This window comes from Amblyomma mixtum, chromosome 7, assembly GCF_055824585.1.
Source record: "Amblyomma mixtum isolate Tamu chromosome 7, ASM5582458v1, whole genome shotgun sequence".
Lineage (NCBI taxonomy): Eukaryota > Metazoa > Arthropoda > Arachnida > Ixodida > Ixodidae > Amblyomma > Amblyomma mixtum.
Genome location: NC_143018.1, coordinates 110,471,040 through 110,543,128, shown reverse-complemented (window position 1 = coordinate 110,543,128; position 72,089 = coordinate 110,471,040). Strand labels below are relative to the sequence as shown.

General features: G+C 48.4%; 1 protein-coding gene across 1 annotated transcript; it reads right to left on the bottom strand.

Annotated features, from left to right (window-relative positions):
- Positions 1-32,169: 32,169 nt before the first annotated feature.
- LOC149337206 (uncharacterized) lies at positions 32,170-56,680 on the bottom strand. Its single transcript, XM_089553384.1, has 2 exons — positions 56,360-56,680; positions 32,170-34,663 (listed from the first exon to the last, which is right to left on the bottom strand). The coding sequence occupies exons 1-2, from the start codon at positions 56,654-56,656 to the stop codon at positions 33,575-33,577; spliced, it is 1,386 nt and encodes a 461-aa protein (XP_089409510.1). The 5' UTR covers positions 56,657-56,680; the 3' UTR covers positions 32,170-33,574.
- Positions 56,681-72,089: the final 15,409 nt, after the last annotated feature.

The following is a 72,089-nucleotide window of genomic DNA, read 5'->3' as shown; positions in this document are numbered from 1 at the left end:
AACAAGAGACACATGTGGGATACGAGAACTCTTAAAATCAGAACTCGAACAAAGTGTCAAACGCATGCAACACAAGGAATGAAATGAGTGTAAATTGGGTCCCTCGAGATCATCTGGGCAGGAAAACAATCGGCTGAGGCCGCGAATGAGGACATCAATTTTGCTCCGATTTACGAGAGAACTTGACAACCGTTCGCGAAATGACAAAATGTAAATAGCGAGGAGGTCAAAGGTAGCCTTGCTCAGAGCGCACGGCTTAGCGCGTCTGCGTTCGCGTTTGCCTTGCCTTTCTTACAACAAACTACAAGATTGTGCTGCTGGAGTATCATACTCCACTGCAGTAACCGGCCTCTCTTAGACGACATATTATTTAATCAAGTTAGTTGGCAGTGGTCGGTTCCTGCTGCGAACTTGGAACCGGCGACGTAGCAGGCGAGCTTCTGAACGGCCCACAGCAGGCAGGCGCATTCTTTTTCAGAAGTGCTGTACGCCTCTTCACGGCAAGTCAGCTTACGGCTTAGGTACAAGACTGGCCTTTCATTGCCCTCATCATCCTCTTGGCATAGCACAGCTCCCATGCCCCAATCACTGGCATCGCACTGAATTATTAAGCCTTTTGAAAAATCAGGCGCCATTAGAACTGGCTCCACGCTCAAGGCTTGTTTCAGCATTTGAAAGGCATTCTCTTTTTTTTTGGTCCCATATCACCTTCACGGGTTCCCACTTTCGAAGCGCGTCTGTGAGAGGACTGGCAAGCATCGAGTAATCTTTTAGATAATGCTGGTAATATCCAGCTAAGCCTAAAAAGGCCCTTATCTCGGTCTTAGTGGTTGGCCGGGGGTAGTTTACGACAGCGGCTACTTTTATTTCCGATGGTCTACGCCGGACACGCCCCACCACATTCCCTAGGTAAGTCACTTCGGCCGCAACCTAGGTGGCATTTAGCAGGTTTGACTGTGAGGCTGGCATCTTTCAGCCTGCTCAGCACGACTCGTAAGTGATCTACATGTTCTTCCCATGTGTTAGAAAAGATGGCGACATCGTCGAGATACGGGAGCGCGTACTCGGACAGTCCATGGAGCACGTGGTCCATTAGATTGGAGAAGCAATATGGCGCGTTTTTGAGTCCGAAACTCGACATGACTGGGTCCGCCGGAACGTTCCGAATGGGGAAACGAACGCGGTGTAGCGGTTGGCGCGCTCTGTAAGGGGGACTTGCCAATAGCCACGCACGAGGTCTAGTGTGGATATCTAATTCGACTTTGACACTGTCTCCACCCTTTCCTCAAGGTATGGTATTGAACAGGTCTGATCCCGGGTTATCGCGTTTATTCGGCGGTAATCAATGCACGGTCTGGGATCTTTTCCCGGTACTTGCACTAGTATCAAGGGCGATGTGTAATCGCTCTCACCCGGTACAATGACTCCCAGGTCGCACATTCGCTTGATCTCACCTGCCATGATTTCTTTCTCTACGGGAGAACAGCGATACGGCTTACTACCGATCGGTTCTTCACACATTAGCTCGATATCGTGCTCAATTAGCGTCGTCTTTCCGGGACGATCCGAAAACACGTTTTTCGAACTCAGAAACAATCGCTCTCAAGTCTTCCTTCTGGGCTTGTCTTAGACGTGGTTCTAGGTCGACCTGTTCTAAGAGTGCTTCCGAACCGCATTCCTTCATGTCCGCAGAGGTCAGGATTTCTGCACCTTCCTCGTCAGAACCATTCAAAATCACATTCACGACAGCGTGACGCTGAATGTACGGTTTCATCAGGTCACTATGATATGATAGATTTTGTTGGGCTTTCTTCCTAGTTTAGCTTCGTAGTTGGTATCAGAAAGTTTCGATACAACGTTCGCTGGCCCCTCCTACTGGACCTCAAGCTTATTTTTCTTAGACGGTCGCAGTATCATTACTTAGCTGCCCACTTCGATCGTACGCTTCTTTGCTCACTTGTGATAGTACCCTTTTGACAATTCTTGCGCTGCTCTCTACAAGATCTTTCGTTTTTCCTATCCTTTGAAGTAGGTTAAGGACGTACGTGACCACGTTTGGGTCTTCCTCATCGCGTTCCCACGACTCTCGCAGCATGCGCAGCGGTATTATTAAGCTCCGGCCGTACACAAGCTCCGCAGGGCTGAAGCCTGTGCTCTCATGGGGAGCGGATCGTAAAGCGAACATAGCTGCAGGCACGCAGGATTCTCAATCGCGTTCGCGCTCAAAACAAAGAGCTCGCAATATTCTTTTGAGCACCGAGTGCATTCGCTCTACTGGGTTGTAGTGCGGGTGATGGACCGAGCTCCGTACGACCTTGATACCGCACCTTTCGAAAAAAGTAGCGGTTAGGCAGCTGGTAAAGACACTGCCATTGTCACATTGAATTTCCGAAGGAGAATCCGACAAAGGCGAAAACTTAGAGAAGGGCGTCCACGACCTGGGGAGAATTGAGCTCCTTGAGAGGTATCGCTTTAGGAAACTTTGTTGCGACACACGGAGCAGTCAGAATGTACCGACAACCGTTCTTGTACTGGGGCAGTGGCCCTACAATATCAATTACTAACCGGAGGAAGGGTTCAGTTATGACTGGCACCAGTTTCATGGGCGCTTGCCACTTGTCGGTAGACTTGCCTACTCTCTGGCAAGTGTCGGAAGAGCGCACAAAGCCTTCAAACTCCTACCAGCAATGAGGCCAGTAATACTCTGGGGCGAGCCTAGCTTTGGCCTTTTTCAAGCCGAGGTACCCTGCCCACGCGTTTTCATGCGCCATGTTCAATAGCTGACGGCGATACTTTTGTGGGATCAAAAGCTGTTCGTACTTACGACCACGGGGATCAGCGCCATTTCGGTACCACAAGCCGGATTACTGATGAGTAAATTTCAGGTTCTTCTACTCTCCTTGCACCTGGGGTGCCCCGTCGGAGACGGTTGGTTCCAACTGGAAGACTGAAGCTCTTCGTACCAGGGGTGCCCCGTCAGAGACGGTCTTGTGTTCAGTTGAGACGCAGGTTTAAGGCGAGCACTTCAAATTTTATGTACAGTATTGACGATAGATACAAGTTAAGGCACTAGAGACAAATTAAACGGCACAAAGATACAAAACAACAAAAAGGTGGAACTGGCTAACACTAGGGGAGGCCCCTACTCGGCGTTGCCGAAGATGCGTAGTATCTCACCTTAGCGCAGAACCCCGATTCCGGCTCCGGGGCCCAGTTTTAAAGCCCTAAAGGCCCGGCCCACATTCCGTAGCACCCAATCATTCTACATTCTTCATATCATTGGCTAATCGAGAGCATGGTCAGCCCTCCAACTACCGTAGGGTAACACCCTTTCCAGAAAAACAAACGCACGGTCGGGCCAGCATTTCGGAGTAGAACGTTCTCTCCACCACAAAATAAAAATAAAAACACAAATACACATTTGTGCCAGAACGTGCGCGAATCGGTTCCGCGGGGCGGGTGGACACCCGTACTTCCCGGCGCGTTCGCGAGCGGCCGCGTTCCAAGAAAGGAGACGCTCCGTTTTGAGTGCCCCCAGCCGCGTTCCAATGACCCCGCGAACGCTACCGATCCCTTACACGCCCTTCCCAAGATTCTACAAAGGGCTCAAATGCCACTTTTAGAATTATAACAAAAGGGATCGGTACGGGTCACAAAACCACCCTGTGGGTGACATGCCGCAGCTACACCAGCACTGGCACCAACAAAACCAAAAACAAAAAATGCACACGGGCACCAACACAACATAGGCAATTTGCACAAATGCACATGGTGGCATGCTTGCTGTGCGCCGTAAAACGGAGTCCAAGTTTACAGGCTGTACCCAGTTCACCAGCATGCACACCGTGGTCCTGCTCGCGAATGATCACACATACACACAGACACTCGCAACTGGAGCGTTCAGTAGCACTCGCACGACGTCCGTAAGTGGCCATGTGAGCCTCCTTAGTCGCACCGAGCGTCCCTGCGTGCGTTCGAGCTAACAAGTGTCTCAAACGACACGATCAACGCCCAATGGCTACTATGCTCATTAGCCAGGTGCCACAGCGGGGCAAGAATTCAAAAATTGCTGCCCTCCAGTATCGAAAACAACGTCCTGATCCTCGATAAGTCCAAATACTTCAGCATGCGACACACTTGAGGGAAAGCTTTCTCCGGCGCGTCGGTTCGAAACGCGTACCGCGTGAGGAACATAGTCCCTGTCCAGCCTAATCATATCAGTGCGACCACTTTTGCCACACGTGATTTGGCGTTCTGCAGCACGGGACGCACTGTTCCCCGCGCCGACTTCCACCGTGAAAGCCACGCACCTGCCTCCTGTTATTCTACCTCGCTTGGAGCCATTGGCACCCTTCCCGCACGGGCAAACCTTGACGTTGCCGTCCCCTGCTTGATAGGCATTTGCCGGCTTCGTGGCATCGTCTAACTCCGAGGCTCCATGAGCTCCCTCGAAGTCACTTGACCCGAGCTTGCCTTGCGGCAAGTCGCCACTCATTTCTGGGTCCTCAAATGACCTGGCCGGACACACACTGGTTGCGTCCGACAACTGCGCGGCGCTCTGCCCGGTCGGCCCAGCAGGCCCACCTCAGCTCTCTGCCTTGGATGAAAGGCTCTTGCCATCAGCAACGCTACGAGGCCCTTCATGCCCTATGACCGACACAGTGTGCCGTTCCAGCAACGTTAGCCTTTCTCCTGTCACTAGCTCCGTGTCAGAGATCCCAATCTCATTCATAGAGCCTGCAGGAATTAGATAACTCTCCTGCTTGGTTTCGGACAATTTGGTCTCGATTGGCCCTAGACCATCAGAATTGTTCTGCTCTTTTTCTTTGCTAGCCGCCCGCAGTGGCAAAACTGTGATCCCTTCAGAAATCTCGTTTTCGCTCTCTGCGGCATTTCCCAACAAAGAGGCGTCCGCGCATATCGGCTGATTACCTACAGCGACCTCACTGCTCTTTCCTCCACCTGTGCTTGAGCAGCATAAGTCTTTGTCTTCCAGCACAGGCGGCCTCACCTCTCGGGACTCGGAGCAGTTCTCCGTGGCTGGTTCACCGGATCTTCTACTCTCCTTGAGCTTACAGATCTCGAGCTCTACTTGCTGGCGTCTTGCTTCTATAACCTTCAAGACATACTTAACATCCTGAGGTTCTTACTCGCGAAGCAGCGCCTTTCCGCCATTTACTTTCGCAAGTTGAGCCTGAAGGTCCGCTAAGCGCGCCTTCGCTAACTCAACCTGGTACCTCACATCGAGTGAGGGCCGGCATGGATAACCCTCCATACCGCCGTCTGTACCCCTCAACTGTCCTACCGGCTCGAACACATGCACAGAGACGCTAACAATGCGACGAAGGAAACTCACAGTTTCGATGCGTCGATCCGCATTGCCAGCTCCTTGGCGTCACAGTCCACCGCCACTTCCACCGGACGCTGCGATGAGCTGTCGCACGCCGCTGGTCCTGTGCACGTTGTCACTTGCTGCGACCCGCCGGTGACCGTCAAGTTCTCGACGCGCTGCTCTCCTTGACCGGATGCAGCCCCGCGTCGCTGGACTCCTGCCGTGGTCCTTGCGTCCTTGCCGGCGTCTCTCCGCAGGTCCTTTCTCGAACGCTGCTGTTGCCTGATCGTCGCCTTTCTCCCCGCGTTCAATCTTCTTCCTGCACCGTCTTCCGTTGGCCGCAGGATCCTGTCGACTGCGTCAGTAAATTTCAGGTTCTTCTACTCTCCTTGCACCTGGGGTGCCCCGTCGGAGACGGTTGGTTCCAACTGGAAGACTGAAGCTCTTCGTACCAGGGGTGCCCCGTCAGAGACGGTCTTGTGTTCAGTTGAGACGCAGGTTTAAGGCGAACACTTCAAATTTTATGTGCAGTATTTACAATAGATACAAGTTAAGGCACTAGAGACAAATTAAACGGCACAAAGATACAAAACAACAAAAAGGTGGAACTGGCTAACACTAGGGGAGGCCCCTACTCGGCGTTGCCGAAGATGCGTAGCATCTCACCTTAGCGCAGAACCCCGATTCCGGCTCCGGGGCCCAGTTTTAAAGCCCTAAAGGCCCGGCCCACATTCCGTAGCACCCAATCATTCTACATTCTTCATATCATTGGCTAATCGAGAGCATGGTCAGTCCTCCAACTACCGTAGGGTAACACCCTTTCCAGAAAAACAAACGCACGGTCGTGCCAGCATGTGCGGAGTAGAACGTTCTCTCCACCACAAAATAAAAATAAAAACAAACACAAATACACATTCGTGCCAGAACGTGCGCGAATCGGTTCAGCGGGGCGGGTGGACACCCGTACTTCCCGGCGCGTTCGCGAGCGGCCGCGTTCCAAGAAAGGAGACGCTCCGTTTTGAGTGCCCCCAGCCGCGTTCCAATGACCCCCGCGAACGCTACCGATCCCTTACATGAAACATTCTTTTTCTTTGATCCTCCTTTAGCACTCCCCAGTAAAGCTTTTATCGAGCTATATTCCTGCTGTTCCCGCCTGTTCGAAAAGAGGTAAGGAAAATACCCAGGGAGGGCGGCATACACGGCCGCCTCGGTCCCTTAATGATCACTGCAGCGATCGGTAAGCAAGCACATTGCTCCTCGGCAACTAGCCTTATCCACGCGCATTCTCCTGTAGAGTCATTCAGGGAAACTAAAGACGGCTGGACAACGTCCATAGTTGCCACCGAGTCTCGAAGGGCTTTGCACCTCTTACCGTTCACACTAATCTCCTGCATATATGGTTCCAACAACCGCATATTCTTGTCTGTCTCCCGAATCGTTGCAAAAGCAACCTTTTGTGTACAGTTTGCCGCGATACGCCGTTCTTTTTTGCAGTGGTATTATGTCAAAGACCTCCGTGACTCAAACGCACGTGGGGCATCTGCGCGCTGCTTAACACATCGTCAGATTTCCGTAACTCGTTTTGTTCTTCGCCCACAGACTCCTTTAAAGCAGACGCATATTTTCGAGTGAGTGAGTGAGTGAGTGAGTGAAAAACATTTATTGTCCAACAGAATGAGACTACCTCACCCAGACCTCCCCTGTCCCATACCCTCAGTTGAGGGAGGAGGATCAGGAGAGATCCGGCCGCATGGGGTAGTCGCGTAAGATGCTGGCCGCGATCTCTTGTATCCCGGCGGCCTCTTCAGCCAGTCGGACGGCGGTGAACTGGAGCTCAGGGTCCGAGCTCCGGAGCAAGGTCTCCCAGGCGTCTCTACTATTAATGTTCTTCGCCCTGCCAGGGGATTGGCTACACTCCCATATTATGTGGTCGAGGGACCCTCCCGCTCCGCACTTCTTGCACTTATCGTCTTCTATTTCAGGAATTATATGTTTGCATAGAATTGGGTGTGGGTAGACATCTGTTTGTAGACGCCTCCACGCCACCGCCTGTTGATTGTTGAGTGTTATGCTAGGCGGGGGAAAGTACCTGCGATGTTGTCTATAATATTCTGTAACTTCCTGACAGGAAATTAGTCGACCTTCTGTGCCGTGATCTACGAGCGGTGGACCGTCGTGTGCATCGCGAAGCGCGAACGGTTTCCTTCCATCAGGCTACCTTAGAGAAGCATCCTTTGTTTCCGCCTTTTCGATGCGTAATGCCCTGCTGTGCAAGTTTCGGCGAGTGTAGTATTCATCAGCCAGCTCTGCTGCCTTGTTGAGCTTAACCTCAGTAAGCATATCCTGCAGCCAGAGCCTTACATCGTCCTGGATACAGCGGTAAAATTGCTTTAGCGCAATGCACCCTACCACCTTATTACGACCGTCATAAACTTCCTCGCCCTTGAGCCATTCAACTAGGTCGGTTTTCAGCTTAAACGCGAAGTCGACGTGCGACTCACTGCCTTTTTTCGCGTACCGGAACCTTTGCCGGAATGCCTCAGGTGACAGCTTATATTTCCTCAACGGGGTCTCTTTGACCTCTTCGTAGCTCTCGAACGCCTCCTTCGACAAACACGTAATCACGTCAGATGCTTCCCCGGGAAGCAGAGCTTGTCCATAGTTCTCGCTCAATGGCATTGCTCTGGCAGACATGCTCAAATTTTACGAGATACTTTGCCATGTCCACGCCGATTACGAACGGCGGCAGTTGGTCTCGGATTCTTTGGCCGTTAGCCTGCACTGTCATTGAAGCTACGCTAGGCGCCGGCGAGCTTTGCCGCAGCTCCAATTCTTTTAATTTTCTAATCTCTCAGCGTTCTTGTCGCTCTCGCTCTTCCTGCTGAAGGCGTTCTTGTCGCCCTCTCTCTGCGTCTTCGCGCTCACGGCGTTCACTGATCTCAGCCAAGGCCTCATTGGCTTCTTCAGCCGTTACGCCCTCCTTCCACATGATCTCGAGAATCGCGCGCTTTCGTTTCGCACGGCCTACGGTAAGGCCTAGCTCTTCACAAATTTCGACGAGTTCCTTCACTTTAAGGTTCTCCATCGCGCACAGTAGTCTCTTGCAGCTTGCCCTTTTAGAATTCCCTTGCTGTTCACTGCTATAGAGCTACTAGCATGACAAGCGCAAGTAATTCTTTCCGCTTTGTTTACTCCCTCTGCACCAGCTTTCCTTTCAAAGCGCTCCGACTTGGCTCGAAACAGCAAAGCTCTCTCCAGTGAAACACACAGCCCTATTCTAAGCTACAATCACGTGCGCTAGAGCAGTCTGGCGAATTGAGGGAAAAACAACAAGCACTCAACGCGCCGAGGTAGCTGACGCCGGTCGATCCCGCAACTGCCATCCACTCTTAGGACTGCGGCATCCCACCGCTGCCACCCCTGTTGGGACTGGGCCTCCGAGGCAAGAAACGGTCGAGGCGACGGTGAGTCAAAGGACATTTATATACAATATGTACAAGGGCTTTTACATGATAGATACAAGGGCCAAGAGCACCACGGGCTAGCACAAGGAAGAAGGGCGGCGCCCGGCGGCGAGCGTGGCTCCGGCGTGATGGCTCTTCTGCTGCCCGTCTGCTGCTCGGGCTGTTGTGTTGTTGTGACTGAGAGAAGGATGAAAATGAAATTGCACGGGCCTGCCTACTGGCTCGAGCCTAGCCACCACCGCTGCCACGTGCAAATAGAGGAGAGTTAAGAGTTCAGATAAAAGAGAAAAGGGAAAGAAAAGACGCGCGTCGCAGCAACAACTGCGTCCGCCGGAGCGGACGCCGCTGAAAAAACAGATAAGCGGCCGAAGCCATGCTCGCCGAAGCGAGGACAGATTTGCTGCTCGGCCTGTTGTTGTTGTTGTTGTGACTGAGAGAAGGATGAAAAGGAAATTGCACAGGCCTGCCAACTGGCTCTAGCCGAGCCACCACCGCTGCCACGAGCAGATAGAGGAGAGTTGAAAGATCAGAGGAAAGAGAAAAAGGAAAGAAAAGACGCGCATCGCAGCAACAACTGCTTCCGCCGGAGCGGACGCTGTTGAAAAAAACAGGTAAGCGGCCTAAGCCGCGCTCGCCGAAGCGAGAACAGATAAACCTTGCTGCTCGGGCTCAACGGGGTCAACGCGGCTCCGTTTTTATAATCGCCGGTGTCCGTTGCGGCAGCCAGCCGTTCAAATCCTCCAATCAGGTCACGGCACTGGCCACCATTCAAATTAGAGGAATGGTCGGGAGGGCTCGGCTATTGAAGGCTTGCAGACTGGAAAGGGCGGCCGGCGAAGCGTCGTAGGAGTTCGAACCAACGGAGAGGAGGGGGAGGAGGAAGGGTCCGCGCCGGCGAGGCGGGATGATTCCCGCTGCAAGCAGCGACATGTCCGATGAGAGTCTGGGCTTGCTTTGCGCGACGGCGAGCGGGCGGCGCTGGTTTCCAGAGGGGCCAGCGGAATGTGGGCAAAAGCACAAGGCCCAGGCAGAGAGGTTTTAAAGAAGGTTAGAAAAATGCAGGTGCCGCCAGGAACAAAACCTTCTTTTTATTGCGAAAGCAATACTGCGCTAGGTTTTGAGCCTTCAGCGTCGTCCCGGCTTTTGTGACGTCACGCCAGACGGAGAGAAAACTGAGGCCCAACTCAGCTCGTAACTGCTGTCCCAGGGGATCCACGCTGCGCCACGCAGCAGCTGGGCGCCGCTGCCGCGAATAAAAAAAGCAAAACTAAAAATGAAAAAATTAGACAAAAACAAAATATATAAAGAAAGAAAAGCTGAGCACAGTGGCAATTGCCACAACCCCCGTTTCAAAGGGGGCGCTCCTATCCATTCATCCATTCATCCATCCAGCAGTTATCCGCAACCTCGGCTGCCGGCTTTGGCCGCGTAGCTCGGAGCTTCTAGACAATCATCCGTTTGCATCAGCCGCTCGTTTTGGCGGCCGAGGCACGCATAAATCTCCCAGCACGTGGGGAACCTGGTGTGGTGAGTATAATGCCATGTAAAACAGATCACCAGCCAAACCAGGCGCAGCCAGGGCTATTGCTTTTGCAACTTACCGGGCTTAACCAGCTAAGCCTCTGCCAATTTTTTAAGATGCACACTGGCACCTTACTCGTTAAAATATTTTTAGAAGGAAAGCAAATTTTTTTTACCCAGGGGACCTCACTGTTTAATTTGCAGAAAGCTGGAAATAGACCACGTGTTGTCACAGTGTTGGTAAGGGGTTTATTTTTGGAATGCATTGCAGCGAACACTAAAGAAAGAATTACCACTTGACCCGTATGCCATCCGGCACTTATCTGTACAAAGTTCGGATGGGGTACCGTTTGACTTAATAATGCGGATAGGCCTCCACTGTATATGGCGCTCCATAATGGCAGACTACCATTGTGACAAAGACTCAAGACCTGCCTGAACATACTTCCGGGAAAGGACGGACTGGTTTCTGGCCTGTCAGAGAGCCGCTGCGGAGCCTCCGGAGTGGCTGTCGAGACTAGAGCCGCTGTGCAATGTGCGTGAATTTTAATCTGACGAAGCCTGATTCATGCTGCCTAGCTGACCACGACATTGCCGTGTGTATGTAGATAGCGTTTAGTGTGCTTTGTTGATTCTTCTTTTTGTTGAATGGTATGTTGCAAAGGCAGGCAATAAAAAAAAGCTGGCATGGCGGAGTGGTTAGCGTGCTCGTCTCGCACTCCAGAGACCCTGGTTCGATTCCTCAACTGGGCCAATTTCCTACTCCGAGTTATTTATTTATGTGGTGCGACGAAATTAGGCTAATTGCTTAACCGATGTCATTCGAATGCCATCTATGCACTGCGCGCCAATGCTGCTAACGCCGGCTTTGAGGGCCGGAAGCGACGGACCTCCTAGTGGCGCCATCTGTCCTAGACCAAGCAAACTGCTCGGCGCCGCTGCCGCGCGGTGCGCCGACGGAGCTGCCGTCTGGCGGAGCGTGGCTGAAGCAACGCTGTTCAAGGTCATCCGTCCCTACCGACCCGGGCTACGCGACGAGGCGAAACCTAGAGTAGTATTGCTAACGCAATAAAAAGAAAGAATGGGGGCCGTAGAGAAGGATGCCGGAATAAAGCCGGCCACTTGTGCATACTCAACCCGCACTGACATCGCAGAGTACGCGGGCTCCATTTGCGTTTGGACTACCGCGGGAGGGTGGCCTTCATGCACTCTAGGACACGGACCAAGTGCAATTTAGTTCAGAATAACTTCAGTGTTTGAACCGGCCCCCCTGCCTGCACTCTCCGGCACGGCACACAGGCCTTCGGGAGAGACGCAGGGGGTTTATTGCTACTAGACTAACACTGAAATTTAGGTGATGCTGAACTGCCAGTTGGGTCAGTTCATTTTGCACGTTACGTTACAACACCAGACACAAAGTAAGAAGAAATTAGGATGCTAAACAAGCTGGAAGAATACATAGAAGCAACCAAGCAAGTGCAGAAGACAAGACTCGCCAGGACTGCAGGAGGCAGAGGTATACTAAATGGGCAAGAATAAAAGATTTGGTTTTATGGGGTTTTACGTTCCAAAGCGACTCAGGTTATGAGGGGGCCGTAGTGAAGGGCTCCGGAATTTTCGACCGTTTGGGGATCTTTGACGTGCACTTACATCGCAGGGTACACGGGTCTCAAGAATTTCGCCTCCATTGAAATCGGACCGCCGCGGCCGAGATCAAACCCGCGTCTGTCGGGTCAGCAGCCGAGTGCCATAGCCACTGAACCACCGCGGCGGCTCGGAATTGAAGAGAAACGAGCATGAAAAATATTTCTCCAATCCCAATGAAGATAATGAACGATATCACCGTGTCCAATGTTCCGAGAAACTTGCACCCGGAGATGGACCATGATAGAGGAAAACTGAGACCAAGAGCCATAGAAAAAGGAGTTCAGTCTTGACCACGAAACAAGTTTCGAAAAAAGAACGTGTGGGGGCTCTGCGACTCCGACCAAACGGTAAAATGAGGCCCCCAGTCGACTCTACACTTCTGCCTTAACCTTACATATTCTTACGTGACGGCCAGCCGAAGGATGTGACGAGTTGGCTGGTGGCAGTGAGATGCTTTAATGGCCGCTGGCCTAGCGGCAGCGCACCGCCCCGCATCACTGCTAGCCTGCCAGCGTCAGCGAAACTCATCGCTTTGGGTTCCGACCTAGTATTCTGCTGAACTGAGGCCTGCCTGTTCCTGCCGCTGCTCCTGACTTTGAACTTGTTGCCTCTTCTGGTCTCCCTCTTCTCTCTTCTACAGTGAGGTCGTTCCACGTGTTGGGGTTTTGGCCAGGTTTTTTTTTAGTGCTGAACCGATAGTTAGGTTTAATGAACCCTTAGGCCTCGTGCAATGTCTTTAGCTTCATTGGGTGGGAGTCCGGCTCCCTGGTTCGCCAACCTGCCGGCCCAAAGTTTGCCCCTGGATTCTTTCGGACGGAATGGTGTCAGTGACATTCCCGTAGCACTTGTGCCCTTTGAAGATTGGTAAGCAAAATTCAAAAATTCTAAAATTATCCAGGAGCAGATGAAGGCTGTGACCAGCCGCCACTTGGAGATCTCTGAAGTGGGCCCTTTCAGCCGTAGCGGCATTCTGTTTCGATCCTCGGATGTGCGGTGCGCGTCAAAGTTGCTGCACTGTATATCGAGAGAGAGAGATGGCTCTTTAAGGAAAAGCAGAGATTTTAGCAGGCCTGTATATTCGCTGACATACTAATGTGCGTAAAGGAGGGAGTAGGCGAGTAAAGATGGAAGAATTGTGGTAGAAAAGAGCGCGGTCATTAAGAGGGTTGCAACGCAATAGTTCACTGCATGTGGCTTCCTTGGATGAGACCGAAATCAAGTTGTATGCATGGACAGGGGGGTGATCAAGTGTTTGGCAATTTAGAGTGTTTAAAACACCAATAGCCCCTAAATAGACAAACAAGAATAACATTGCACGTTGCTGCTGTCTGCAGCAGCGTAAAGGGCCTAATATGTAGTCCACTGCGAGTGGCACTCGGGTGACGGACTGCATGCATTGTTCATAGTGCCCACGTTCGTTGGCGTACGCTGAACATGCGAAGGGAATATGAAGCACAGTCTCAATTGAGCCTCAGTTGTCTCTGCTTGCTTCAAGCGGTATCGTAAATTTTCCGTCAACACAACATCGCATCATTTCGAGTTAAGCCCTTCATTCCAGAGCAACTCGCTTGTTCAAAAAGTATCCGCGGCGTGAGCCCTCGCCCTCTCCTCAGAAACTACTTGACTTTCAGAATGCCGGTGTTGGCCTGTTATGTATACCGCTGTACCAGACGTGCTAATGGCTCACGTGTGCCGACAGTCTGTGATTGCCACAGCTGCAGAATCTTCGTGCCCGACTGAGCTTGAGGTTCCGCCCATAGTGTACCACGCCAACCCGCTACAACCTGCAATGCAGGAATTCCTGGAGCTTGGGTCATAGCAGCAAAACTTTCAAATCTGCGACGCCGTACCGGCTATGCGGGGAGAACGATTCCGTAGACCTCTGCACATCTGAGGGGCCCACTTGCAGTCTCTGTGGCGGCGTTCATCCAGCTTATGGCGCTGGCTGTCCTAAATGTTCTGATGAGCAAAATGTTCTGAACATCATCCAGCAGAGAAGGTGCTCTAGAGCTGATGCTTATGCACAATTAGGCAGGAAAAGGCACTTTTACGGGGGTCTTGCTAGGTCATCTGGGTCTGAGGTAGAGGTGCTGCTGACAAAATCTGTGATTTCAGCTATCGAGAAGGCGCTTACAGGCGTTGTGGACCGTATGTCGACTACCTTCAGTGAAGCTCTATCCGAGATCATTTATAGTGAGGTTGCTCCTTCAACTGTTGGCCTTCCCGTTTCATCAACTAGTCATTTGCAGATGAATGCGCATTGTATAGGGCAATTCCACAGGGTTTTCCCCTTATCGTTGCTACTGTCCACTTTTCTTGAGGTGTCCCTAGTACAGATCATTAAAATGTTATTTTGCTTTCTAACAAAAGAGCGGTGATTGCTGGTGATTTTAATTCTCATCACGTAACCTGGGGTTTTAGTACAGGTTCATGTGGGCAGCTCCTTGGTCATGGATGTTGGCAAGAACGTGCGTTGCTGCAACAGTTCAGGAGTTACTTAAATGCGTTCCGATTAGCGGTCTGTCATTGACTTAACATTGGCCATGAACAGGCTGCAGGTTTCTTCGTGGTCTACATTGGATTGTGGTACTTCCAGTAAACACTTTTCGATAGCTTTCACCACAGTAGCTTGTCCCCTCAGAGTGACTGCTTCTCCACAAAAATTCGTAAACTCCACACTTTTCAAAGAAACTTGTGTAATCCTCTTTCTCCTTCATTGCATCATCTGTTAACTTGGATCGCGCTCAGCAAGTTCCCGATTTCCTGTTAGGGGCCTCTGAGCGTTCCGTGCTCACGGTGCAATCTACGGTCAAAAACAACCAGCTCTCCCTCTGGTGGAATAATGAGTGTGAGAGAGCTTTTCAACTGAGAAAAGATGCCTGAAAAAGCCTCTCTAATACGCACTTCCCGAGGAATGGGTTAAATTGCAATTTTTACCAGGCTTCATTTAAAAGAACCATTGGTAAGTCGAACGAGGAACACGACGCAAATTTGAACAGTTATCTATCAAGCCCAAACAACTGTAAAGCTTTTGTGCCGATTCATGGAACGCAACCATAATTCGCCGTCTTCTGAATTTACAGAGTCAGTGGTACCAAATACAAAGCCTGGCTCTGCTCTTTCAAGCGCGGCTGGTGGTTCCATTCGTCCTACCCACTCTGCGCGCAGACTTCGTTGCGGTTACACCCTCTGAATTATTTTCCAAAGTTCCTGGCCTCAAACCAGCAGCCTGGATGCGATGGGGTCTTTATCGCTGGGGTGAAGTCTCTTGTGGAAGGCTTTACCTCTGATGTAGTGCATATTGTGAATGTGTCCCTTGAGACAGCTTGGCTACCTGCTGAAAGGAAAATTGCGAAAATAATCTCACTTCTCAGAGATCCTAAGAAGGGTTCTGTAATCGATTACATTCGGCCAATTTCCCTCTAGTCTAATTTAGTAAAACTTATCAAACGTATTGTTTGCATACGACTTACAGGTCACTTTATTCATTACAAGCCTTCACTGCTTTTAAGAAGGAGTTTCGTCGTGGGCGCTCTATCTAGACTGCTCATTTAGATTTGAAAAGCAGAATTAGGGTTGCAGTGGAGAAGAAAGAGGTCGCGGCTTTAGTGACTTTGGATATCGCTAAAGTATATGACAACTTACAGCATTCTATACTATTGAGCAAGCTCAACTAAATTGGCGCCTTTTTACATTCTTGCATGGGTGCAGGAATTCCTAAAAAATATATTCCGAGGGTTCCTTTCCTTCCGAAACCCTACCTCAGACTAGAGTTGTGTCTCAATGATCGGTTCTGTCTCCTTTACTTTTTAACATGCTTATGTGGAACATACCACAGTCAGGGTGATATCAAAGTGTATGTGTATGCGGATAACACAGCCTTTTTTGCTTTTGATAGAAACATTCATTCATTTTACCAGCTATTGCAGGCCTACGTCAATGCCCTTAAATTATGGCTGGGTAAGTTTCTCCATTCTTAACGAGACCAGTTCTTGCGTTCTTGTTTTTCCTCCAGCTTTCCCTCTTTATATGTTTGTAGTGTATCGTAGCTTGTGAATCCCGCAAGTTAAGTCCTTAAAGTACGTAGGCATAATACACGACCCTCACCTAGACTGTTGACCACATATCAAAAGCATAGCCCTCGAAGGTGAGCGAGCTCTCGCTCGCCTAACGCGACCGCATATCCAGAGCACTTATCTGCCAATGTGCTAAACGGCCTCCTGGAGGAATATCTGTTCTAGTATGCGAGCCATAGTGTTATGTTCACAGATGCCTCTCAACAAGGCGAAAAAGCAGCAGTAGGTGTTTATTCCCACACCCTGGATTCGTGCTATTCTATCCGGGTCCCTGATAATACACCAATTTTCTCTCCTGAATTTCTCGCTAATGGTTTGGCCCTTCAAACAGTTCCCCGCAATATTTCTCAAGTAATCATTCTATGGGACTGTTTCTCAGTCCTGGCCGGTCTTGAAAGTTCGCAAACTAGTCTCTTGTACTGATCCCTAATGTACTTTGTGCCACTTGATGTGCAAGAAGCGCGTTTTCAGCGGATCCCAGGGCACTGTGGCATTGCTTCAAATTCGATGGCCGATTTCTTAGTGAAATAAGCCGTCAATGGACCTGTTGCCCATGTCGTTCTGAACCTCACCAGGCTGACCACGACCCGTTATGAACGTTACCTAAGCCATGAGCCCATCCCTGGTACAGCGGAATTCGAACATATAAAATTCCCATGGAACATATGTCCTAGCGCATCAAGGCAGTGTGAGGTTTCCATGACGCTGTTGCGCTACAGGATTCCTCGCCTTAATATATATTTCTGCCTTTCTGGGTTTACGCTGTCGAATCTATGTGCGTCATGCGGGGAGGAGCAAACGCCAAATCATTTTTTCCTCTACTGCCGGCGGTTTTCACGGCAGAGAATTCACTTTTTCAAAATCCCCTCGCTCAATTAAGGCTGCCGTTTACTCTTCCCGCCCTCCTCTCCTTCGCTGCAACAGTCAAAGGGCATTTTTGTGTTTACTTCTCGATGCCTTTACTTTTCTCTCGAAATTACTTCAATTCCGATTATTGCTTTAAAATTTAGTTATTCAACCCACACCGCTTTCTTTCCTCAATGTTCTTTCCGATTTCCTCATAATTTCTCAAAATTCGGGATTTTTTCACAGATTCTTCTATTTAAATTGATGAGCCGCTTGAGATAAAACTGCATGAGTTTCTCCATGTTTGGATGTGCACCAAACCCTGGCCAATACCCCACCGCTGCTATGTGCCATCCTTTTGAGGCCCGGGGCCACTGAGAGATCGTCCCGATCACGAATGAAAGATACCAACGAAGAAGTGCGCGAAATGGTGACAGTTATCAAGGACGGTACTGCAGAAATGGCAGAGAGGTGTAGTGCTGGCAGCCCCGGTGAAATAGATGATCGAAGGAGCCCTGGTCGCCGAAACTTCAGGGCCGCAGGGCGCCTGAAGCCGACGGCCGAGGCCCCAGGACGCGCCGAACGGCAGGGGCAGGCTAACGGTATCTGCACATGTAAGCGGCGTCTCGGTTCGATGGGCTCGGTCTTCGCGTCGGTTCCAGTTCGTCGTGTGTGATGGTAGGGTCGGGGGACAGGGCGGGGGTTACAACGGCGAGGTCGGTTCGGGTCTGAAAGGCTGGAGTACGGCCGGGCGACGCGGGCCAAGGACTAACGGCTGAAAGGACACCGAAGCTCCAGGACCAGGATGCGGATGATTCGTCACCACCTCACACCAAAAGTTACGTGACGGCCAGCCGAAGAATGAGAAGAGTTGACTGATTGCAATTAGATGATTTAATGGCCGCTAGCCTACCGCCAAAGCTCCGTCCCGTGCCATTGCCAGCTTCGTCTTCTTCGTCGCAATAAATACAAAAGATAAAAATTGGTTTTGATCGAAGGAACGACTTACTGATGCCTCATTCTTGGTGTACACGCCGACCGCTTCTGAATGAAGCAGTGAGGGAGGGAATGAAAAACGGGAGAGAAAGTTGCGCCACTTTCATGGAAAAGAAAAAATTTATCGAGCGCTCAAGAGACCGAGTGTTCTTACGTGCACTCACGTCTCTCAATATACGGGCGCTTTACATCGTCAGGATGCGGACGTTGTGGCTGATTGAACACTCACTTGGTCATAATATCTGGAACTAAGCTTTAACGACCAAAGGAGAAAATGACAAAAAGCACTGTTTGGTTTAAAGGGAGTATGCAACGATTTAAAAGTCGCTTGTAAATGTTTGCAGTTCTTAGAAGTGATATAAAGAAGCATTCACACCAAGTATGAGTCTTCGGACCTGAGCCGCCAATTTATTAAAAATTTTTAACAACCGTGTTTTTAAAAATTCGCGTGCCGATTGGTGTCTTCGTAGCGACCGATTTTGAAACTATAATCGGGAAAATAGACGTCACTAGCCTGTTGACGTCGACAGGCCATCACACGCTGTCATTCGCTGGAGCCACGGCAGCCACGACCTCACGTGCACACTTCCGGCAGCCATGAAAATCGGCCTTTTTCATTTTCCTGTGCTGCCACCTCGCGTACAACGCTGGAAGCTCACTGGAAGGGTACTGCGCGCCCAACCCGGCCGGACTGAGTGCCGCTGCGGAGCACGTTTTTTGGAATCTGTCGACGATGGCGTGTCCTGGGCAGCACCTGGTATCTGGAGAATTTCTACGGCTGACTGGTGGCTGGGTGCGAAGTCTGAGGCAAGCTGTTGTGCCCACCGAAGAGCAAATTCTTCAGTATCTCCAATCATCCGGCATGCGATACGATCGCCAGCTATGCAAGGGCCGCCACTTCAAACATGAAGGCAACATTCGGAACGTAATGTTCAATGAAATATCCCCGATCATTTCCCATTTATTGGTGGTGATGCTGTTCAGCTTTATCAAAACGAGCCGCAGCTTAGTTGCATGGAGGCCGATCTGCATACAGTCGCGATATTGAATGTGCAAACTCGTATGTGCTTGCTGGTGTTCGATTCCAGTTCGCAGTGTTTTAATGTAGGAACAGATGAAATGGCCACATTTCTGCCTCGATTGACCTTTATTTTTTCTTCAGTTCCACCATCCGTCCGTCCGTAGGGATCCGTACGGATGTGCGTGCTGCGAAACTTTTGGAGATAACTTAAATATACCCGATTCACTTTTTGCCCTACCGGGTTACAATCCTAAAGCCATTTTTGGTGACGAACAGGAAGCGTGTGAGGCTACCGCTGCAGTGCACCTTTGCTTGTTTCTTGGGCTGTGTGGAACATGGGCTGTGTGGAACGCTTCAGTGGAGGGCTCCGTATTAATATATGCGACTTGGACTTATTTCACGTGCACTGACATGCACAGCACACTAGTGCTTTTGTATTTCGCCTCCACTGAAATGCGGCTGTCGGGGTGTGCATCGAAACCGCGATCTTGAGATCAGTGACCGGAAGTCTGGCCTGGAAGTCTGGAAGTGCCGCGGTGCCGAGGCCTACCTGCACACGAATAAAAGATTTCGTAATAGACTGCACACGCATTTAACCGCGGTAACTTGTCCGTACCTGTCACAGAGTGATTCCCGCTCAGTTTTGACGTGCTTGACGTTGCCCAAGGGCGGCCACGATCTTCGAGCCGGCGAACTGCTTTTATCCACGCTTCGCGTCGAAGGCGGTCCCAGGAAGCGTTCGGAGAGCGAAAAAATCCGACTTTGCTTCCATTTATATATTGGACATTGCAGCCGTATGAAACACATGTCGTAGGCATCGCCAAATGCGTCGTGCTGAGCGCCCGAAGGCTGCAGCAAAGCACCAACCCCGTAGGAAGCCGGTTTGTTTACACAGCGCCTCCTCTATTTTTACAATGCCTGCCGAGTAGGGCCGATCCGACCATCCAAAACCCTCTCCTGTCCTCCTTTCCTACTGTCCGCCGTCGGCTAGCCTTCGCGCCTGCTGTGCGTCTGTGGGGGAGATGACCATCTGGGTGGCGCCAGACAAAAAAAGCGGACGGAGCCACTTTATCATTTCTATCTTTCTTCGTGAGGCAGCGCTCTGCATCCTTCATGACCATCAGGCCGCCTGTCAGGTATGGACGCGTCATTGAGCGCGCTGTTCGTGGCGCTGCTCACCGTGGAGCGCTGGTCATCGCGAAGCCGCTGCAGGCGCTGGTTTTAAAAGGAGTCACAGCGAGTGCGGCGCAGCGGCGTTGGCATTGCAACGAAAGGCTGTGGCAGCTTTGCCTAATCATGTCGGTCTTTTAGCTAAGCTACAACGCTGAAACATTCCGGGAGAGGAACAAACTGCTTGGAGAAAATATGAAATCAGATGGTAAAAGTAGTTATGCTATTTTGGCTTTGAATTCTATCATGTTCAGTAAGGAAAATTGGAGAATGAAATGAAGAAGGCATGGCAAATCTTCACGACAAGGCATTTTTCAAGACTACCAGACAGCAATAGCTTTCAAGTCGTAGCTGTACTTTTGTCAGGATAAGCTGTCATTGTTACGACGACTAGATAGAGATTATTCTCTGTCCTTGGCAGCCTGCTGGTACGATAGTTTTGAGAAGCGAAAAATGAACTTCATTCGCAAATATACGGCGCAGCAGCTGTTGCCAAACCATATCGGAAGTTCTGCCTGGTCCTTACTGCAACCAGGCGCTAATAAAACGATGCAAAACAAAGAAAAGCGCCTGAAGAAAAGGAGGCAGATAAAACGAAAATCAAAAACCTCTTCAGCACGTGTTCAGGGGCAGTCACTGTAAAGGCCGAACCGCAAGGCCGAGTTTCTTCGGCGCCGCGTCAGCGTCTCTTCTACCGGCGTTGTCGTTCGGCGCCGCAAGAGAGGGCGACCAAACCCATGAGGGCGTACGAACTGGCGTCTCCACCCGGGCGTTAGGTGTGTTTTGATTGTTTTTGAGCTCCGCTCGCGCACGAGATGATTTGTCCTCCTCGTGCGTACAAAAGTGGTTGCGCTACAATGCAAACTTCTTAAGCCTGCAAATACCTGCTAATGCAAACAAATAGACACCAATTCTAAAAATGTAAATGGCTGTAAATACAAAGATTTGCATATACTATTACTGTAAATTGTTGTAAATATATGTGAATAAATACGTAAACGTCAACTTCTTTTGTACTGTCTGTGCAGCGAAGTTCCTCAGCTCCACTTAAACGAGCTTAAAATTGCCCACTCTTCACACAAAACTGAAAGCAGCAGCCCTGCTGCAGATAATTATCCGGTTACATTTTACTGCTGCTGCGAGGACACCTCGTCAGCTTCGCGGACCACATCATTTACCAGCGCAAAACAATTTTCGTTAACAATGGTGCCGCGAAACGAACGAGCCTTAAAATTTGTAACACTCTACTCCTCTGGCAAGGAAGAGCAATAAGTAGCGCAAGTACCTCAAACAGCGCATAAAGTATGCCAGCCGCCATCCTCAAGGGATAGGTGGAGTGATCGCCTCAGGCCACCTCTGCAAACGGCGAGCAAAGCTGCCGCTCCAGCCGATTGCCGTTGGAAAAAGCGCCGCGCCACGGATGAAGCGAGAGCTACACAAGAAGGGGTAGACAGCAAGAATCTGACAGACGCCAGGAGTAGGAGTAGGACAGCGCTATCACCACCGCGCGCCCATACGCAAGCATGACGCAAGCAGTGCTACCTAGAGTCACTGGAAAAAATTTCAGAGTACCGCAAAGGTCGGAATTTGACTGGCAACACTGAGCGGCCACTGCCATTTACCTTCCAAGCCGACTGCGTCGCAGGAAGGTAGCCGTGTTGAGAGCTTGATATTCGGTGACATATCGGGTTGAGTGTTCACTGAAGCGCAAATACTTCGTGCTCGGAGACAATGGTTACTCAGAAGAGAAAAAAATATTGTTATTTTGTGCGGAGTAATGCAGCCGGCGGTTGTTTTACTCCGCGGTTGCGTTTACTGCAGAAACTGTGCTATGATTGTGAGCAGCATCTTAGCGCTGCTATCGGGAGCTTGTGCACGCCTTTTTTTTCCCCTTCCGCGGAGCAAGCTACGAAGGAAACATTTCGCCACTCCGAGCAGCAAAGAGACAAGCTCGTGCTTTTGGGCAGTGAGCATCGTGGACCGCCATGGGACCGCCGTCTCATTCAAGCAGGACGAAACTACTTGACATTAGCTTCTTCCCATCCACTCTAGGCTTCTCAAAGTCTTCAGCGCAAAAGTGGTCCTGCAAATGTTTGTTGTACAGTTAGAAGAGTGATGCTGGTCACCCGAATGCTGGGCTGCTCAAGGAGGCTCCCAGGGCTTTTTCGAGTGAAGCCCTGTTTCAAACACGTGGAACAAGAAAAACATGGAAGATAGCTGTAATAATAAGCTGAAATACCCAAATAAAGAGGCGAAGAAAAAGAATATGTTTTAAAGGTTTCTAAGTTTACGCAGTGACACTTAAAATAGCTCATTTGAGATGTAAACACGCATGTCGCCGCAAACACGCAGCTTCAAGGATTGCTAACATTTGACCCATTTATTTCTATTTTTCTACCAGTCCCAACACGACTGAACAGAAAGCGGCCGTTACGTGAACGTAAGACATGCCCAACCATGCTTTTATTGACTGCGATCGTCACGGTCCGCGAAAAACAAGTGCCATGGGTCGAATGGCGCGAGGCGCGGAAAGATCGTGCGAGTGCTTGGTGTACGTTAGGACGCAGAATTCTCGCGCGAAAAATGTGCCTTCGCGTGCCACAAGCACGGAATAGTCGGAAGAGCCGCGTGTGTTGAGTAACAAGCGCGTACACGTGTACCCGCGTCAAGCGGGCAAGCCGCGAACGCTCCCTGCGCGACATGCGCGACGGTCTTGCTGTGAACCTATTTTCTTAGCATCCTATCGCTAACACCGCGTGCACTGCGCTTACATACCTTCTAAAACAGCACCAAAAAGCACAAGCAAGGTGCACTTACCTCGCACAAGCGCGTGTTTTTTGAAAGCTTGAAGTTCTCCCGGCCGATTCTGTACAACTACGCAGAACGACGCTCTCGGTCATTTTTCCCGGTCGGAATCAAGAAAAAAAGTCTTTCCGGACTCGGTTCGGTTGCTGCATCCGAAGGCGCAGCAGCCAGACACGATTTCTTCAGTATCAAACACGAGAGCGACAGTTGCAACACGAGAAACGTCGGGAACCTGCGCTCTTCTCAGCCGGCCCCACCGGCGCTTGGAAGGTATATGGCACCCCAAGGCCACGTGGTACGGTTGGGCCAATGTCCGCGTCGGCGGCGCGGGGAAAAGAAATGCGGTACTCTGAAATGTTTTCCAGTGACTCTAGTGCTACCATCTGGCTAGCGCCGTAGCGCGGCAACTAACTGAAGTGAGGTGCACCGACGGCTCCCATTGCGAAGCGGGCGATGCGGCTGGCATTGTAAAAACAGAGGAAGCGCTGGTTTGCACTTCCAGTATGTTTCGCGACACCACCGCCAGGGGATGGGCGCATGCGCAGTCGCGTCGTGAAAAAGGCGGATTGTCTGCTCGTGCCGCAGCGGGACCTCGGGCAAGCGCGATCTAGGGCATTGTCTTTGCACATATGGATTAAATTTACCACTGCCGCCTCTTTCTGTCGGGAGTTCGGGAGCCACTCGCAGTGCCTTTGTCGCAGTGACAAGTGAAGAAATCCGGCGACCACCGCAATCCTGGCAGGCGAAGAGAGAGCGGAGAGACGCTGCCGACGCTGCTGCTGGGGTGCTGGGTTCGACAACCGGAAGTCGCAAAACCTAACGTCAGCGAATGACGTAATCATCGGCGGGGTCCAGCCACAGAGCTGTTTTCTTTATTATTTAGTAGTGCCCCACGTGTAGGAGTTAAGAGCGGAGAGGAGGCGCATAATTTTTAATCGTCTATAACTTCGTTGTTATTGATGCTAGCTCAAAAATTCTTATGCTGGGGTGCCGGGTCTGCTTTATGGAATCTCAATTAATTTATTGCACTGTCCCTTTAAGGGGTTTACCTTCGCAAAGGTACGGCGCAGTGAAGGGCTTAAGGAATTTCGACCACCTGCGGTTTTTTTTAAATTTCACTGATATCGCACAGTACACAGGCCTCCAAAAGTTCGCCTCCATCAAAATTCAACCGCCGCGGCCGGGATCGAACCCGCCTATTTCGGGTCAGCAGCCGAGCACCATAACCACTGAGCCACCAGGGCGGCTAAAACCAGTCCTCTAGGCCAAATCTTTTAACAGGCGGCGGTTGATGCCCAACACCTGTGGCAGACAGCCATCGCTAAAAATGCGACTGTGCACCCGAAGCACGTTACCTCTTCAAAACTTGCGCAGAGGTTTAAAAAATCCGGCTGGACCAACACGATGCCAAGATCATTTCATCAAAATGGTGTTTTAAAACCCAAACTTACACTGCGGAGCAGGCAATTCTTCATGCGCCTTGTCACCAAGTTGAGGCGGGTTCCTCCTACTGCTACTGACTCAGGGGCGGCCAATTGCGCTCAACCTCCTCCGTCATACGCGAAATGAAAAACTACTGCAGTTTGGAATTCGTAACACCTTAGAGGAAATTACGGAAGCACACCTCACCGTACAACACGTAAGACTCTCAGGAACTGAAACCGGACGGTTCATCTCGAAAAAAGCAGGAATACATAAGAAGGAATCCGTGCACACACCTTGCGAATTACACGACATATGTGATTTTTGTAACAGGTCTCTTACATCACGTCCGCTGGATGCCGACGTGATGAGGGAAGGGCAAAACGCATTTACACCAGGCCGCCCAAATTTTGCTTTGTTAGTCGTAGACGCCGGCAGGCTGGCAGTTTGAACGAAACGTATGTACTGGGTGCGTAAAAATTTCTCACGACACAGGGTCTCGTGATAACGCGTGTAGTAGAGCAATCATAATACCGTGACCTAAAATCTCTCTAGGAGGTGCTGTTCTGGCGCCTCATAACCTTGGCATCTTCTTAGGTGTTACGTAGCGGGATATACTGCTCTTAAGGAGAACCTGTTTTCGTAGGTCTTGTGGTACACCTATTTAAAAACATGTGGTTCTAGCGGGGTGGGGTACAACGCACATGTAAGCTCAGTCCTACCTGTTTCTGTAGGTGCTCATCGTAACCTTCGAACATGGTAACATCTTGGCCGGCGTTACCACGTATACTGTGGGGCTTAACGTCCCGAAGCGACACATGGACTTTCGAAGAAGCAGTGTTGGAAGGCTGTGTAAAAAGTGTGACCACAGGGGGTACAACAATTCGCTCTCATTTTACGCAGCACTACGGCGTTTCTGTGCTTTGCCTGCGTAAAAAAATGCCCGGGGCATCCGGTCCTGAACCCACGCTTTTCGGACAAGCATCCAAACGTGCAAACCATTAAGCCTAGACGGTGGATTAGTATTGACAGGCTATAAATGTATTCCTTGTGTTTTGCTTCTCATCAGAGTATGCTTTTTCTTAATAGCTGGTGTAGATTCGGTAATGCGTTCGACCATACGGATTGTACCACGCGGAGAATAACATTTCCGCACAAGTACGTCCGTAAAGAACTGTTATTCAGCTGTTATAACTAACAAACCTTGATTTATCTGGAAATGCAATAATTTTTTCTAAAACAATTAAAAAAATAACACCTATAATTGTGCCATAAACTGCACTAAATACCATAAACCACTTATTACCAACTGTAAAAGGACAGAAAGCTTGAATGATGTGCATAAAATAGCCAGCGATGAATACGCATCCCCAGATATTTCAGTACATTAGCAGACCATAGGCGCGGACTGGGGCCAATTGTTTAATTTAGCTTTATGAAAAATATAGCGAACGAATCTGAGGCACTTGTAAATTATTACAGAAAGAGTGGAGTTGCGTGGTTATTTTTTTCAAAACAGTATTTTTGTTACGGTGCTATTCTTTACGCACTGACAATCAGTTTAATTAGCCACAACTGGCGCATTTAAAATGATACAAGATTGTAACGGTACTAAGATTGTAATTATACACCGGGCAGGAGGATGAGGATTTACTAATGATTATTCTAAGTAATAAAAAGATAAAGTCCTAAAATGGAATCCATGGACCGCCATGTTTATTTTCATCAAGTGGCTATCAGTATCCCCGAATACACTTTACACAAATTCTTTACGTAATCACTTAGGAGAGGCAAGAAATCTTGCGAAGGATCGAGTAAATGGCGCAAACTGCCCCTGACACAAAGAGTTCTAGTGACCACGCAGCATCTTCAAATTCACTCCAGACCCGGAAGAGCGCATAAATTTCAATTGCCAAGAACAAACAGATTCCTCCGGTAGAAAAAAAACACCACAACGGAATGAAGGTGCTTATCAGGTAATAACGCTGTAGTAAGCACAGCCGTAATGCAGCGATCGTTTCCTGTACGGTTCAGTTTGTCTTTGTCATAGAGGTATCACCTGGTACTTATGCACCAGGTGTCGTTATTAGCGCCGAATTAACCGGACTTACATTTTAAAGAAGAAAGCCTTACTTCACGAGCTCAAATCGGCACACCGAGTTTCTGTGAATCTTGTCGTTGAGGGTCACCACGGCTAAACCGTAAATAAAAAAAAATAAATATTACCGATCTGGGCTTGGAACCCGCGATGAGGCGAACAGATCAGCTTCCTGACCACAGCACGGGAGCACTACGCTATCGCCGCGTATTTTTCTTTATTGCTCGTAAGAAATGCCGTAAAGAAAAATCTGAATGTGCTCACGCCACAAAACACTCTGCTGCGTAATACGACCCCTCCATACCCCCGCACGTGTCCACCTTCCCAAACATCCAAATCTTGGGAAGCACATGCATCTATTTAGATTGGGCAGCCGGCTAGGTGGCTCTTCCACGACTGCATATACTAAAGCGCACTGCTCACGGAACAAATATTTTGACGGCAGCGGTGATTCAGCCTGGCAGTCTATCATACCGCTCTTCCAGCGAATCAACACTCCCATCAGCATCAATAGATCACATTGCAGAGCACAGTCTATCTCAGCAGGCAAACAACGGATACCTTAGGCTGTGATTTCAATGTCCATCTTGAGCGTTCGCTGTATTATGTCCCAGATAAAAATTGCATCACTGCACAAAAAAAAAGCGGTCAGGGGTCACGGGTGTATTGCGCAGGAGGCAATTCACCATTCATGGCACAAACATCTCCTTAACATAAAGTAGTGCTTTGACATGCGGTGTTAATGTGCGCAGTTTAAAGAAGAACGTTTTTCCAGCAAGAGAAATGCATAATCGTTTAACAGGTTTCACAAACAGTGGTGCCACGAAACACCAGGAAAGGTTGCCGATACAACAGTATAGCAAACAAATACTCAGTAAGTACCTGAGTCACCTCCCTTCTCGAGAGGCTATACATATGTTCAAAACAAAACCGCACAATGAGGAAATTGAAGGTGTCAGCAACTTCGTGAAGAAATCCCCGTAAAGGCGCAGTACGAGTCTGCTCAGTGCACGCGAATAAGAGAGGCAAGTGAGCACTAAGATGCCTGCCTAATGAGCACAGCTACTAAAATGGAATGGTTTGCAGATTTGAAAAGAAAAAATAAACTCGAGACAAACTGATGTACGAACAAGTGAACAAAACCAATTCCATCATTTTCTAGAAAGAGAAATAGGTTGTCACGAGGCATGGCTTTGATTGGGAGCGCCATACGAAAGTAGCTAATATTCTGCGCATCACCTACACCTTCTTTCTCGCACAACAGAGAACGTGCAAGATGTAGGCAAGTTTTGCCAATAAAAATAAATATTGCAATGTTGAGCCCGAGCAAAAAACAGAGTTCCTTACCCATAGAAACCTGGGTTTGTGTTCTCATGGACATTATCTGTGAATCCCAGAAGGCTCCACTGTTGCTTATTTTGTAAAGAGCAACCCCTAGGTACAGAAGCGCGCCGCAGTCCCAGCTTATCACATAAAAATGACTTGGCCTCACACCCCAATGTGCCAACCAAATCCAGCCGCCGCGGTGGCTCAGTGGTTACGGAACTGGGTTGCTCAGCCGAAAGACGCGGGTTCGATCCCGGTGGCGGGGGTCGCATTTCGACTCTGTCGAAATGCTAGAAGCCCATGTACTGTGCGATATTAGAGCAGTAAGTGCACGTAAAGAAACAGCAGGTGGTCGAAATGATTCGATCTCCACTACAGGAGGGTAGATGTGTAGGCCAGTTGGTGAGACATGAAGGAGCTAGACACCGCAGCGGACACGGGCAAGTACCGCAAGCAAATACCGCCCTGTGTCGTCTTCTTTCTCTGTCCCGTGTCCGCTGCGGTGTCTAGCTCCTCCACTACAGCGTCCCTCAAAGCCTGAGTCGCTTTGGGGCGTAAAACCCCAATAAACCAAACCACAACAAAACCAACCAAAATCCTTTGGACTTCTCTAACATCAGTGTGGCACGTGATACCTCACAAAATTCTGCAGCCAAACGGCTTCGCCGCAGCCGATCACTACTCGTGTTAAACTGCAGTACACTCTCGCGCTCTGCATTGCATACTGTCGTGTTCAATAATTAATTCTGGTATCAAACCAATATCATCGCCAGATGGCCCGATGACCCAGCACAGCAAAACCTTGAGTCAAACAGGCTTAACCATACTTCCGCACGTCTACTCGGTTTAGCTAAGAGAAAACATGACTTTTTTATAGCAATACGTAGTTTACCTGAAAGTTGCTGCTCAGAGCTTCCATTTATAGATCAGAGAAAACGTGGTTCCTAGGGTGTAAAAAAGCTGTAAAGTAGAAGACGCGTCAACTTTTCTGCACTCACGTGAAACAACCGATTGAGCAAAATATTCACAGCAAGTTAAAGACTATGATCGGTCAAAAAAATTTACGAAATGTGTGTTCTCAAAGAAAAAAATACTGATAAGCCTCGCAATCCGGCTTCCTGTGATAATGATGCCATCTGATGACGCCCACATTCCCACACGACATTATGCATGCATAGTGATTCGCACGCATGACTGTATCGAAAGAAAATGCCCCTCCACGTTTGTGCCTGATTGTGCATCTTGATACACGCAACGAATATACATCATAGGAACATTACGAATCTGCGAGCGAACTGTAGAATGTTCACTGGCATCTGATCGCTAAATAATGAAAATAATGGATAACAAGAAGAGCCTTTACGCCACAGAGGGGTGGAGAAAAGTGGCTACTGCAGTCTGCGGAGTATTCCAGAGGTGCTGAGACGTGCGGGTGATGCCGGGTGGGTGGTGCTAGGATCATAACTGGAAGTTGCATTCTTGCCGCCTTGAGGACGCCGACACCAATGGCATAAAATTGCGATAACAGCTACGACCGAAAAGCTGGAAGATGAAGACCACGTCGGTGCTCTTAAGGTTTAACGTACGCAGCGCTAAGCGGAAGTTGTTCGGCTTGGCCTCCACTGCGGACAGACAGCCACCAATTTTCCAATGGGTACAAACAACTTTTCTCGACCTGCTGCTTGCGTTTTCAGTAGTGAAATTCTTTGGAAAACGGTCGCTGACCTTCCCATTTTCAGCGCATTGGTGACAGCTCCCATCATAGGCCACCACACACGCCATACGTAGGTTGTGGGCAACGATCGCACTGCTTCATTTCATTTCATTTTATTACCTTAAAGACCCACGAGGGGTATTACATAAGGGGTTGGTACATATACTTCGGTGAGCAAGTGTGAACATAACGAAACATGACTGGTAACGTTATTGGCAAAGTTGGATGAGCACATGATGGCTCCGATGTCGTTGGGTAGGTCGTTCCAGTCTGCTGCAGTACGAGAAAAAAATAATGCGGCAAAGGTGGTAGTACGGCCACGAGGTCTGGAAACTTGAAAAGGATGACGAGTGCGGTGAGATATGCGGGCTCGAGGGACGATGTAGGGTGCGCGTCCTAGTGAACTATGGAAACATTTATCGAACAAGCAAAGGCTGGCAATGCGGCGACGAAGTGATAAAGGCAATAAGTAGAATTCAGCTTTCAACGCTGATACACTGATGTCGTAAGAATACGATGAATGGGTGAATCTCGCTGCTCTGTTTTGGACTGATTCGAGTGCATTTATAAGGTAAGCTTGGTGCAGGTCCCAAATGGGTGAGGCATATTCTAATTTTGGTCTCACAAGGGATTTGTATGCTAATAACTTTACATGTTTATGGGCTTGGCGGAGATGACGTCTTAAAAATCCAACTGTTTTATTAGCAGATGAAATTATGCTCGTAACGTGTGTGCTCCAGGACAAGTCGCTACACAGGGTAATGCCTAAATACTTGTATGATAAAACCGGGTGTACAGAGACGTCAGCTATTACGTATGGGAAATGAAGCGGATGGCGGCGACGCGTGTAGGACAAGATTTTACATTTATGAGGGTTAAGTTCAATTGACCAATTGGCACACCATTCCTGAATGCGGTTAAGGTCGTCTTGAAGAGATATTTGGTCAGAGGGGTTACTAACTTGGCGATAAATGACACAATCATCGGCGAACATCCGAATATTCCTACATACATTCGTTGGTAAATCGTTAACATAAATTGAAAAAAAGAAGCGGATGGAGGACAGACCCTTATTGGACACCTGACGTTACTGTAATAGGCTAAGAGTTGTGGCTGTTAACGGTGACGCACTGTGAGCGTTTAGTCAAGAATTCTTCTATCCATTTAAAGATATTACAGGGGAGGTTCAAAAATGAAAGTTTCAGTAGTAAGTGTTTGTGGGGAACCTTATCAAACGCTTTCGCATAGTCTAGAAAAATAGCATCGGTGTGTAGGTTAGAGTCAAGATTAGCATGCAAATCATAGATAAAAATGGCCAGCTGTGTTTCGCATGACAGTCTGTAGGTTAGAGTCAAGATTAGCATGAAAATGATAGGTAAAAATGGCCAGCTGTGTTTCGCATGACAAGCCTTTCCGAAAACCATGTTGTGCAGAATGGAAAAAGTTGTGACAGTCGAGGAAATTCATGACATTGGAATAGATGACATGTTCCATGAGTTTGCTGGGCACTCTAGTTAGGGAAATGGGACGGTAGTTAAGCGGCGAATTTTTTTTACCAGATTTGAAGACTGGAAGAACCTTACCGCTTTTCCAATCGTGTGGTAGTTGACCTGTTAGCAGTGACTGTGAAAAAAGTAAGCATAAAAATTGCGCACAGGTATCCTTGGTATTTTTCAAAAGCTTTGAGTTAATATTGTCAATGCCGGATGAAGATGAAAGTTCAGTTCAGTCTGCTGAACGTCCAGACTGCTCAGTTCCTACTGATAAACACGCCGAATTTGTAAAACCAGGAGCATTCATTTATGCTTTCCCTCGTATCAATGGGGTTTCGCTGTGTGAATACCCTAGCAATGCGTGGCTCCAAATGCGGCAAGATGTTTGCGTATGCACTCAAGAGGTAGGAGAAGACGATGGTACTCAAGGCTGTATCGTCAAGCTAGACAAGCTGTCGATGGTAGTCAGAAATTCAGCGCACCAATCAAAACTGCGATCTTCGAGGAACGGCAAACTAACGAAGAACTTTCGAGGTGGGTGCGAAAGACAACCACAGCAGTACAAAAACACGTGGGAAGAGATTAGCGTGGCTGCGATTATTCGAGATAAATGATGTCTCGTATTACTTCAGAAACAAAATGATCAAGCCGCATACCAGCAGCTTGGCCACGGACAAATAAAACAAACCTTCGCGGCAATCTCGAAACCTTAAAATTTGCTGCGTACTTCTTTCCACCAGCAAAATACCCAACTCCCGTAGCGTAAAGGCTGTCGCGAAAAAAGTCTCTAGGCCCCATGAAATCGACCTAAAGGCAGTATTTGACTTAACGATTTCCTCCACCAGACCATAATTTCAACAGTGAAAGCTGGACGCAATTGTTTTGTCTAGTGGTAGTTATTTGCAAGCGCGAAACCTATGCACCTCGGATGTTTTTTGGGAGGAGATAGGGAGGCGACGCAAAGATTTTCGACCGGGCGAGAAAGGTAGGGGAGATATAGTATACAAAAATATACACGAAGCCACACTGACATGCATCTTAATAGTTACAGCCACCTCTCTACATTTCTCCCACACAAGTTATTTTGAGACCATATCAGAAAAGTGGACGCGCTGATTTTGCTTGTAAAATATAGAACAAGGAACGCAGGACAAGCGCTTTCAAAGCACAAGAATTAATATAGGGAAATACGTTGCAATGCTAACATCAGACGGCCATGCTCACGAAATTCTCTCCAAATGCCCCGCCGCGGTGGCTCAGTGGCTCGAACCCGTAAAACGCGGGTTCGATCCGTGCTGCGGCAGCCGAATTTCGATGAAGGCGAAATTCTAGAGGCGCGTGTGCTGTGCGATGTCAGTGCAGGTTAAAGAACCCCAGGTGGTCGAAATTTCCGGAGCCCTTCACTACGGCGTCCCTCATAGCCTGAGTTGCTTCGGGACGTTAAATTCAATAAACCAATAAACCAAACTAAACCAAATTCTCTCCAAGGGCGCAATCGAGCGCTCTTGCAGTCCAACACAAGACTTGCTAACGCACGCGGCACCAGCCTTAAAGATAAGAAAGGTTTTCGCTGCTCAACGGCATTTGGATTTTGCCAGGCAATCAAACCACTGCTCAAAAAAGTCTTAATGCACAGCCCTTTAAGATCTTAAGTTTGTTATGTTTGGATTTTAATAGCGTTATAGGTTTCAGTGCTTCCTTTCACCTGGCCACAGTATCAAAACCCATTTGCATCATAAAAAAAATTGTTGAGTATGTCAAAAAAAGGCTTAAGCGCTATTTCAAAGCGTGCTTCCGCTGCGGCGATTTCTCAAGTTCTTGCGAAACCTATACATTTCGCGAGTGGAATGCATGACATAGGCAGATAGAATTAGGAATGAATCATTCGAGCCCGTCGTCAGGACCACGAGGGTGTCTACCGGAAGGTTCGATTAGGAAAATTGTATAGGCGGAGCCTTGTATATTAAGCGCATGATCCCCACGCAAAATGTTCTGAAGCTAAGACATGTGTTCTGATGCCTGTGATGAATTTTCAAGCACCATGCAAGGAAAACAAGAAAAAACGAAAAGAAGTAAAATTTATTTATTTCCATCTTCACTTCTCCAGTTAATGGCAGGAAGTGGAGGCTATCTTAAAGCAAAAAAAAACTGTTTCTTATTAGACTTCCTACATTTTTCTACCGCAATAAGGTTATTTCCCGAAACACAATATATTTAGAGTTATACCCACCTTCACCATAGTTTTTTTTCTGCTGTGATAACAATGTAATTCACTCTAGAGGCAACTCCACAAGACAAGGTAACATTAGTCATTCATACAATACAATACAGCAGATACCGCCGTACTTGCAAAAATAATTACTACCTAGAGGATAATAACTAGAGGACGAAAGAGGTCCAGTAATTAAGAATAATGACCCATCACTTCAGGATGCACTTCACAGATTTGTAGTGCAAAGAAGTGCAGCTTATTTATCATAATCACACGAAAAACAGTGGTGTGAAAAACAATGTCCATGGATCAAATGGTGGAAATATACTGATTAATAATAATAATAACAATATCTGAAGGTTAATAAAACGCTACCAGCTTGTAGTGCTCTTCCAAACCTTAAAAAATCACTTCCCGCCTACATGTGCCGCTTAAGGAATTACCTCCCACTTAATCCGAAGCTGATCTTCAAACACGTAGCCATCGAGCAAGATATCACCGAGATCAAGCGAAGAAGTATTAAAATAAATTGGAACATTACTTGATGTCGTAGGCTTTCTGAACTCCTCGTGTGCACGCCATCCCTTAACTTCAATTAGGCGTTCTACCCCTCCTTCCGGATGTATGATGCTCAGCTTTATTTTGTGCTCGAATGGCCAGTCAACAACATCGTCGGTCTCCCCCTTGTGCAGAACGAGCCGCACAGATAGTTTCACAGAGTCGCCGACTTTCTCCAGTACAATTCCCGGTGTCATGCAGTACCCACACAGGTACACCCGCTCGCCTTGGTACGGAGCCACGCCCTCTTTGAAGGCTTTTTCTTGCAGCAACTTTATTCCTTTTACAGAGAAGACCGTGTGTGCTTGTCGCAGTTCATCGCGCTGGTGCATTATGTTAATGCGGTCCATTGTCTTCTGGCTGTTTTCTTCAACTTTTTTGATAGATGCTATAGTCTGTGAAGAACTTTCAGCACTTTGTCTTGTCACGTTCACAAACCCAACTTTGAGTGTGTTTTCCACAGTGCTTAGCCTGGTAGAAAGATTATTCACGGCATCAATACATGTTGTAAAACGCTGTTTCATCTCCTCATTTGCATTCTTCATTTCGCGCGCACCCTCTGCCACACTTTCCTTAATTTGAATTGTTTCTTGTGTCAATTTCTCTCTCATTGCTTCTTTGAAAGTGTTTATCCCGTGAGAGATTTCGTTTAGTCTATCACCATGCGTACCAACATCATTTACCAGCCGCTGCAGATGGGTTTCCATCTCCCTCGCCTGCTTCGCTAAGGCTTGCCCGGAGGAAGCAAATGCGGCGTTCTCCCTGCTGAAGGGGTGACTGTCACATTCACGTGCAAGATGCGTTCCACAGTTCGATCTGAGGTGCGCGCACACGTTGCTGCAAAGAAGCGATGCCGAGCACTTTGGACAGGGAGCAGAGTGGTGTTGGCATTCCCGCTGGAAATGCTTGGAGATCTCCGAGACAGCCATCACAGTCGTACAGCCATGTTCTTCGTTCCAGCACTTAACCTGCAATTAATAAAATATGGACGGGCAAAACTGTGTCACCAGCGCGCTTGTAAAAACTCGCCGGGAACAGTCCGGCGCGCAAGATTTAGGAAGGTTATTCCGAAAGTAAGTAATAGCTTCTATATTTGGTTTTTAATGACAGCACGTAGTTATTGATATTCTAGCAAAGGCTAATCTTCCTACAGTTATCGTGTTACTGTTGTTGATGTCAGACAGGCGTTAGTGGAGAGGCAGTCTGCAAAATTAACTGTCATATTGAGGCGCGTAAGAAACAGTGCAGGAATGTTGAATGCCCCACTGCTGAAGATATTACAGCCATATAGAGCCACGGACACATGCCGAAGGTCTACGGAGCCGATACGGCCGAATGTGAGTACAGTGAAGCAGTGGGTAAAGTATTTCATAACTTCTCTCCCCATAATTAGGCGTGTATCTATATGTGTATGAAAGCAGTTTGTGCCAAAAGCAAAGCTATCGCAATAGTCAATAAGCTCACAAAAACATGTCCTCGACAAGCGAGCTTCCTTACGGTCTCAGGCTCAGTTGCCATTCCCGACTTGAACAATAACGAGATTTAGAATAGGGGCCCCCAAGAAGTGTGGGGCGTCGTAGTGCGCATGCACTCCGTTGTACTTAACGTTGCTTCCGGCTAGTACATATGAGAGCGTGTTGCCCGTATCCCATAGGCACCTCTAAGGCGGTTTCTAACTCCGAGCAACATCGCTTTGGCCTTTCTGGAAAGGAGGATCACGATATTACTTCCAAAGAGTGCGAGTTGAAGCGCCGCGCCATAGATAAACGGCGTAAACGCTCCAAGGGTGCCCACACGAAGCCAAATCAGATGTCAAATGGCGTCTTGCCTTCATCGAACCGCTTTCTACTACTGGACGCTTAGTGAGGATGGCACCACCGCACAACAGGATATTTATGAAGGTCTTACCGCCACCCAAACCAGCAGGCAAGCATTGAAGCGGGGCAAAGCGCGTACTGCTAAACCACCCCAATAATCGGATCTTGAAGACCAACCGTCAGATGACATTGCCGAATTGAATAAACGGCCTGCAGTTTTGCAGAAGGAGGTGCAACGTCTCTCCCGAAAACGGTCTTTACTTGCGCGTTAAGCTCCAAATATACCATGCCTTATTTGCTTCACATATCAACTATTGTAACCTTGTCTGGAGCACCACAACCAATAGAAATAAACAAAAAATCTTTACAATCCAGAAAAGAATTATACGATACATCGGGAATCATGAACACTTAGCACATACTGGCCTCCTTTTCGCAACCTATAAGGTCATTCCTGTCTTTTCATTATACGATTTCCGGATTTCGCGTACATATATTTCATTTCATGACTTTTTAATTGCCGCCGATTGACTACAACGCCACGAACCAGTCGTATCTACACGAAACACAGAAAAACTGGCACGTTCCACGTTTCCGAACAAATTATAAGAAGCAGTCATTGAAACATAACCTCCCCTCACTGCTAATCAAGTATAAATTTGAATCTAGGCCCACAGGAACTCAAAAATTCCTATCACTTCTAACCATCGACGTTCACAATGCGTATGCCAACCTCAGCCACTGATCGTGCTTTGCCGTTCAACGTAGCCTTCGTCTCTCCTCGAGTGCGCAACTTTGTGGCTATCTTCTTGGAAGACCGTTCCATCTCCATACGCATCAGAAAGGAACATGTTGGCCACTTCACGGCAAAGAGGGCTGCCCCTCAAGGATCCGTGCTAGCCCTAACATTATTTAACATCGCCCTGCTTCCTTTGGCATGGCAACTGGCTACTATTCTGGATATCTTTTAGTTGATGTCTGCGGATGATGTAACGGCTTGGTAGGTACACAATGACCTCACCCGTGAAGAAGTAGGCCTTTAGGCCGCCCTCGTTAAGACCTCTCAGTCGTGCACCAAGATTGCCTTGGCGCTGTCGGTTGAAAAGACAAACTTATGACTGTCACAAACCGATGGGGTAGACGCCGCCTTTTGCTCAAACTTATACAGCTGTTTCCAGACAGCCAACTGGACACCTTTCTGCTTAACATCCCTGCCTTTCCCCCTCTGTGTACCTTTCTATACAGCTGTGCTTGAACGGCCAACTGATTACTACAGCCTCGTAGACGCGAGTGCTAGGTGTATACAATTTGACAGCTCTGGCTCTGCAGCGCCCTTGGTACGAAATGACCGAGAGAAGGCCAGTACGCTGCACCTATTTCGTCCAATTGCCCCTAAAACAGGTGGTGCATGGCTCGGTTCCTTAGTCCGCTCTTTGTTCCAGCCTCGGCTCGTTTATCAAGCACAGTTCAACGCCTTACTCTAAGAGACTGGGACCGACTGAAAAAGGTCACGAGAGAGTACATGCGAGTTACCAGTGGTCTTCCTTGCCTGACCCCTATTCACACACTACCAGCAGAAGCTCAGCTGAATACCAATGATGAGCTTGTGGAGCAGCGCCGTAATGCAGGCAGCCTGAAAGTACCGTACTGATCGTACTACGGTGCGTAGCCTGCCCCCTGGGAATTGCTGTCGATGTGTGCATCATCATGAAACTGTACCCATGCCCTCTAAGAGTTGATAGTTAGTTAGTTATATGAGGTTTTATGGCGCATAAGCAACTATGGCTATCATGCGCCAAACACATGGTTCGATGACGTTATGTCAAGTGTACAGAGGTTATATTATAATAGATTTAAAACATTGGCTTTCTTTAGAAACTTACAAACAAGATATTTATTATTGTCTATCATTAACTATTTTCTATTGTGATCATGTTTGCTCATTGTTTTTTTATCTCTTGTCCATTCGGCCCCCGTTTCCATGATGTGTGATCGGGGTGTAGGCCTTGTCAGGAGGCATGCTTGGTCTACCTCCTTTAGCCTCACCTCGAGGGCATATTGTATATAATATGGCCAAATAAACCTACTACCTACTACCTACTAAGTGAAAACTCGACAAGTGTTTGCTCGCCTAAAAGCAATGCGGGATGAAATGGAATGTGTTCATTGTAAAATACCGTAAAAAATTTTTTTCTAAGTTCGAGTTGCGAACAAGAAATTAAAATGTGATTTACCGTGAGCTCCTCACAACACATTTAACAGACAGGCTTGCCTTTTTTTGTTAATAAGAAGTTATGGGTGATGTGTGTGACCTATGCGTAAATGACATAAAATGACTTCGATAAAACGCTCTTTATGGCGGCATGACTTCCATTCTTTTAAAATGGGCTTTATGGTATGCAGCTTGTTGTGTCCTTCATTTTCCCAAGAAGCTTGCCACTTGGCTCTTAGTCTGCTATGCACTAACTTCATGTAATCCCTAGGAGGCAAATTCACATTTTTTATTTCCATTGTTCTGGTTTCTGCAGCACACATGTGGGCTCTCTCATTGTCCCTAATGCCAACGTGACTGGGAACCCAGCAGAATTTTATAACATGTTTTTGTGTTGTGACCTTTACTATATTGTGTATGATGCTTCCAATCAGTGGCTCCGTAGCATTTTTGGAGTTTAATGCTGTAAGGACGCTCAGTGAATCGGTATAAATGATGCTATTTTTGATGTTTTCATTTGTTATTTTCTGTACCGCAACACTAATAGCATAACACTCCGCGGTGAAAACTGTAGCACATGAGGGAAGTCGTACTGCTCTTTCATTTTTTCCTTGTATTACTGCGCTTCCTACATGAGCATGAGTTTTTGACCCGTCAGTATAAAATGCAGTGTAATTTCTGTATTTTTCTTGTAGTGCTAGATATTCTTGTATTATATGGTCATGTGGTGTACAGGTTTTCCTGAGGCGTGTTAGAGTGACGTCACACAGTGTGGGGAGAGCGTACCATGGTGGTAACGCTTCGTGTCTTGGGGCAATATTTTTAATTTCATTTTGTATGTTCAGGGCTTGGCATTTTTCTTCGAAGCGCAAAAGCAACGGCTTGACTGCGTGAGGCTTGCTGTTGAAGAGTATTCGGGATGGGCATTTCGTGACAATTGGATAACAGAGATGTTTGGGCTGAGAAAGGATTTTGAGGATGTATGTACAAGTTGGTGCAGTTCTTCGATCTTCTAAGGAAGGTTCATTCGTTTCCACATACAGACTTGCTATTGGTGAAGTTCTGTAAGCACCGGAAGACAACCTTAAACAAGGATTCTGGATAGCATCCAGTCGTTTTATGTAGGACGGTCTTGCTGAGCCATATACTATGGACCCATAGTCTAACTTAGAGCGAACCAGAGAACGATATATATGTAACAGGCATGCCCTATCAGACCCCCAGCGTTTTCTTGACAGTAGTTTCAGTACATTGAGGGCCTGAGAACCTTTTTTCTTTAAACTGTTTATATGTGGCAAGAATGTGAGCTTTTTATCGAAAGTTATCCCTAGAAATTTATGCTCTTGTTTGACAGGTAAAAGGGTTTGGTTTAGATATAGTGTGGGGTCGGCCTGTAGGCCTCGTCTCAAAGAGAACAGAACCGCTACTGTTTTCTGAGGGGAAAATCTAAATCCGTTTCTATCTGCCCAGGTAGCCAGTTTATTTATTGTTATTTGTATCTGTCGCTCACAGGTAGGTATGCTGGATGACGTGCATGCTATTTGGAGGTCGTCTACGTAAACTATGGAGTTCATTTTGATGATGAATAAGGTTGTGCTGAGGATGCACCCCTGGGGTACGCCAGTTTCTTGAATAAAAGTGTTGGAGAAGGTTGCACCTAGGCGGACTCTGAATGTACGGTTGCTTAGGAAGTCGCTCAAACAGCCCAGCATCCTGCCGTGGATACCTAGGACCGCTAGGTCACGGAGGATACCGAACCTCCACGTGGTATCGTAAGCCTTCTCCATGTCGAAGAAAACCCCGATACAGTGTTGGTTGTGGATGAACGCTTCCCGAACTGTGTTCTCAAAGCGAACGAGGTGATCGGTTGTGGAACATGTCTTTTTAAAACCGCACTGGTGTATATCTAAAAGTTGCTGGGACTGAAGTATTAAGGTTAGTCTGATATTTAGTATGCTTTCGAATGATTTTGCTATACAGCTAGTGAGTGCTATTGGCCTGTAGCTGGTGGGACTAGTTGGTGGTTTGCCAGGTTTTAGGAAGGGTACTATGATTGCTTCTTTCCATACTTGGGGGATTTCTCCACTCATCCATATTTTATTGAAAAATTTTAGGAGAGCCTCTGTGGCAGTCTCAGAAAGGTGAGCAAGCATGGCATAATGTGTACTGTCTGGGCCTGGTGCTGTCATTTTACCGGATGTTAGTACTGTGTTTAGTTCCTGCATGGTAATAAGCTGATTGTAGTCTTCATATATGCATGTTCCAAAGGGCAGGCTTTGTTTTTCTACTATTGTTTTGTGCTTTTGAAATGTGTGTGTGTAGTTGGATGAGCTTGAAACTGTGGAAAAATGCTCACCCAATATGTTGGCCTGCTCTTCTAATGTTGTTTGTGTACCGGGTGTTGTTAGCACTGGAAATGTGAATGGGGTAAAATTTCCAGTGAACTTCCGCACCTGCTCCCACATTTTCCTTGATGATATTGAGGTGTTTATCGAGGATATGTAGTGTTGCCATGATGACCTTTCTGCGTTGCGTCTAATGTATCGTGCTTTGGCTCTAGCCCTTTTGAAGATGAGCAAGTTTCCTGCAGTGGGATATCTGCGAAGGTTGCCCCAAGCCTTGTTTTGCTGCTTTTTAGCCAATGAGCATTCAGTTGACCACCAAACTTTATGTGTTTTTCGTGCAATTTCAGACGTTTGTGGGATGGCTTCTATTGCTGCAGATATTAAGCATGTGACAAATTTTTCATTTATTTCTTCTATAGTAAGGGTTTCGGCATATTCTTTTTCTAGTGTGGCCTTCGTTCTGAAAAGTGCCCAGTCGGCAAGGTGAATTTTCCATCGCCGTGGCTTCGTAGAGAGGATGACTGTAGTTGATGTTAGCTTTAAAACCGTAGGTAAGTGATCACTTCCCCGAGAGTCGTCTAAAACATCCCAAATTAAATCATTAAAAACCGATGTAGATGCAAATGCTAAATCGAGGCAGGTAATTTTTCCAGAGCTGGGGCAACAGTACGTGGCTTTTCCCGTATTCATTAAACATATGTTATTCGAAAGAATAAAATCCTCGATGAGCTGACCCCTGGAATCAGTATGCTCACTTCCCCAGAATGAGGAGTGTGCGTTAAAATCCCCAATTATCACATATGGCTCAGGCAACTGCTCTTGAAGTTCTTCTAGATCACGCATGCCAATTGTGTTGTGTGGTGGTATGTACACAGAGCATATTGTTATCGTTTTATGGCTAATGATGTTTACTGCGACAGCTTCTAAGTTTGTCTTTAATGATATCTCTCTTGCAGGGACATCGCTTTGCGTTATGATAGCGACGCCTCCCGAGAGTCGGCTAGCTTGCACTCGGTCTTTCCGAAAAATATTATATTTTTTTAAGATGTTTGTGTGCTGTGGCCCAAGGTTTGTTTCCTGCAGGCACACAGCTGTAGGTGCCATTGTTTTCAGCATTTCGGTTATGTCTGTGTAGTTTCTGAGTAGACCTCTACAGTTCCATTGTATTATATACGCCATTGTGATAAGCTGGGGATTGGGGAAAGTTATTTATTCTCAGGAGCAGTGATTCGTCGTTTCCCTTTCTTCTCTAGGGAGTCTCGCCGCCGCTGCAGCGGTGGCGAGCCAGGAGTTGGATCCATCGCCAATTTCGTGGCGCTGGATTTCCGCGGAGACGCCGTGGGTGCGTGTGTTTTAGATGTCGGCGGACATTCGCTGACATCCATTTTCTCCACGGTGGACGTGGAGGATGCTTCTTGGTTGCGATGGCCCGTGGCCTTCGCATTCGTCTTTTTTGTTGGCACCGCTGAACCAGTCCCTGCTCCAGCGGCAGAGTCTCTTGGGCCAGAAGTTGCCTTCTTAGAGGGGTAGGGCGACAGGTCCAGTTCAGCAGAGCTGTTCTGGGTGTCTGTCGCCGAGGATGCCGCTGCTGAAAGTGGGGCTTGAGGGCCTCCGGCGAGGATCGCGTGGTCTTCCCGCGAAATTTTCAGCCCTGTGGACTGTGTCACCGACTTCTGTGGTGGGGACTTGGTTGTCGACCCCAGGTCCTTCGGATCGACCTGTGTGCCGACAGAAACTGAAGGCGGCGACGGTCCCCGCGTCACCGCTTCAGAGTATGTCCCTTTCTGTTGGAAAGAGACGCGTTTTTTTGCTTCAAGGTAGGACAGGTTTTCTGTGGTCTTCAAAGTTATGATTTGTTTTTCTGTTTTCCAGACTGGGCACGACCTGGAGTACGCGCCATGTGCGCCATTGCAGTTGATGCATTTTGGTGTTCGTTCGCATCTTTCCTCTGTATGTGCGTCTTCTGCGCATGTGACACAAGTTGGTTTACCGCGACAAGCCAACATGCTGTGTCCAAAGCGCTGGCACTTGAAACATCGTCTCGGGTTGGGTATGTATGGGCGGACTTTACAATGGAGGTATGCGGCGTGGATGGAGTCAGGCAGAGTTGTGGTATTGAAGGTTAAGACAATGTGTTTTCTCTTCATTTCAACATTGTTTCTCCTGATGGTTATTCGTCTGGCTGCTATAACTCCTTGTTCAGATAGTTCTTCCATTTCCGCATCGGTACTCTGTAGGAGTTCATATTCAGATATGACGCTCTTTGAGTGGTTCAGGGTGCGGTGCGGGGTTACCTGTACACTTGTTTCTCCAACATTCTGTAACGACATCAGTTTGGTTCTCTGTTCTTTTGTGTTAATTTCTACAAGGAGATCTCCGGTTCGCTGTTTTTTTGCTTTGTAGTCTTTGCCTACACACCTTTTTAGGGTGTTGGCGATCACAAATGCAGACGAGTTTGCTACAGGTTCATCGGTATTTGAATGAACCATGAAAAACTTTGGAAACGTTTCTGGTTTCTGTGGCATCAATTTTTTCGCATCGGTGCGACCCCTTTTTGGGGGCCGATCAGATTTTTTTGCAAATTTTTCCATACGGCATGTACTGGCTAAGGGTTCCTCATACTTTGACGCCTCTGATTCACCCTTATACACAGAGGAAGGTCCCGGGACTCCCCGCCTGGTAGACAGACGAGGAGCCCATCGGCCGAGGATTGACCACTTCCTCGACCGCCACCGTTCAAGGTTTCTTCCCTCCACCTTTCAACCTATCGCCACGGTACGGATGACAGCTTCGGTATGGGGGCTAAGGGTCCGTGGTGGCGCCAAGCACCAACACCTCGTTACACAAGGTGCCCTTGCGGGCCTCTAAGAGTTGTGTGGTCTCTACACAATATGCAGCATCTTAGGGAAACCAACAGTGCGTGCCATCCACTGCAAGTGCCATACCCGCTTCCTCCGCGGATAATATGCCAAGGAGACGCCGCACTGCCTACAAAAGAATTTCTCCGCCGTTCCACGCATGCTTTAATTCCACCGTGGGGATCCAACTTTCCGGTGATCTAACTCGCCGTGAGGAGGTGGCGTTGAGGAGATTCCGGGTGCTTGCTGCACTGTCGCCTGCGGTCAGGGTCTCATGGACATCACAGGCCCCGCTTCTGACTTTCCCCTTCTGCCCCGCTTCTGCTACAGAGGCGACGTTAGATCACTTTATACTAACTTGTCCCGGACTTCGGGAGGCACGCATGCGACACCTCAGTATTGAGGGTAACCAACCATGCGACCACCAGACATTCGAATCTGGACCCATGGGCCCCAATACTAGGCCTTCTTGCCAATTGTAGCCGACACCGGCTTGCACGTGTACATATAACTCATATGCCGTAGGGCGTATTTTCGGAATAAAACAAAGAAAAAGTGCACATCCGCGGCCCGCCTTCAGTGTTGGGTTAACGTTAGCGGCGAGCGCTATTGCCAAGCGTGCACCCCAGTGCGGCTGTACGTTCAGGCAACATTGCGGCGCCCCTCAAAGCGGGACTCTCGCTTCAGCAACGATTCATCGTTGCCGCTACGCTGTGTCACATGTTCACGGCAAATTAAGACTCACAAATCAATCGCTTTTTCTGAACTTGACTGAACCACAAAATTTTATCGATAAAACACGCCTAATTTTCAGATTCCTTCCTTGTTTGCACAGCTGCTAGGCTTAGCAAGTACTCGCAGTTTGGTCTTCAGAAAGCGCGGGAGGTTTAAAACAGTGACCTTTGCTTAGAGGTATAAAATTTTGCTTTGAAAACGGGTGACAAAGTACTGCCGCTCCGGTGACACACATTTCTTATTTATGCAGTATTTTTCGCACGGGCGTAAACTGAGCGGAAAATGATTGCATTTGCTAGCATTACTATTGCTGGTTGCACCGGATATGGCGCTGCACGTAATGAACAATCGAAAAAATTGTCAAAAATTTTTCTGTTTGTTCGTAGCGTGTTTCAATTATTTTATGCGATTTTAGGTCTGCAGCCAAGTAACCAGATCAATGAAACAAAAACAATTTGATTTGTTCATTTTTTTTAGCATTTCTTTATTTGGCAGCAATGGCGCTGCAGACAATGAACCCATGCCGAACGTCACTGCGTATAGGAAAAGATTCATAGCCTCCAGGGTGCTGTGAATGTTGAGTAGAGAAAGAGCAGTTCTGCATATATAGGTTTTGCCCATTAGCTAGCGCGTCATACCTTAGTAGAAGCGCGGGCTATAATACGGCGGCGAGTGCCTCCACGAAGTTCGCACAGATCAGAAGGGGTGCGGCTGCGTCGGTGGCGAAACACATTTATTAACAATATTATTAATAAACCCTTACGTCACCTCCCTTACATCGATACCCTTACATCACCCCCTGAAGACGCAACAATAGCTATGATGCAGGGTGTTGGCCGCCTACTATTCGCGAATGTGGGCCTGGTTTCCAATCCTACCAAGCCTTCCCCTGCACCACAGCCAATACCAGTGGTTGCTGCTGCTACAACCCCGCCCTACCCACCGCGCTACCCTGCCCGCAATCCTGCTGAGTGGCGTACATCTGACAACAGGCCTATTTGCTCCGTCTGCTGTCGGGCTGGCCATACGTCCCGCTATTGCCGCAGTCGCCCGGCTCCCCCCTCTCATCCATATTACAGCCCCGTCCGCCGCGAACATTATGCACCACGGCGCGTTTCTGTCACCCCAACACAGCCTCGTACCGAGAACATTGATCAAGCCCGTCGTCCTAGCCGTTCGCCATCGCCACAAGCACATCGTTCCCGATCACCTACTCCTCGCTGCAGCCCAACGTACCAAGACCCCTACTCGCGAAACTAGGCAACGTAGCGCCCGGACGTGACACTGCGTTACCGACCCAGACAGCCAACTGTTTCGACCATCGCACCACGCCGCAACCTGATCAATGCCCTCGTAGATAGAGTCCCTGTGCCCGCTCTCATTGACACTGGAGCCCATATTTCAGTCCTTAGTTCGTCATCCCGCCAGCGCCTCAAAAAAGTTCGTACGCCCGCTAACACCTCTACTGTTCGTGTTTCTGATGGAGACACTGCTACCATCATCGGAAAGTGCAGTGCGCGCGTTAGCATCGCCGGCCACCACATCCGTGTGCTCTTCGCCGTCCTTACTGCTTGTCCTCAAGACGCCATTTTAGGCCTAGACTTTTTAACCGCCCATTCCGTTCTCATCGACTGTTCCTCTGGACATCTGCAGCCGATAGAAATCCCCAAAGACCCGCTTCCTTGAGTGAGTCTGGATCTTCTAGGGCCTTTTCCGCTGCCCGTTTCGGGGAACAAATGGATTGCGGTGGCCACTGATTACACCACATGCTACACGGTCACACGAGCAATACCAAAGAGTTGTGCAACTGATATCGCTGCTTTCCTCTTCCACGGCGTTATACTCGTCCATGGAGCTCCCCGCCAACTGCTCACGGACCGTCGCCGTTGCTTTCTTGCGCGTATAGTCGACAAGATCGTACGGTTGTGCAACGTTCGTTATTCTTTCACGACTGCCTACCATCCACAGACAACGGGCTTACCGAACGCCTTAACCGGACACCGACTGGCATGGTGTCTATGTACGTTTCTGATAACCACCGCGACTGGGACATAACGCTGCCATTTGTGACATTTGCATACAATTCATCGCGTTAGAACAGTACCGGCTATTCCCCCTCCTATCTTCTATACGGCCGTGACACTCTGCATCCAGAAGAGGGAAAATACGGGCTGGTTGGTACATGTTTTACGAATTGGAAAAACAGCGCAACAGAAGACGACACAAGAGACGGACAAAATACCAGCGCAAAACACCCTCTGCTTCCTTTCGACAGCCTGCTCCCTTCTGTCGCCACTGCCTACTCATATGCTCGTGACGCCATAGCCCGAGCTGATGCTGCCCGCGTTGTTGCTCGCAACCGACTCACAGCCTCCCAGCACTCCCAGAAACGTCGCTATGATTCCTGTCATCACACCAACCAGTATTCTTGCGGCTCTCTCGTGCCGCTTTGGAAACCAGCTCGCCGCGTTGGCCTCTCGCAAAAACTTTTGCCCCGTTATACAGGACCCTACCGTATTTTACAACAAGCGACTCCAGTGACATACGAAATTGCGCCCTTGCATCCCGCACATCATACCTCTACACCTCGCACCTAGACGGTCCATGTTGCACGCCTCAAGCCGTACTACACGGACCCTGGTTTGGACGCTAGTACGCACCGGGATGGTGCTTTTCAGCCGGTAGGGTAGTGTTACATTAGGCGGTGCATGCACTGATATGCGCATAAGGAAGGAAGAAGAAGAAGCTCGTGAGTTTTTGGAGAAGACGACGAGTGTCGGCTGGTGCCTGCAGAAAACGCCTGTTTGAAAGCCCTGTCTTCCGTGCCCGCTCTCTGCAATCCCAAGCGGAACTACTCCATAACAATATTTATAGAGACCTTGCCAGGGAAGCAGACACTTGTGGGCCACTCCGCTTGCAAAACTAGGTGGAGTCCTTTATTCAGGGACCCCATTGGTGCGGGCTATCACTTGAGCTCAGTGAACCATGCCTGGTGGGTCGGTAGGTGCAGACAGCCGAGAGGGCCGATTCGATTTTTGGAGTTTTGGTATTTTGGAGTTTCGGATTTTTGGAGCTTTCGAGTTTTTTAGTTTTCGATTTATGGAGTTTGGGTGTTTGGAGTTTCGGATTTTTGGAGTTTTGGTGTTTGGAGTTTCGGATTTTTGGAGTTTTGGAGTTTTTTAGTTTTCGATTTTTGGAGTTTTGGTGGTTTGGAGTTTCGGATTTTTGGAGCTTTGGAGCTTCATATTTCGCATTTTTGGAGTTTCGGACCTCCCAGACCTCTCGGTTAAAGGAAGGGGTTAGGGAAGAAAAAAGATATTTTGTCGGCATTGGCATGACCAGTCCATGTGGAAGATGTCAGCCACCTCCCCACAGAAAGAGCAGAGGCCGCAGAATGAAGGATTGAAATGTTTGAGTACTGCCGGGCACAGTAGAGCGTTAGTATAGACTGTAAGCCCGCTTTCCCTGGCCCTTTGATAGGAGCCGGATATTCACGTCGCAGCGGCTACCCAGAGCCATGCAGAGGTAGTATTGACAGCTTCGGGGCGTCGGCTTACATCAATTATGAATGTGTTCTCAGGGTGTGGGGCTTACGTCTTTTCACACTTAAGAAGTCTGAAGTGTCACTGCAGCCTTTTTTTCAGTTCTTAAATTATGTCTTCTGCATTCCTTGCTGATGCTATGAACGTTAAGTGGAGCCGTTATTTTCGGAATGACCTCAAGATATCTCTTTCGTTGAGGATGGCCTGTTGGGTATCCATTCCATGTAATCAGCAACATACTATTTGCATTGAGTTTTAAGCCTATTAATTTCTGCTGCAACGCTGTGACTGAGGGGCCGGGACATTCGGGTGCTGAATCCGAGGACGCGCTTTCGATCACGCCCGCGTTTTCATGGAGGCAACACACAAGTAGCCTATGCGTGCGCGAAATGGGGACTCATGCAAGTTTTGAGTTTTATATGGTACATGGTTGTACATAATACTGCACTGAATTTTTGTGGCTGTAGAGTTATATGTGCAGTTTTCCCCTTGTCGATGGCGTTCTGATAGAGGTAGTGGTGATGATAGAGTGAGACAGTCGAAGAAGACAATGGGCACACGTGTCGTCAAATACGATGCACGTAAGAGACAAGTTAAATCGAAACAAATCTCACTGAACGCACAGCACAAGTCACGGCGCTAGCAGCTTTGTAGAATATAAAGGATACATAGTGAGCAGTCGGCATAATATAGGAAGGAAAAGTGCAGTTAAGAGCAAAGCGAAGGAAGGAAGTTTGGGTTCTTTACAGCGCAAAAGTGAACTAGGAGCGGAAAGAGAGGCTCGGTCTGCTAGAGAACGCTTCCACAAAAGGACTTTGCTTCGACCTGGGTCAGACCACGTATGCTGTCGCAGAAACATCCTCTCGTCCAGTTATAGGGAGGGCTGAAGGAAAAATATAAAAAATGCCTTACTTTGGCATATCTATTTCTCGGCAATCTTTACAGTCCTTATAATAACTTCTTCCAAGACATTTGTGTGGCTATACCTATTTCTTGCATTTCTTTACCCACCGTCCGCATGCTGTGGGCGAACCAAGACACTTCTTCCATGGCACAAAAACCAGCAATAGCCTTCCTCGAAACAGACACCACACCGTGGAAACAAAAGCACAGCCTACATACACGCGCGCGAGGTAATTTAAAACAATTGCTTCCTCCACAATGCTCAAGCAACTCAAATGCACAGTGCGTGAACGAAACAAAGAAAAAATTGCACATCCCAGCATAAAACATCAAAGCATCCGGTCGTATATTCTTCAGTGATAATAACAGCAATGTAGGGTACCACCAGAACACGCGCTATAGTCTGCTTTCCCCATCGTCACCGGACCATCTAGGGCGCCTATGCCCATTCTAGCTCAGCCTCATATCCGATATATCCTGAAGCACGGCCAAATTGCTCCATTTTAACGAACGTTTCACGATTACAGAATGTCACCTACGTTCGACGGGATGACAAGGGTTGTCCGAAATATTCAGATTTCAGGGTTAATAGGGGGGGGGGGGGGGTCGAATTACTCAGATCATAGCGTATACGGATGCGGTATAGAGTAGCGTTGTGCTAAAACGTGTGTGGCTGAGCAGCAGCTCATGTGCTTTTCGTCACCCTAACTTTCCAGAAGAAACACTCATGTTTCAACCTCTTTTTTGTGCATAAGGTACTCATCCGCGGAGTAGCGGATCCGGGACCAGGCTAATTTCGGGGCGAACCTTTCATATCAGATTTTTTGAAACACGCAATCAGTAGCTTAAGATTACTGCAGTATGAACATGCTCGAAATATAAAAACGCACCTTAGCGGGCTGACATACGTTTGCAAAAACAACGAAGGCTTCAAACATATTTGACGATATCACGTTACCTTATCTCCCGTTAAAAGTGACTCTCAGTCAGTGGCATGGATCAATTTCTGCTTAAGGTTTAACTGAATTTTGCATAAATAGGTACTGTGCGGGGGAGGCAAAATCATAAAGTGCATAAGTGGTGTGCACCGGTGCTGATTTTTAAAGCGAGGGCTTTAAGGGCTCCGTTATGCAAAAAGCCTGGCATCGTCGGGGTTGGTCGTGCGTTGGCCGCGAGCGAAAAAGTTATCACTTTAAAATTCCTGATTTTCGTTCAGTGACTGCCCATTGACGTCAACGGGGTGGCGGACGCTGCGCTGAGGCGTTGCCATAATCATCATCATCAGGAGCCTGACTACGCCCACTTCAGGGCACAAACCTGCGTCATATCTCCACAATTATTCCTGTCCTTTGCAACCTGCGGCGAACGTATCCCCGAAAACTTTTTAATCTCATACGCCCAACTTTGTGCTGTCCTCTCCTATGCTGGCCTTCTCTTAGGATAAACTCCGTTACCCTTAAAGACCAGCGGTTGCCTTCCCTTTGCATTACAGGCCCCGCCCAAGCCCATTTCTTCCTCTTCATTTCTACTAGGATGTCATTAACCCGAGTTTGATCCCTCACCCACACCGCCCGCTTCCGATCTCTTAACGTTATATCTGCATTTCTCTTTCCATAGCTCGTTGCGTTGTCCTTAACTTAAGCTGAACTCTTTTCGTTAGCCTCCACGTTTCTGCCCCGTAGGTGAGTACCGGTGAGATACAGCTATTGTATACTTCCCTCTTGAAGAAAATTGGTAACCTGCCACTTATGATCTCAGAGAACCTGCCATATGCGCTCCATCCCTTCTAGTAATTTTCCTCTCATGATCCGGATCAGCGGTCGCTATCGGCCCTAAGTTGACGTATTCTGTTACCGCTTCGTGCAACACGCTGCCAATTGTAAAATGCTGTTCCCTTGCGAGATTGTTGAACAGTACTTTGGTTTCCTGCATGTTAATTTTAACATCTATCGTACTGCTCTGCCTGTCTACCTTATTGATGTGTTTTGCAGCTCATCCCCTGAGTGACTTATCAAGGAAATGTCAACAGAGAATCGCAAATTACTAAGGTATTCTCCATTAACTCCTATCCCCAACTGTTCCCAATCAAGGCTATGAAACATCTCCTGTAAACAGGTGGTGAATAGCATTGGCGCGATCCTGTCGCCTTGCCTGACTCCCTTCCTTTCTGTAATTTTATATCTGGCACATTTATCACAATTCTCACTACACAGTTTCCAAACTGAATGTTTTTCAACTCTTCCCTATTCCACTCTACGCACCTAATGTTACTAAAATTACTATCTCACTACTTAGAGCGTGTCTGGTTCCGTTTACTAATTAGCACATCAATAAGCTCTTTATTGAAGCCAACATCGCACACGCATCACCCTCCCCCTCTTACCTCACCGAAGTCAACGTGCATAAGTGGCCTAGTCAGTATCATGCCTTGCTCGAGAGCCTTAGGTCGTGGATTCAAACCTCGATGAAAGTGTATGGCCATTTTCTCTACGAAACAATTGCTTTATATTTTGAAATCCTTTCCCAAATGCGCCGACTTTTATTTCAGATTACAAGCCCTCTTTCAGCTCTTATCAGTCCCGTATACATGGTTTGCGTCACGCGTGAGTGGGCTTTTCGACACAACGCCTCACTGACGAAGCTGGCTTTTCCGATGAACGGGAGCCTTTACGGTTTCACGTTAAAAATTAATCCTCACAGTATGGACGGCGGATATGCGATGCTATAAGTGAAGGAAGGAATCAGGGGCCTGCGCATAGCTATGGAAACAGCCTAAAAGAATGCTGGCCACCTGACCCGCGCAGTTCGCGCATGCAACAACTTTCGCTGCGTTAGGCGATTCGCTCAGTCATAGTGAGCTGATGAAGCAAACGGCTGTCACTCGCGCTGATTGCTAAAACTTCGGAAGGGTGCCCAGGCGTTAGCAAAAATGGGTAGCACACGAGGATGCTTGTTGTAGACATACGCGCCGTGCGCCCCCTTGGCCGGTCCGCACATTTACGTCGGGCACCTCTTCTACGGCACGGAGGCCGCCAGGAAGCGTTCCTTGTTCTAGGCGTGCTAATCTTCGTGGGCGTGCGAGTCGGAGTGCTGGAGTTTTATTACTAAATCTTCATCGAAAACCGCGGTCGCGGCACAGCGCTGGACGCCGGTTTTTTGTGCTGGTCCGAACAAATCCATTACTGACTGCTCTGGCAATAGCCTACGTATTTGCAGCACCTTGCAAACCAATGTCTGGTTCTTCTCTATTTTCGTGACTGGCACAGGTGGCATATTCACATGAGGCACTGGTTGGGACGAGAAACCCGCTGTATAGCTTTCACTCGGCAGCATTGTCACGCGGGAATAAGCACCGCCGACTTAGAAGCCTTACGTTGCATTTGTCAGCCTTGAGAAGCTATGTGCGAAGTTGTGCTACGATAGAGACCGGCCCACGTTGTCTGACTATACGGCCTGTGGAAAACAACTGTCCGACGTAAATGTGTGTGCGAACTAGCCAGCACCACAAGGAGTGAGCAATGGGCATATCTCAACGACAGGCACGCGATCTCAAATAGCGCTGACAAGCTGTTCTGGCATCGTTTCCGAGGTCTTTCCATTTTAGATTAAGCCAATCCCGAAAGGTCCCGCCCAGCACGAACCCATCCAATTCTAGGAAGAAAATGACGCAGAAAGCGAATAGAACACAGGTTCATTACGACCCCACATACCTCTCTCTTATTATTTATGAATACTGTCAACCCTCATTTGAGGGTCATTACAGGGAGGGAAAATGAAGAGAAAAAAATGCATATATAACCATGAATGAACAAGCTTCTTCGAGCATACAATACAAGAGAGCATAGAAACGCAACACAACTCACATCACTGTAGAGCCACCTGCTATACAAAAAGAAATATTTGACAATCAGTTACGCGCACGTTTGCAGGAATCCCATGCCTAGACGGAATCCCCAAGTGCATTCAAGAATGCCGCTACACCTGTAGACTCAGCAACGTGAGCGGGCAGTTTATTCCAGTGCTCAATAGCATCCGGAAAGAATGAGCAGCGAAAGACGTTAGTTCGTGTCAAGTATGGCCGAATTGCTTTGTGGTGGTTAAGGCGGGAGCTTAGTCTACCTGGAGGCTGCAGATATTTTTCTTTATTGATGTTAATTTCTCCGTAAATGATTTGGTAAAGTATTTTTAATCTCTGCCTTTTACGTCTTTTTTCTAATGTTTCTAGACTACATGAGTTTAACATCTCCGTTACCGAATCTGTTTTCCTGTATTTTGAACAAATAAATCTCGCTGCACGTCTTTGAATCTTTTCTATTTCCGTTGAAAGAATCTTTTGCCGAGGAGACCATACTACAGATGCATATTCTAGGGAAGGCCGGATGAGAGATTTGTATGCTAAAAGTTTGACATCTTTCGTTGCTCTCCCCAACTTTCCTCTTAGAAAACACAGTTTTCTATGTGCCACCGCACAAACATTTTTGACATGATTGTGCCAACTTAGGTTGTGAGAAATTGACACCCCCAGATACTTGAATGTACTAACATTAACCAAATCGTGACCTGCAATACTGTACTGAAAAGAAATTATATTTCGTTTGTTAGTTATATGGGTAAATGTGGTCTTATTGAAGTTGATTTTCATTTCCCATTTCTCACACCAAAGAGCAAAAGCCTGCAGGTTTTGGTTAATGTTAATCTGATCTCCTTCACATGTGACAGGTGCATAAATGAGGCAATCATCCGCAAATAGTTTCAGTTTAACAGAATTTCCAACTGCACATACTACGTCATTGATATAAACTAGAAATAGCAATGGCCCCAGCACAGAACCCTGTGGTACACCAGAATACACATCCAAAAAGCCAGACTCGCAATTGTCAACACGTACCGCCTGTTTGCGTTTCGCCAAGTACGCTTCTATCCATCTAAGGATGTCTCCATTAATGCCAGCCCTTCGCACTTTCAGGAGTAATTTGTCATGAGGAACCTTATCAAAGGCTTTTTCAAAATCTACACAAATAACATCAATCTGTCCCCGGTCATCTATAGCTTTAGAAAGGTCATGTATTGTCTCAATTAACTGTGTCACCGTTGAAAACCCTCGACGGAAGCCATGCTGACATTCAGAAAGTAGTCCATTTGTTTCCAAAAAAATGATAATATGTTTCGCAATAACATGTTCCATTACCTTACAGCAGATTGAAGTAAGTGACACAGGCCGATAGTTGTTCATAAGTGTGCGATTGCCACTTTTAAATACGGGTATAACAATGGCAGTGCGCCAGTCTTGTGGCAGATAATGAGTTACGAGTGATTTTCGGAATATAATTACCAAGTAGAAGGACATCCATTCAGCATACCGTTTCAAGAAGCATGTAGGTATTCCATCCGGGCCGATAGCTTTTTTTTCGTCCAATTCTATCAGCTGCTGAAACACGCCGCTTTGAGTAAAGCTGATAGCATCGATAGACGTTTCACGAGAATGTGCTTCGTCGTGTGCGTCGCTTTGGCTCGTGTTTCTTGCGAATACAGATTGGAAATATTTATTGAAGTGGTCGGCCATATTCGTTTTATCTGCAATAAGTTCGGCTCCCACTGTCACCTGCTTTACTCTTTCCTTTCTTTTATCAAGATAGCGCCAAAATTTCTCTGGAGAATTTCGCAGAAAACCACTAAGAGTGTGATTGAAAAATCTTTCTTTTGCAGCCGATAGCAACATTTTTATTTTTTGACGTAAAACCTGTATGTCGTTGAAGTCGGCTTTCTTTCTACGCAATCTTTTCAACTTCCGTTTCGCGTGAATGATATCCCTGGTGACCCATGGGTTGCGCTGCTTTGTTTTCTTAACTCTAGTTGGAACGTACCGGTCGACACAAGTACTGATGATAACTTTAAGACGCTGCCATAACCATTCAACTGATGCATTTTCAGAGGCACTTTCAAATTCATCAAAACAAGTTTCCAGGTAATCCAGGATGGATGTATCATCGGCCTTCCCGTACTCTTTGATTTCTACTCGAATCATAGGTTCCGCAGGAACGTTTACAGAAGTAAGCACTTTCACGAAAATAATTTTGTGATCAGATATTCCATCGGTGACATTTGTTTCAATATCTCCTACATTATTTGAGAGGAACACCAAGTCTAGTAATGACTGTGAGTGAGGCGATATCCGTGTAGGTTGTCCAACTACTTGTCTCAAATTGTAAAAGAAAGCAATATCCAGCAATTTTTCCGCGCTAGAAATTTCTGTATGCCCAGGCGTAGTCAATCCCCAATCAATATGTGGCAAGTTGAAATCGCCAGTCATTATTAGGCGGGTGCTCCTAGTTACATGACTGAAAAGAAACTCATTTAACTTATCGAGAAAATCGGGTGAAGTATTCGGTGGCCTGTAAATTGCTCCTATGACGTACGCAGCACCAGAAAACATAATTTTACACCACACTGACTCCGGCATTTCGCTCGTAATCGTGGAAACTGAGAGCGATGACTTCACAATAATGGCCACACCACCCCCACGGGAATCTCGATCCCATCTGAGCATTGTGTAGCCAGGAGGAACAATGCAATCAGAAGAAACATCACTGTTGAGCCATGTTTCCGTTATGCAAACGACATGCGGGTTCTCTGAGAGCAATAAAAATTCCAATTCTGTGACCTTGTTAAGAATGCTGCGAGCATTCAACAGAACTATCCTGAGCTATGAATTACTTTCACTTCTGGAAGGTGACCCATTATGGCTGTCATCTGCTGTCTCCGATCCGTTGTGGGTGTTTCGAGCACCCTTACGTTGGGTCCGGCAGAGCAAACGCTCGTTTCGAGTGTCATCCCAAGAGTACAGACGGTCATCTATCTTCAGTTTATCGTGAACCAGCGATACCTTTTGTCCGTTAGATCGTTCGACAGCAGCAGACTGCCACAAATTCCTCCGAACTTGTACAATATCTTTTGCGTAGTCATTGCTGACGCTAACAGACGTGCCTTTAAGTTTGTGGCAGTTTTTAAGAACGCTATCTTTTTCCCTGGAATCATAGAATTTCATAATTACTGGTCTAGTAGCTCCTGTTTTCTTTCTTCCTAGGCGATGAATTCTTTCGACTGAAGTAATCTGAACACCAAGATCCTTGTGGAAAATATTGTCTACAACCGCTTTTCTCAGATCTAACTCTGACTCAGTGGCTTGTTCAGGGAGCCCAAAAACTAAAAGATTGTTACGCCGGCCGCGGCTTTCAAATTCCACTAACTTTTTAGCTTGCTCTTTGATGATAGACTCAAGGTTATCAATTCTTGTGCTCATTTCCTTGAATGCCGCTAGAAAGTCCGATAACCCTTCCGTCCTTGCATTCAGCTCACCGATTTCGTCTTGAATAGCTTTCAATTTGCGATCCGTGTCTGCCTGATTCTTTACAATCATCTGCAAGTATTCCTCTGTTGTAGGCCCCGGATTCTCCTCAATATCACCCGACGTCAACAGCAACAACAACACTGTCCAGCAATCACTCAAAATTGCGCGACACCTGCGAGGGCACGGCAGGACTACTACAAATCTATTGTCATTTCTGTTAGAATGAACATTATGCCAGGAACTAACCTGCAAAACCAGCAGAAGGCGTTTAGCCATGCTGTCCCACAGGCGAGTGCCGTGCCCTCTGAAGAGGCCCGCGCAGGACTGCCGCTTTTGTAGATCCGCTGTAGATGAAGTAATTGTCCGGTGGTGTTTCTTCTCGGCAAAACGTAGTTCCACCGTCACGTTTTCCAGATGAGCAAGCGGGAATGCGTGCACGGGTAGTACGCAGGCAGTTGCATCTTGTGTCACGCTGCTTTCTAGATGATCCGGCAGGTTCAGTGGTAGCCCATGTGAAGTGTTCGTTGTCGCATCCGAAAACCACGACACGACCTGCAAAACCAGCAGAAGGCGTTTAGCCATGCTGTCCCACAGGCGAGTGCCGTGCCCTCTGAAGAGGCCCGCGCAGGACTGCCGCTTTTGTAGATCCGCTGTAGATGAAGTAATTGTCCGGTGGTGTTTCTTCTCGGCAAAACGTAGTTCCACCGTCACGTTTTCCAGATGAGCAAGCGGGAATGCGTGCACGGGTAGTACGCAGGCAGTTGCATCTTGTGTCACGCTGCTTTCTAGATGATCCGGCAGGTTCAGTGGTAGCCCATGTGAAGTGTTCGTTGTCGCATCCGAAAACCACGACACGACCTGCAAAACCAGCAGAAGGCGTTTAGCCATGCTGTCCCACAGGCGAGTGCCGTGCCCTCTTAAGCAGCTGCTCGGTGGGGAATTCTTTCCAGTCGATGTCTTCCTCCAGGTATTTGTTGCCGTCGTGAGGACAGACACGAATGCCTTCCTGTCCGCACTGCTCGTAGCAAGACTGGCACAGGACGTGCATGCATGGCAGCAGCGCGCATAGCCTTCGCACCAGTCCGCAGGCACTGCATATCCTGTTGCTCGGAATCGGTCTTGTGAAGTGCAGGGGCCTCCAGTCCAATTCAGCATCAAAGCCGACCAGCGTGTAGGGTGTACTTGTAGGAGGCATGGTCCCTTGCGTCCGCTTGCTACAGAAAGCTGAATCAACTGCTCGACCGCTTCAGTAAGGCGCGGTCGCTATCTCTTCTGCATCCCGTTATCGCGGCTACAATGGCTTATCTCCTGCACGCCACTGTTTCCTGCCGGGAACCGGCGACTGCGCGGAAAAATATTAACTGTGAAGAGCATGCCTTCGAGAAGCTGGCTTGTAAGCGGGGCTGATATACTACACAGTGTGCTAAGTATACCTATGCTCTTCGTACGTCCCCATTTTCAGCTGCCACTTCCCCTCTACCGCGACACGACGCAAACAGCAACCGATACTGTGAGAGCTACTCTGCCTTCCTTTCGGCCGCTAAGACCCGATCAAGTAGGCTGTACTGGTACTACTGTTTCATTTATTTAACGTACCACCTACAGAGCCAATCATTTTCACAGTTTCACTTCTAAGAAGCTCGACACCCTCTGTAGACTGCCACCGGATGCTGTGGAGTGGAACGAGCGCCATCGGATTGCATTGTACTCCAAGAAACCACTTGTTGTACCGCACAAGAAATTTCACACACTACTTGCAAGCGTGGCTGGTAGGGCTGGACGATAATTTAGGACAGCTCAAAAACACAGCGCAAATTTACGACAGGGACGGTGAAAAGACGGACATAACAGTGCTAACTAAACTATTTTTGTTTTTATTGCAGAAAGAAGTGGCACATATAGAAACAGTGGGCGACTAAGGCTGACAAACTTTTATTGCTCATAAGCGTAGGCGACTAAGCTGCGTTAGCTAGCGTGGCGCAGGCCGTGGAGACCTTTTGCGACACCAGCCCATTCTACGGCATTGGGCTGATTGTCGGGGTCATCCTTGGACCTTAGCTTATCTGAAGCTTCTCTAGAGGAATTAGGCAAGAGGTCCGAGGGAGGCTTACGAACTTTGCACGCCAAGATCATATGGTGGAAATTACGTTTCTCAGCACAGAAGCGGCATAACCAACTATTATCTTTATTCACAAATTACTAAATGTAGTTTAGTTTGGGAAACATGGGAACCAGGTGCACAGTTTGCAATACGCATAAGAAAACAAAGGCGAAAAAAGACACGAATCAACAATGTGCGAGTGAAGTAAAGTGCAAGGAAGGAGCAAACGCTGAAGTCCTTACGGGGCACATAGCAATAAATCAAACATGAAAGTAAACGAGAACATCATAAAAACAAGATGCATTACGCCAGGTACTAATAGCGGGCAAGAATCGTAGACGCACACATTCACTTTAGGCGAAAAACATTTTCATATATATATCTGCATTTTCAATCCAGAGGTAATGACTAGTAGGAGGCTTGTTTATTCTATATTTTCGACACCAGGTAGACAGCTGCCAGTGCAGTGTTCGGGCGCAGCACAGCAACGTCTACAAATTTCTGCAGGAGGCGTGAAAACCAACTCGAAAGTTATTATTCTCTTCAAATGCGTAACCTGTTAAGTAGCTTAAGTTACATGACAGCACAAAAATTGCCGAAAAATGAGTTGAATCGCTACTTTCATAGAAAATTTAATTTCTTCATTTCCTAATAAAGGCCACATTTGTAAAAGAAACAACTGCTTATTTCATGCCAGACAATCTTCCCGTCATAGTGATGGTTCAACAGCGCAAACACACACAGACCAAGAAGGAGACAAGACACACACACACAGCGCTCAACTTACAGCTGATTTTTTATTAGGAAGAAGCATGTCATAATATACAGACACGAAAAAACAGAGCACATGCGCATTGTCAACAATCACCTAGTAGTGAAAAAGGTAAAACCGCTTTAAAAGCACGTGTGTATCCGCAGAACCGCTATCCACTGTGTAGCATGTTCATTTCTCTAACAGATAATGTTACGGATGGCGCACTCAGCAATCCTTTATCTTTCCGGATAATATGAAAGGCTTCAGCAATTTCTGTAGTGCGCTGGTCAGAATGACAAAACAACACACCAGTGTCACCAAAAAACGGCGTGCATTTTCATGTGAAACAATGCTTCGCTAGGTTAGTGTCTTTCTTCTTTAAAGAATTAGCTTGCTCCATGAGCCGCACGTAAATACAGCGACCAGTCTGGCCTATCTTAGTAAGGCCGCAGGACAAGGGGATTTGATAACCTAAGCCAGTCTTACAGGGAACATATCTTGTTTCATGATTGGTGTTGCAAGCATTTATTCTGCGCCCCTCATGCCTTCTTTTAACCGCCGCTCCCACTCTTTCTAGTTTGTTAGGAGCAGAAAACAGAACTTTTACCCCATGCTTGCTCCCACTTTCTTAATTCGGTGCGACAGCGCGTGGACATACGGCATAACCACTATCTTTCTTCTTCCTTCTTCCGATCCCTTCTCCTGCCCAGACGTGTTTGCAGGCGATTTCAGCGCACGGAGGATTTTGCCTGCTCTCGAGACGAGCACTGTTTCCGGGAAACCAGCTTCTCTACATCTGTTTGCCTGGGCTAAAAGACTAGACATCATTTTATGACGACAAGATTTCTTCACCGCCATACCTAAGCATTCCGTAACAATACCACTTTTTACAAGCTTTGAATGAAAGGACTTGTAATTTAAAAAGGGCTTTTCACTCCTAGGGGAATAATGCCAACAGACATGATTGAGTTTGAAAGACAACTTGAAATCAAGGAATTCAAAGCTCATTCAATTCAAGCAAGCAGTCGTGCACATAGTGGCATATAAGTACATTAAACACATCGACGTTTCGCGCCGCCGTAGTTGCCTTCTCCCTAATTACATGAAAAATGGATGGTCAGTAGACTACCGCGCGTTAGGTTGATTGCTTCGGTCGTCACATTTACAGGTAGGGCCTCCACTAGCTGGTGCGTAGTTCAATATTTTGCATTTTGAACTATAAGTCCTCCGGCATCGAAGTCAGGTGTATGGCATCAGCTTTGATAGCGCTCTCGCAGAACTTCTGAAGATACGTTTCTTTTCATGGCATAAGGTTGGTCTTTCTTAATGCGTGTATTGAAGTATACTTTTTCATAACATTGCTGTGCCGCAACTTTTGCATGAATATGTAGACGACGCCAAGGTTTCTAGTTTGCTGAAGCGGGTCCTTCATATGACCAAAGTTGTCTTTTAGTATAATACGAGGAGCTTGCGCCAATTGGAAATGAAATTCTCCATATACTGCCGAAAACATTTCGGTGACACCATGAGCAAAGGGACGGACGGACGGACGGACGGACGGACGGACGGACGGACGGACGGACGGATGGACGGATGGACGGATGGATGGATGGATGGATGGATGGATGGATGGATGGACGGACGGACGGACGGACGGACGGATGGGTGGATGGATTGATGGACGGACGGACGGACGGACGGACGGACGGACGGACGGACGGACGGACGGACGGATGGATGGATGGATGGATGGATGGATGGATGGATGGATGGATGGATGGATGGATGGATGGACGGACGGACGGACGGACGGACGGACGGACGGATGGACGGATGGACGGATGGACTGATGGATGGATGGATGGATGGACGAACGGACGGACGGACGGACGGACGGACGGACGGACGGACGGATGGATGGATGGATGGATGGATGGATGGATGGATGGATGGATGGATGGATGGATGGATGGATGGATGGATGGATGGATGGATGGATGGATGGATGGATGGATGGATGGATGGGCGGGTGGATTGACGGATGGACGGAGGGACTAAGGTATGGATGGATGGATGGATGGATGGATGGATGGATGGATGGATGGATGGATGGATGGATGGATGGATGGATGGATGGATGGATGGATGGATGGATGGATGGATGGATGGATGGATGGATGGATGGATGAATGGAAACTACGGTCAAAGATTGATTTTCAACACATCTAGAATCCAAACCCAACTTTCCGGACACAACGTACGGATTCCGCCCACACCGATCCGCGCAGCATGTATTGCTCCAGCTACCCAAAGAAGTCTTGAATCCGGTGCGACAAGGTGGCCCTCGCCTTGGACCTCAAGGAGGCGTTTTACAACGGGACCTAAAACATTTTTCTCACACGTTTGTCTCAGACGAATTGTAGTCACTACATGTTTAGGTACATCTTAAAATTTCTCACCGATCAGCAAGCTATATATGTGTCCAAGACCAGAAGCATGGCCCGTACCCCCCAAGAAAAAAAAGGAACCCCACAGAGAGCAGAGCTCTTTCCCTCCTCTTTATTCTCGCCATGCCTCACCTCTCCTCACTGCTTAGTGATGTCACTGGCATTAGGTATGCCCGTTGTGCCGACGACATCACGCTCTGGGCGACATATCGGTAATTGGGACTGATTCGTGCCAACCTGCAATAAGCGGCGACTACCGTGAACGAATAGGCTCGCCGCTATGGCCTGGAATGCCCCCTGACCTAATCAGAATCCGCGCACCTTCGGCCCAACCCGAAGTGTATCACCAAAATTGACTTCGCCCTTGCTGGCGGCCCTGTCTTTGAACACGATGAGGTAAGAGTGTTAAAACAACCCTTCATAAGCTACGCAAGATTGGAGAGCAGCTGGGACTCTTGGTCCACCGGGTATCTAACAAACGGGGGGGAGTTACGATGCAAAGACGGCCTGAGGATGGCCAATGCATCTCTAACCAGCCGGTTAGGAAGAACGCCCTAGAGCTGATTCTTCGCATAATTTATAAGCGCGCCCTGGACCTCCCCATAACGACTTTATATCAACGGGTCATCGGTCTCGGGATGCCAAATGCCTTTGCATATCAACGCGAGGCGCACTTAAACAGCCAATACTTGCGGTTAAATAAATCGTCATCGGGCAAAACCCTCCTAAACCGCCTACAAAGCGCAAGCATAGGAAAGGACCAAGGTTTCAGACGAATGGTGCCACGGCTGCACGTCCAACCTCTGCCACAAAACATGACGAAGAAGATTCACGAGGGCCGTTTAGCCGCGCACGCGACGTCCTTTGACGACCGCTACGGCTCTCGCTACGAAGTCTTTTACACAAATGCTGCTGGCCTACTCCTCGCGGCACGGTATACAGCTGCAGTCATGTATGAAAACATGTACGTCCAGGGCAACTTTTCGTGCCCCAAACATTACATACGCGGAGGGGGTTGCCTCACCACTCGCCACTGCAGAACCATTTTCCGGGACTACAGTCACAGATTCCCGGGGAGCCTGCTAGAATCTAGAACAAGGACGCATCTCTCGATGCACCGCCAAAATTTTACATAGATGCGAGTACCGGGACCACCCGGCCACACGCGTCGTCGTCTGGGCCCCAGCACATTCGGGTATAGAGGGAAACGAGACTGCAGACGCCTCAGCACGCGCGCTGAACCACCGGGCATCGCCTCGACACTTGCCGCCTGAGTTATCAAAGCCTGACCCGGCTATCATTTAACCGATATAATGTCGAAATCTACCAAACCCAGCATAGCGATTTCCCAGTGTCTCCTATAAATTGCCTCAATAAATGCTTCGCACCATCTCATCACCACGTATTCACCGCCAGATCGACCTATTCTGTGTGGCACCGTCACTGCACTAGTGCGGTAAGGCAGTCGACCACGCCCGCAGAAGCATAAGCGCGGCGATTCACTTCCAAGATTATGGTGGGTTTTCTGCAGAAGAAAACGTACCCTCTGCAATATATGACCCGTATTATTTCTAAAATGTTTACATTGAGCACAGAAAAGCGCAAAATCGGCACATGCTACGCAAAAGAAGCGCGGATTTTAAGAAAACGTGTGACTTCTAGGCCATCGCATAGCCCCAGTTTTGTGATTTTCTATCGTTTTGGCGTACATTTTCATTGCTCCCCGCTTACAAGCCTGATATATTTATTGCGTCACACTTCGCTAACAAGAGTTTTCTTTTCCTTTTCACCATTCCGCTTGAAACTGCTGAATCGTATCAGTCGCGCATGCGGTCTTCGCATGGACCCTTTGATAGACTTGATCTCTGCATCACGTGGCTTTTATCATGCAGTCGCCTAGGCTTTATATATAGGCAAGCGATCACAAGTAAACGTTCTTTCTCTTGCTGCTCCCATGCTGCGTGTACATTGCTGGACTCCGGAACAACTGCCTGTGCCACAGAAGTGATGTAATTGTAGAGGTGTAGGACAGGCACTTCCAGCAGATACATTTCGTACCATGAAGCCATGAAGTGTCACCGTGGCGATACACGGTGCCACACCTAGCAGATAAGCGTCAGTCGAAACGTACTTCTTCCAGCAACGTACTACGCATGCGCTTTCCCTACACTATTTTTTTTTAATTTTATTCGAGGTGTTTTCCATTATGCACTATTTTTCTCACGCGACGCCGCTGTACCTGTCTTCCACGACAGGCGCTTGACTGGTAAGAGACATGACGAACATCGGTATAACACATTAGTTATTGTGCTAGTGTTTTTTGAGCCCACGCTGAGGCACAGGCACCTTCCGCCCTGACCTGCCTCAACGAAGACGCGGTCAAGTTCACTTCTGTACTTCAGTCGAAGATTAAGCGGATTAAATGCTGCGTTGTCAGCGTAGCGCCCGAGAGGTGTGTCCAGAGATGGTGAGCTCATATATCTCCTTTGGCTAAACGACACCGGCACTTGTCCAAAATGTTCCCCCAAAGTAAATAAAGCCCGCATTGCACAAGAAATTCCGCGCGCAGGAAAGCTGACTGCACACACGCCTGCCGTGTGAAGCCGAACTTACTACGAAGCTGGAATTTTGCAGCCAATTTCAGTTAATTGTGTGACGCTGGGCTAATGACTCTGAACGCGATTGCCACTCGTTTAAAATGACAGTTTCTCCCTGTGGCACGAGTATTGCGGTCACCAAAATTAGACGGTGCGAAGGCACTGCAGATCCCTGCGTGTGAGTGCGCTTAGGCGTGTCAAAAGTTGTTTTGAATAAATGAAGATTTCTTTAGCACTCTAATCTCTCAGTGCAAGTCTTATATAAAATATAAATTGCGGGATATTTGGAAAAGACCTGCCGGACATATAACTTTCGGCATATTCCATTGCTGTTCTAAAAATATAGATTGTTTCCGTATTCGCGTAACGATTGCCGCTATTAATCCTCGCCAAGTAAACACCGCCACGTATGAAGGCAAAGATAGTGAATCGCGCATGATATTCAGTGCTATTATATTCCGTTCCATAGACTGACTTAATACTTATGTTGCTCGTAATCTATTAATTTTTCTTGTTGGGAGCAATACCTTTATACGGGATAAGAATTGCACTTAACCAAATACCAACTTTACTTGGCTGACAATGGCGTATCTTTCTCTAGTTTGTCCAGGTCATATTCACTGTTTCATTTAAGTGCTGGGCATGATGTGAATTTTCAATCGTTTTTCGCAGTTCTAGGGGGGGGGGGGGGGGGGGGGGGGGGGCAAAGAGCGCAGCTTTTTGGCGCCCGTTCCTGCGTTTCGCGGCGTCGCCGTTGTTCCTCGTAACCAACGCCCCGCAGCCGGGGCAGCGCGCTGCTCTACGTGCGTGCGCTTACGGCGCCATTTCTCCCGCACGCCAAAGCCGAAACGCATAGCCGCCGCCATCGCCGTTCGCCGATAGCGTTCCATGGACTTCCCGGTAGCGCTGCAACACGCTGTCCTTCCACTCTTAAAGGCGAAGCTTAAGCGTCCTCCAATTTTTTTATACGGAAGTCTGGAAGCGCATAAAATTTGAGGTGCATACGTCGTTCGTTCGAATCTTTACCGAAAGCGAGCCGCCAAGTTGACTAGCACCTGTAAGCTAAATGGAACGGCGAATCGTATGACATCACCCAGAACGCTCTAAGAAAAACGGTTGCCTCACAGGTTTGGCACGAATATCATCCCCACATGAATGGCGTCATATGGAGGCCAGCGAGTGGGGGTACATAGATGATATAAACTCCATACACCTGTTACAACCGCCGTCGTCGTTTCGACGGACGCGGTTTTGTGGACGCGCGTCTGTTTCAATCTTTCCTCTCATCTTTCAACTCTCCTCTGTCTGGACGTGGCAAGGATTGTGGGTCGGCTGGAGCTAGTGGGCAGGCCCGTGCACCTTCCTTTTCATTCTTCCTTCAGTCGCAGCATCCACAACACGCATAGGATTTTTTGAACTGGCGATACTCTGCGCGCGGTGCGTGTCCTATGGCAGCTTGATGACATCACCCTTGTTGCTTGCCATTGCTGGGATTTTCCTGTGCCATCTTCGTGCACACACACGCCGCCAGCTTTTCCCTTGATGTGGCTAGAAATTCTTTCACAGTAACCAAGGGTCCATGTTTGCGATCTAATGCAGACAGTCAATTCAATATATGAGGACTCCCGCCCGGCCCTCAACTATGAGGGCTCCCTAGTTCGGGACCCCTGTGGCCTCCGCGACGGCCCGGGATCTTGTCACCAGGGCTCGTTGATCCTGGAGAGTTGAGCAGCCGAGCTGGGAGGCTGCCCTGCTCAGCTGCCCAACTTTTCAGGACCAACGAGCCCTGGTGACAAGAGCACGGGCCGCCGCGGAGGCCACAGGGGTCCCGGACTAGGGATCCCTCCTAGTGATTGTGAGGGCCGGACCCTTCAGGCACGGTCCAAGCAGTACCTCTCTTGTACATAGCATAAATAAATGTTTTACACCACCAGCACCACAACTCCACACAAGTACCACGGGTAAACAGTAAAACTGCAATGCGAAAGCCTACTCCAATGGGTAAACCTCGGGCAAGATCGTTGTTTGCGCTATCACTGCCGATGGTGGCGCCCCCCCGCAGCATCGTTTGCACAGCTAGCGGTCCCGCTTGGCCGCTACTCCCGTCCACACCGTGGCTGCATTTGCTTTTCAGTCCCGGACTGACCGGGACTACTTGGGGACTCGAGTCCGTATTTGTTTTTCTCGGGCAGCCCGAAAGCTCCGCCTACCTTCCTGCATCGCCATGGCAACGCGTTCGTTTTTCGCCTATGGCAGTCCGCAGGCTACTTGGGGCTGGGGGGGAGGAAGCAGACGACAGCTGCACGCCGCGCTGCCAGCCATATTGAGTTAGACTCTGTGCGCATTTTGCGTATTTTTCGTGTTCCTGGAGGACGACATTGGTTGTTAAACCTTCACATGAGGTCCGTAGCTGCTCTGTGAGCCACCGTAAGACTTTTTCATTCTTTCTTTCTTCCTTTCTTTCTTTCATCCTTTCTTTCTTCTTTTCTTTATTTCCTTCTTTCTTCCTTTCTTTCTTCCTTTCTTCCTTTCTTTCTTTCTTTCTTTCTTTCTTTCCTGTTTCCTCAGACACAGTCCTTACATCTACGTTTATTTTCTTGAAATCCACCATACACGGACGCGCATTCGGGGCTGCGAGCGCGTATTGTTTGCTTGTGGCGTCAAGGGGTTCTTGTTCGCTTGCTTTGCGACATGCTGTCTGCGCGCTCACCCGAAAGCATCGCAAGTGAACCACTCGTACACTGGAGCAGCTATAGCGCTTGCTGTCAACATTTTTGCGAAGGTTTTCGTCTATCCGCAACGAGTTGGGCTACTTTGTGCGAACTTCGGCGCAGGCAGTAGCGGCGAGCATACTCCCGAAGCTGAGTTCTGTAATGTACCTACGCTAAGCTGACAGTACGGTCTTCAAATCGACTCAGTATCATGATCGAGCGCATGGCGTTGCTTCGGCGTCGTGGTGGCCGTGGCTGGCGTCGTCTGCTGGTAGATGACGGCGTCCAGGTACGGTAACCGAGGGGGAGCCCGGCTCTGGCGGCGAGTTCCCAAGCAGCCTATGGCAAGTAGGTCATGTTACCATGACGCTGTTGTCTGTCAGAGCGGAAGCCGAGACCTGTCAGCAAGTAGTCCGGGAATGGAAAAAAAAATGGCTGAGGCTTAACTTGGTTAAGCCTGGAGAATGCGAAGCATCATCGTGTCGCGTAATTTGGAGGCGCACAACCACAGCGACGGCGCCAGGTGGGCCCCCGTTTCTCCACTGTCGTGACGTCATCGTGTCACGTGGTGTGACGTCATGTATCACGTGATTTGGAGGCGCACAACCACAGCGACGGCGCGAGGTGGGCCCCCGTTTCTCCACTGCCGTGATGTCATCGTGTCACGTGGTGTGGCGTCATGTATCACGTGATTTGGAGCCGCACAACCACAGCGACGGCGCGAGGTGGGCCCCCGTTTCTCTACTGTCGTGACGTCATCGTGTCACGTGATGTGACGTCATGTATCACGTGATTTGGAGGCGCATAACCACGGTGAAGGGCTGAAGTGGTAGGTAAAGTAGTATGCTTCGCGTGAAAATGTGGCCCGTGTTGCCGCCGCGCTCGACCATCCCCGCTCCCGACGCGCGAGAGCCATCAGCGTCGGAATCACGTGACCAACCAAGCGGTGGCGATGAACACGCTGCGCTGCTGGTGCCACGTCTTTTTATTGCGAAAGCATTACTACGCCAGGCTTAACCGCTCGTCGCGTGGTCCGTACACCCCACTGCCTCCCGAGGAGCCACCGCCGCCCCTAACAGATGGTGAGACATCAGCCTCTCCGTTGCTATGGCGGCGCCTGACGTCAGCTTGCTCTCTCCACCGCAGCCAGGATCCGGTCGGGCCGAGCTCCTCGAGGAGTCTCGCCATGGAAGTCACCGACGAATAGTCAATATCTGAATTAAGTTGCTCTACTGCTTCTGCATTGTATTGCTTTCGCAACCAACCAGGTTTAACCTGAGCAAAACCACAACGATTTTTATGCGGTTGACTTTGAAACGGTGTTCCCGCAATTTTTCCCGCTCTTCCTGCTCTGTCTAATACGTTAAAAACCTACCATTTACGACATGAAAAACAGCATGATAAGCCAACATCAGAATACCAACAGTAAAGTAACTTACAAACCAATGTTCATGCAATTCTACTTTCTTGCAAAAATTTTATAAAATTTAGGCAAAAAAAAAATTGGCTGAAGGCTTAGCTTGGTTAAGCCTGGCTGATTGCGAAAGCAATAACACCTGGCTGCGCTTGGTTCCGCTGGTAGTTGCACATGGTTTCCCGTATAGTGCAACTCTGGTCACGACTTGGTTCTGCTAATATCGTTACCCGTATGGATTCACTCTGGACACAACATGAGTCTACTGTAAATGTGCTTTATTTATTCCGATGAACACGCTTTGGTGATCTGTAAAGAAATGGCTTTTGACTCTGAACTTGTAGATGCACCCGCAGCAAGCCGGCGTGCTCGCCATTCTGCAGCATACGCAAGTTGCTTCGCCAACCGTTGTACCCTTTCGTCGTCTGTTTCTTCGGCACGGAGCCGTCGCTTGACGCGGCACACCGTTCCAGCCTCCCCTCGTGCGCATCCTCCGACAGCACAGCACTGCGAGGAGCACAGCCGCGGCCCCGTTTTATCCCAGTCTAGCGAGCGCCCTCACTCGGCAGCTGCGCCGTAGGGAAGGATGAGCCTCCATCGATGAGACGACTTGAGCCCCCAGCTCTCGTCTTGTCGTGACGTCACACGGGCACGTGGTAGCGCACCGCACCTGCGCCGGAGCAAAGGATAAGCCTCCATCGATGAGACGAGTTGGGCCCCCAGCTATCCTCTTGTCGTGACGCCATGCGGTCACGTGGTAGCGCGCCGCGCTGCGCCGGAGCGAAGGATGAACCTCCATCGATGGCAGAAATGTGCAAGCAGTATTGCTTTGGCAATAACAAATTTCCGAAGATTACGTTACTTCGTAATGCGAAATTTGAGCGCAGCTCATCAGCTCTTTCTGCTTTTTCGATAGATGAGGCAAAGAATTCGAGGAAGACGTGTGTTCTATTACAAACATCTTGTTTTTTTTTTCACACATATTCCTTCATCAAGACACACTCCACTCACAGGTCTTGGTTGTGATGAAGAAAGCTTTGTAGTCGGAGAAATGGGTATATGCTCGATTTGCTGCACCAATGGCTGGTTATCAAAGACGAGGTCTATGCAAGTATTTCGCGAGGTTGTCACAGTCGTGGGAGGGATTGTGAGCGAGAAGAACAAACAATATGTTCCCCCGCATAAGTGGTAAGAAATTCCTCTTTGTCTCTATATCTACATTAAATTCCCCACCCACCCTGCCACCCCGGCAGGTGGCAGTTAACGGCTGATCGCGAGAGTTCGCTCACCGTTGTCAGCGCTAACGCATACCGCCCCACATTCCTCTCTAATCTCCCCACGAACGTATAAGCGCGATTCAGGCGTCCACTGACCCAGGGAGCCAGTCATGCGCGCTTCCTTTCCTTAAAATAATCGGAGTGTAAAACGTTGTTAACGTCAACGGAAATGCACAGAATGAACGCCGACGGCCTATGTCTTCAGCGCTGCGTTTCTGGCACAATGTTGTCAATGCCTGCAGCCCACATCTCTCTGTCATCACCCCATGTATGTGCCTATAAGCGCGTTTCAAGCGTCCACTGGACCAGGGAGCCAGGTATGCGCACTTCCTTTCGTTAAAATGGCGCAACGTCGTCAATGCCAACGCATGGAGCACACATCTGTCACTACCGCCATTTAGCTTAAAGCACAACTGAGGTGTCCACTGTTCCAAGAGGGCAGGAAGAGGAGGTAAACTTTATTATAGAAGAGGTCTTAGGCGCGGATTGGGGTGATGTTCCCCTCCCCGCGATGGGCTCCTCTTCTAGGCCGGACGCTAGGTGGCCGACGGACGATGTCGTTCGGCGACCTCTTCGGCTCGCTCTGTGACTCGAAGTTGAACCTCCGGGTCCGAGCTGAGCAACGCCGCCTCCCACTGAGATTGGGTAGAGAACTGCAGACTGTGCGATGGCTTGTCTTGAGTACATGAGTAAAGGATGTGCGGTGTGTCTGCCTTTTGGTGCCCACAGAGAGAACAGACGCGGCTGTACGGCTCCGGGAACCATATGGAGTACAGGTACGGATTAAAGAAAGTGTCTGTTTGGAGCTGCCGCCAACTGACTTGTTGTGTTTTACTCAGGGATTTATGTGGTTCTGGGAAGATCTGTCTTTCTTTCTTAAAGTGGGTAGTAATTTCTCTGTAGGTTGTCATTCGCTCCTTGGCCGACCTGAGCTCGGGGTAGCGCACCTCCCGGTTAACCACGAATCCTCGGCAAATTGGTGTGCCGCCTCGTTTCCAGGATGGTCCGAATGGGCGGGGACCCAGATCAATGTTATCTGGCGGGTATTGGAGATTTTCTGTAAGATTTTGATGGCTGCTGAGTGGGCTCTTCCTTTTGCAAAATTTCGAATTGCTGTTTTGGAGTCATTTATGATGTATTTGGCAGTGGTGGAGGTAACGGCTAAAGCTATGACAGCTTCTTCGGCCTCCTCCGGAAATTTTGTTTTATCTATTGTCGCCGATGCAAGGGGAGAACCTCGATGATCGACAACTGCCAGAGAAAAGGCGTCTCTGTCCGCATGTTCTGCCACGTCCACGTGCGCCGTGTCTTTCTGAACTGAAAACCTTTCGGGAAGTTTTTGTGCCCTAGCCTTTCTTTTGTCCGTATCGTAGTGTGGATGCATGTTTTTGGGCAGAAGAGGGACTGTTAAGTGTTCGTGCACGTGTCTTGGAATTGGCAAGATGTGTGTACAAATTCCTTCATATTGTATTCCTGCTTTCTTTAAGATGAAACGTCCCGTTTCAGTGCCTGATAGTCTTTCATATTGTGCGGTGAGGTGTGCTTCTATCATTTCCGCTAAGGTGTTATGAATTCCTAACTTTATTAGTTTTTCATTTGGAGTATGACGAGGGCTTCGCAGCTTTAAGCGCCACTAAGGTGTCCACATCTGGTTACAACGGTCAACGGCGACGGCGACGCCGCGAAACGGGCGCCGAAAAGCTGTGCTATAAAACTTATATGAAAGGAATTCTGGGCACTGCCCTGGTTTCCCGCGCGACTGCACTGCACTCATCCTTTTATTACGAAAGCAATACTACTTGAACTTTCACGCCTTTGCCGTGCCGCGGCGGTGACCACCATTGACCTTCATTTGGCCTTGATTGCATTAGATTGGATTGGACTGGATTGGATTGGATTGGAGTGGTTTGGTTTGGTTTGGAGTGGATCGGATTGAATTGGATTGGATTGGAATGGTTTGGATTAGATTGCATCGGATTGGATTGGATTGTATAACCGATGCATGATCACAAGTCTAAGAACAAGTCTGTATTGGAAAAATAACCACAAGCACCACCACCAGCTACACTACCAGCTGTACCATGGCGTAGGTACGGATATTGCTTTCGCAATTACTGGGCTTAACCAAGCTAAGGCGCAGCGAATTTTTATGTTTCTAAGGTCTATAACACTGGCAGCACGGCCGGTGGCGATGATGTGCACGGCCGGGGCCTCCAGGAGGGAGAGGATCTGGAGAGAAGAGGCGAATGATTCTGGGCGTGGAGTGCAGGCAGTACCCCAGGCCGCTGAGGAACCTACAAGGTCAATTGAAATAGGTCGCGAATCCGGAGCCTGAATGGGGTCCAGAACCAAGTGCTAGCGACATCAAATTAGTGGTGGAACTAAAGCGCCAAAATGAAATGAGTGCACAAACACGACTACAAGAGGAAAATAGGACATATTTTGTGTTTCAAAAGCATTCGAAAACAATTGCAGTAATTCCTTTTTAAAATGTTTTAGTTGTGTGCATTTTGTTAGAAAGTATAGCGCTTTCTTTGTAAAACTTTTAATGACAGCGTTCGCTCAGAGCAGCGGCAATGGCAGCGGGACGATGCCAAGGTTGACGGTGCTCTGATGTCAGACCCTTGTCATATCTTTTGACTATTCTGCTTGCTTTTGTTTGAAACTCGATTCTGCTAGCCCTTGTGATGTGGTATAGTGTAGGTTTTTTCGTTGCACTGTCAAAACATAGACGTGGTCCCCAAAATATAAAACCCGAGTGCGGAGCTGCTGTCCAGCGACCGCTGCGAAGACCAACAAGGTCTGGTACAGCGAGCTCAACGGGCGGCAGTGGCCAGCGGAGCCCTGGACTGACGGCAACCGACCACTGATTAGAGGCGGACGACTTAGACAGAGAAGGCTCCTGGGAGTAGAACCAAGACGTCTCTGAAGATGCCCCCAAACCGCAGGAAAAACCATTAGTGTAAATAAAGTTTTCTCTTCCCTTCTCTTCCTTCTGCTAGCCCTACTTTTTCCTCGTTGCTTGTTGCTCGAGTTCTTGGTGTGCATCGTTCGTGTACAGTTTCCGCTTTTCCCTTTCGCTAGCGCTTCTGTGTAGTTTCGTTCGGTTGGGTGCGGTTCTGTCGCTTTTGCCCCAAAAGGGCATCGTCTGTGGCCATGGGGCCCCCGTATGCAAAAAAGAGGTGTGCGGTTGCACGATGTGCGAGCGATAACCTGTCTGGCGGCGTCACATTTCATCGCTTCAGCGCTACACCTGCGGCATTCAGCGCGACACCTGAGGCGAGGACGAAGGAAAAAGGCACAACGAGAACTGACTACCTAAAAATA

What these genes read in the sequence shown, in the direction of transcription:
- LOC149337206 (XM_089553384.1), bottom strand. Translation starts at nt 56,656, where the DNA reads ATGCCTCCTACAAGTACACCCTACACGCTGGTCGGCTTTGATGCTGAA. An exon ending in AGAGGGCACGGCACTCGCCT is followed by an intron (nt 34,664 to 56,359) that starts GTGGGACAGCAT and finishes TTGCAGGTTAAG; the next exon opens with TGCTGGAACGAAGAACATGG.